We start from the raw sequence: 72,089 nt of genomic DNA, 5'->3' as shown, positions 1-72,089 counted from the left end.
GGCTCACGGGCCTAGTTGCTCCATGGCATGTGTGATCTTCCCAGACCAGGGCTCGAACCCGTGTCCCCTGCATTGGCAGGCAGATTCTCAACCACTGCGCCACCAGGGAAGCCCAGGAAAATGCTTTCTTTACCCAACTCTTTCCTTTGCACACAAGTTTCTACTTTTTTTCTTGAGACAGCAAAGACTGACACTGGCAGAAATTTCTCAAAGCATAAGTCAGGCAGATAAAGGGTTTTAATAAAGGCGGAGTTGACAGCTTTCCTTTAGGCAAAATGGAATGCCCCGTGGGGTACTGCACGTATTGGCCTTCTACTGGCTAGCAGGCCTACTCACAAGTGTATCTCACATTTAGTGCTCACAGCAGCCCTGTTGGGGCAGGTATCACAATTCTCATTATATAGATGGGAAAAATCGGAGAAGATGACTTGCTTAAGTTCCCAGAGCGGGCGGCAGACTCAGGATTTGAACCCAGATCTGTCTGAGCTAGGAAAGCATGGTGATTCTCTCACCCCCTTTGATAATTCCCCCTTTGAACAGCTTTGCCCTCCTCTACTTCCTCACCTGGGGCAGGGCGTTCACTGCCCATCAGGCACGATTATTTTGTGGGGCACAGCGAGCTGGACTTTCTGCCCTGGGACTCCGTCTCCGTCTCCAAATCTGAAACTCCAGGGGCGCAATTGTAAATGCAAATTCTACCTACCAAATCCTTTGGAAAGCAGTTCTCTCACCTAGCTCTGTCTCTCCCACAAATATAACTGAGTGCAATTATATTGGTCTTTCATAAACAATGAAGAACCGTTGAAGGAAGTTCTAAATTCAAGCAAGCTCTGCCAGGATTTCTCTGTAACTCAGTAAACACTGTTGAATATTAATAAACAAATAAACAAGAAAACTGATGTGTTCTGTGCTTCCTTAGACTGTGAACACACTCTCGGTGATGGGGGCCTAGGGAACGGCTGGGATAGGCCAACTGCAGTCACTGGCTCTTCTCGTCCCACCTGCTTTAAAGGGAAACCCTCCGGGAACAAAGAGGAAATTGCACCAAAAAACACAATATTACTTTAAATCCTTGATTTCCTGTATGACACAGCAAAGTATTTACTCTGATATCCACTCAAGTCATCATAAAATCCCATGCCCCAAGAGGAGAAGGGCTAGGGGGAGATAAAAAGAGGGCATTTATCACAACTGCAATTAGAATCAGTTTTTAAGATTTGTAAAGATACAATTAAAGAATTGTATCTTTAATCGTTTTAAAGATACAATGTGAATATTTTGCATACGATGTGCCTATGGGGTAGAGATTCTAGGAGTACCCAGCTGCTGCTTTCAAATTCGTAATTGCATTCTGGCTAAATTATACCATTAAATCATAAAATTATTAATATGCAGCCCACTTTTGGACATATATAACCAGTACCAAATTGTGTCTTTCTTAGAGGACAAATACCTGATGGTGAAAATATTTATTCAAATTACATTTAATTTGTTCTCTATCATCACAGAAGACTATAAAATCATTCTGTATTTCTCTCCATGTTTTAATGTTTGTAATCTACCAGGCCCTTAAGCATCGCCCAGATTTTCCTAAAATGTTACTGCAACGAACTTTCGGGGGTACTCCTCTGTGGGTCCATGCTGTTTCCAGGTTCCGTGGGTTCTGAGCTGCTGGGCTCAAAGGGGAAGAACCCCCTGCAGAACCCAGGAGACAGACCGGGCTGCGAGCCCTACAGCAGCTGCTGGGCGCCCCCTAGAGCTTCGGAAGGGGCAAGATGCCTTATTTCTATGTAAGTCTTAAACTCCTTCTATTCCTGAAGCCTTTTCAATTAGAAACACGTTTGCTGGGACGAAGTGAGAGCATGGCATGAACATATATACACTACCAAATGTAAAATAGATAGCTAGTGGGAAGGAGCTGCATAGCAGAGGGAGATCAGCTCAGTGCTTTGTGACCACCTAGAGGGGTGGGATAGGGAGGGTGGGAGGGAGATGCAAGAGGGAGGGGATATGGGGATATATGTATACATGTAGCTGATTCACTTTGTTATACAGCAGCAACTAACACACCATTGTAAAGCAATTATACTCCAATAAAGATGTTAAAAAAAAAAGAGAGAGAAAGAAAGAAACACGCTTGAATTGAGAGAAATGTTGGGGTAGATTTTTTTCCTAAGCTACTTTTCACGTAAATTAAAAATTGGGTTGCATTGGTAATCATTTTCTAGTGGTTTCAGGAATAGAATTATCAGCTCTTTAAATGCCTTGCAACAGCACAATATTACTTCTGTGGTCTTCCTTCCCAAAGTGCATAACCTCAATCTAATCATAAGGATAAAATAAGACAAACCCAAATTATGGGTCATTTTGCAAAAGAATTTGTCTGTGCTTTGAAAAATATTAGTGTCTGAGAGTGAAAAGCTGAGAATTGCTCCAGAGTGAGGGAGACTAAAGAGACATGAAAACTAAATGCAACATGTGATTCTGAACTGGATCGTTTTGCTCTCAAGGGCATCATTGGGACAAGCAGCCAATTTGAACATGCACTGTACATTAGATGATAGTATTGTATAAATGCTACTCTTCCTGAATTTAATAATTGCACTATTGTTATATAAGAGGTCCTTGACCTCTGAAACTCACTCTTAACTGAAAATTAAACTAAAAAAAATAATTGAATGTGAATGTGTACATTATATGCACTCTTGTATTAGTTTCCTCTTGTGGTTTTAACAGATTACCACAAACTCAGTGGCTTTAAGTAACACAAACTTCTTATCTTACAATTCTGGAAGTCAGAAGTCTGAAATGGGTCTTAGTGGGCTAAAATCAAAGTGTCTGCAGGACTGCATTCCTTTCTGCAGGATCTAGGGAAGAATGTTTTCTTGCCTTTTCCAGCTTCTAGAGGTTGCCCATATTCCTTGGTTCATGACACCCTTCCATCTTCAAAGCTCACTACGGCTGGTGGAGTCTTTGTCTCGATGCCATCTCTTTGGTTCTGACTCTTCTGCCTCCCTTGTCCCCATTTGGAAGGACTCTTTTGATTATACTGGACCCTCCTGGATAATCCAGGATAATCTCTTTATCTTAGTCAGCTGATTTGCAACCTTAATTTTGTCTGCATCCTTAATTCCTCCTTGCCATGCAGCATAATATATTCATAGGCTCCAAGGATTAGGATGTAGACATCTTTGGGGGCCATCATTCACACACACACACACACACACACACAATGAAATAAAGAGAGAGAGAGAGAAAGCAAATGTGTTAAGATGTTAACAAGTTAACCATAAATGAAGAGTATATGGAAGTTAACTGCAATATTTTTGCAACTTTTCGTGGGTTTAAAATTTTTTCCAAAGAAAAAATTCAGTTAAAAAAAAAACTCCTCACGATAACACTGAATATTTCAAACAACACAAATCCACAATCTCTTATCTGAAATTCAAAAACTCTAAAAACTAACCATTTTTCATAATTCCTTTGACTTCAAAGGCCCACCTGAACCATCACAGGCTTTCACAGCCTCTTCTTACCCCCTTGCTGTGACTGGACGTCCATCGGCGTCCCTTCACTCTCTCTGGGCTGTTTCACCTGGGGTGGCTCACGTGCCAGGCTCTGGGCTAGGTCCTGGGAGGCAACACAGGCAGGACTGCCCTGCCCTCTGAGAGCCCAGAGTCAAATGCAGCCAGTGCCAAAGCCACGGTGAGATCAGCAAAACCCAACCCGGGCCTGAGGGCAGGGAGATTCGGAATGGGAGCAGAGATGGCTTTGGGGAGAGGTGATGCACGTTAGTAAACAAGTGAAGAAGATCAATAAGGAGAAGACACCCTACGTGGGAGAACAGTGTGGGGAAATGCTTGGAGGCTTGACTGCGCATGCCCTGTTTGAGAAAGTCAAGTCAATTGGTCTGATGGGAGGACAATGGAGGCTGGAGGGCAGACAAGGGCAGGCCATGCAAGAGGGCTTCTTTGCATGGCATTCCCATGATGAGGAAACTGTTCTGATCCTGAAGTTCCTGGGGGGCCCACAACAGGGAAAATTTTTTTTTTTTTTTTTTTTTGGTTGCGTGGCGCAGCTTGCAGGATCTTAGTTCCCTGACCAGGGATTGAACCTGTGCCCTCGGCAGTGAAAGTACAGAGTCCTAACCACTGGACCACCAGGGAAATCGCCACAATAGGGATTTTTATTGTGGAATATTTACTGAGAGAAAACACACCCCCCCAGATGGGTGTGGTAGGTAGCTTTTAAAGTGGCTGTGTGGGTGATACCTGCCTCCTGATGTTCACCGCCTGGTGTAATACCCTCCCCTTGAGGGTGGGCTGGACCTGTGACTTGCTTCTACTTGAATAGAATAAAAATAGTGGGCGATCACTCCCGAGATTTGTTTATAAAGACTTTGGCTTCGGGCTTCCCTGGTGGCCCAGTGGTTGAGAATCTGCCTGCCAAAGCAGGGGGCACGGGTTCGAGCCCTGGTCTGGGAAGATCCCACATGCCGCGGAGCAACTGGGCCCGTGAGCCACAACTACTGAGCCTGCACGTCTGGAGCCTGTGCTCCACAACAAGAGAGGCCGCGATAGTGAGAGGCCCGCGCACCGTGATGAAGAGTGGCCCCCGCTTGGCGCAACTAGAGAAAGCCCTCACACAGAAACGAAGACCCAACACAGCCAAAATAAATAAATAAATAATAATTAAAGGTGCTAATAATTAAAAAAAAAAAAAAGACTTTGGCTTCCCTCTTGCTCACCTCTTTTGCTTCCACTCACTCACTCACTCTGATGAAACAAGCTGCCCTGTTGTGAACTGCACTATAGCAAGGAACTGAGAGTGGCTTTTGGCCAAGAGTTATCAAGCATCTGAGGCCCTCAGTGCAAGAACTAGTGAGGAACTGAATCCTGCGGATGATCACACGAGTGGGCTTGGAGGCAGATCCTTTCCCAGGCGAGCCTTGAGTTGACTGCAGCCTCAGCTGACACTGCAGCCCCCGAGAGTCCCTGGGATGAAGGACTCAGGCCCACAGAAACCGTGAGACAGTAGGTATTTGCTGCTTTAAGTTATTAAAGTTTAGGCGTAATTTGTTATGCAGTGATAGATAGGAAGGAAAAAATTTTAAATCATCAGACCGCAGTTTGAAGAAACAGAGCATCAGTTCCTTCAGTGTCTCCTCTGTGCCTATTCTCCATCCCACCCTCTTCCCCTTTCTCCTGCCAGAAGTAACCACCATCCAGAATTTGTGTTTATCATTCCCTTGCTTTTTAAAAAACACACATATATGTTTGCCTAAACACATTTTGTTGAGTTTTGAAGGTTTTTAAACTTTATCTTATATAAATCGAGTTACACGTATGCTTCTGTGATTTGCATTTCTTATTCAAAATTAAGCTCCTGAGACTGAACCATGCTGATCATGTGGTTCATTCATTTTCACTGATGTGAATTTCTCCACTCGTTTGTCCTTGGACACTTAGAATGTTTTCAGTGTTTTTCTATTGCCACCAGCCTGCTGTGAACATTCTTGGGCATGACTCCTGGAACATGTGAGCCAAGATTTCTCTGGTGTAGACACGTAGGAGTGAAAGGGCTGCTTATGTATAAGCATCTTCAACTTTATAATATAATGAAAATGTTTTCCAAAGGGATGATACCACTCTACACTCCCAACTGGTGTGCAGAAGAATTCCTCTGTTCTACATCCTTTTTGATCATTATAAAATGACTTCTCGTGATTTTAATTTGCAGTTCCCTAATTACTACTAAGATGAACATTTTTTCACATGCTTATTGCAGACCAGGTTTTATTCTCCTGCACAATGCTTACTTATGACTTTTGTCCAGGTTTTTATTGGGTTGTCTTTAACTGATTGATTCACAGGTGTTCTTTATACATTCTGATACTATACCTTGTCAATTACATGTGTTGCAAATATATTCATTCGGCATTATCTTTGCATTCTTTTTGAAGTATTTTGAGGAAAAGAAGTTATAAAGTTTAATGTAGTCCAATTTATCAGTCATTTCCTGTACGATGTACACTTTTTGTGTCTTGCTTAACTTTCTCTCCCACTAGTTTATAAAGATTTTCTCCTATATTTTCTTCTTAAAATTGTAAAATTTTGGCCTCTCACATTTACGTCTAATCCATTTGAAATGGATTCTTTTAGTATGGCATAAGGTGTCCACCAAGTGGATATGAATATCCAATTTTATAATTTTTCATATGGATAACCTTGAACCAGCACCATGTTGAATGGTCCATCCAGTTCTCAAGGATTTGTGATGCTATCTCAGATACAATCAAGTCTCTGTCTAGGTGTGTGTCTGTTTCTGGGCTCTGTCTTCTGCTCCGTTGTTTCAGTTGTATATCCTTGTGCCAATACCAGAAGTCCTAATTACTCTAACATTATAATAAAAATGTCACCTTATCTTATCCTTCTTTAGAAGCACCTAGGTTATTCTGGCCCTTTGTTTTACCATGTACATTTTATGATTACTTTAATTAAATTCTAAGAAAAATGCTGTTGATCTTAAATCATATAGAATCCATAGGTCTATTGGAGAGCATTGCTATTGCTCTAAGTTTCCCTACCCATAACATGTTGTATTTCTACAATTATTCGGGACTTCTTTAATAGTTTTCCAAAAGAGTGTATCATTTTGTATCATTTTCTCCATATTTTCTGAGCTTTAGGTCCAGCTATGTTATTTTTCACTGTTGCTATTGTAAATGGTATTATTTAAAGTTTGTAGTATTTTGTTGTTGCTTCAATAAAACACAATTATTTCTATATACCTAGCAACATTGTTAAACATATGTTAACTCTAATAATTAATCTATAGATTCTTTTGAGTTTTCCATGTGGATAATCATAATAATTTAGTCTCTTCCTCTCTAATTGTTTCTGGCTAGGATCTTAAGTACAATGTCAAAAAGTGGTAATGGCAGAATTCTTGACTTGTTCTTGATTTCAAAGGAACTATAGTAACATTTCACTTCTAAGTATGATGGCTACTATAGGTTTTTTGGAGATATTTCTTATCAGGTTAAAGAACTCAGCTTCTACTTCGTTTGTGAAGAGTGATATCATGACTGAATATCAAATTTCACTGGAGGCTTTTTCCATATCTGTGATGATCATATGGTGTTTCTTCACTAATCTGCTGATGTGATAAATTGCATTAATACATTATTTAATGTTAAACTAGCCTTGTGTTGTTGGGATTATCCCAATTTGGTCATAATCTACTATGGACAAAGAATGTTGCCTGCCATTTCAGTAAACAAAGGATGTTTTGGAGGTCTTAAAGCTATCAGCCACTACAGCCTCTGCCCCCTACTCCTTCCCTGGTGTACCCTGAAGGGCTTCAGGATGGAGAAAAACAGGATACTGGCCATGCATGTATAGTCAATTAATATTTAACAAGGGAGACAGGAACACTCAATATGGAAAAGATTGTATCTTCAATAAATTGTGGTGGGAAAACTGGATAGTCACATGCAAAAGAATGACAATGAACTCCGATCTTACACAAAAATTAAGTCAAAATGGATTAAAATTTAAGTCAAAATGGATTAAAGACTTAAATGTAAGACCTGAAAATGTAAAAGTTTTAGAAGGAAATAGGGGAAAATCTCCTTGACATTGGTCTTGGCAACAATTTTTTAGATATGACACCAACAGCAAAAATTAATAAGTGGGACTACATCATACTAAAACATCTTCTGAAGTAAGTTAGACAGAGAAAGGCAAATTCTGTATGATCTCATAGGAATCTAATAGAGCTGAACTCTATAGAAATAGAGAATAGAATGGTAGTTGCTAAGGGCTGGGATTGAGGGGATCTGGGGAGATCTTAGTCAAGGGGTACAAACTGCCAGTTATGAGTTCTGGGGATCTAAAGTACAGCATGGTGACAATATTTACAATACTGTATTATATACTTGTAAGTTGCTAAGAGTCCAATTTTAAATGTTTTACCACACACACACACACACACACACAAATGGTAATTATGAGAGGGGATGGAGGTGTTAACTAACCTTATTGTGGTAATCATTTTGAGAAAGGAAGGGACCAGGGCACAACCTTTAAAAGAATGACATAGCCCGAGGACATGACATAAACTGATTAGAACCAAATAGGTCCAAGATGGCAGATGACTAGACCTTGAGCCTCAGTATATGCTCATTGTAACACCTCAGCAAACTAAGTGATACATCCACAGGCGCCATGACAGTTTCAAGGCTGACCACAAAAGGTCAAAAAGTGGGCAGTGGCCCAATTCCTGGAAATCCCCACTCCTTCCCCCAAATAGCTGGAATACTCCTCTCACTCGTTAGCCTATGAAATTCTCCACCCCTATAAAAACTGACCACCCCATACCCCATACCCTGGGGCCTCTCTCACCTTCCCAGATGGCCCACATTTTGACATATGGAGTGTGTATCTCCCTGAATAAACCTTCTTTCACTACTGTGGCTCGCTCTTGAATTCTTTCCTGTGTGAAGCCAAGAACCCACACTTGGTGGCCGTCCCAGGGACTCAGACGTGACCTGGGATGTGACCATCCTCTCGTGCCCCATTCTCTTTCCTGCAACAATTTTGCACACAAAAGTGTACTTTCAAATCATCATATTGTACACCTTAAACATATACAATGTTATATGTCAACTATATCTCAATAAGGCTGGGGGGAAAATATTTTTGTAATAGTATGGGGCAAATACATCTAAAAGTTCTATTCTCTGAACTATTTCCCCAAATGATGGAATTTTGCCTACCTATTGATAGCTTCTCTGAGATAGGTAACATTTTGCACTTTAAAGAACAATGACAACACCAGAAAAACAAAACAAAACAAAGCTGTCTGCATGATTTGGATACATGCTGAAGTATGAGAACCACAGCCCCAGTGTACCCTTGGAAGGGGAGTTTTGAGAATCACAAAGCCTCAGTCAGCTGAGTCCCTAAAGGACTGTTAGAGCAGAACCAATCTGTTCTCAGCCCAAGATCCTTAAATGAGCAAGCAATAAATTCCTATTAGGTTGAGCCATTATGTATTTGAGTCTCTAAACTACTGTGCCCTAGCCTACCCTAACTAATATAAATGCTTACCTCATTAATTTTCAGCCTTTTTTCCTTTTATAATATATGGGCTTAAAAGGTAAAATTTTCTCTAAGGACTGCTTAAAAAGTTATCAGTTTTGACATTTAGACTTTTTATTATCATCCAGTTCAAAATATTTTGTCCATTTGATTGAGGGGACTTGTGGATTCTTTAGAAGCATGTGTCTCAATTTCCAAACTTACAAAGTTCTTCAGTTTTCTTGTTGATTTCCAGTTTAATTGCTTTGTGGTCCCAGAAACTCCTCTGTATGACTTTAATACTTTGAAGTTTGATGAGACTGCTTGGGTCCATTTTTATCAACATTCTGTGTATGCTTGAAAAAGCACGCATATTCTGCAGATGTTGAATGCAGTGTTCTATGTGTTTCCATTGGGTCAGAGTTGTTAATCATCTTGTTGAAATCTATATGCTTACTGTTTTTATTTGCTTGTTCTATCAATTTCTGAGTGAACTTCATCAAAAACTACCTCTATTGCTGTGGGTTTGTCTGTTTCTTCTTGTGGTTCTTTCCATTTTGGCTTTATACAATGAGGAAATGTCATTAGATGCATGAAAATTTTAAATCATTGAATCACTGTGTTTTGGTGAAACAAATCTTTTATTATTATGTGGTGACTAACCTTGAATTCTAGGAATGTTTTCTTGCCTGAAAGCCTTTTTTCTCTGGTAGCAATATAGTTACACTTATTTTCCTTTGGGTAGTATTTTTACACCTTATCCAATTCTTTTACTTTCAACCTTAGCATGTCCTTATGGTTTAGCCATGTCTTTCACAAAGTTGTTGTTCATTTTAAAATTCAGCCTGAAAATCTTTGAACTGGAACATTTGGTCCTTTTCCACTTAATGTAACTACTGATATATTTGGATTTAAAACTATATTATTTCATGCTTTTTGTCTCTCCTTTCTGGCCTTCTTTTTAACTGAATTTCATGTTTTCCCCTTCTACTAGTATGAGGAAGAGGCCTTTCATTGGTTATCCTATGTCTTACAATGTATATTTAAAATTTTAAATGAATCAAAATCTTTGTCTTCCTTCTGGTTAATACAAGGTTCATAGAATGTTCAAACTCCCACTTACCTCCTTCCTCACTTTCATAAAATTGTAATGTGCTCGGGGCTTTCCTGGTGGCTCAGTGGTTAAAAATCAGCCTGCCAGTGCAGGGGACACGGGTTCGAGCCCTGGTCCGGGAAGATCCCACATGCCGTGAAGCAACTAAGCCCGTGCGCCACAACTACTGAAGCACGCAGACCTAGAGCCTGTGCTCCGCAACAAGAGATGCCACCACAATGAGAAGCCCACGCACCGCAACGGAAGAGTAGCCCCCACTCGCCGCAACTAGAGAAAGCCTGAGCACAGCGATGAAGATCCAACGCAGCCAAAAATTAAAACATTAAAAAAAAATTGTAATGTGCTGTATTTTTCTGTTATTTAAAAAAATGCCACAATTATCTCTTTTATATGGTTAAACACCTTTTGCATTTGCCTGCCTAACTTACTGCTTTTTTGTTTACCATTTTATCTTGCATTTTAGGCCTTCCATTTGGTCTCAGATCCTTTCTGCCTAAATCTTTTAGGATTTCCTTTGGTGAGCTTCTGTTGATAGCAAACTCCCAGTTTTAATTTTTCTGAAATTTCTTTATTCTATCCTCATTTCTGAAAGATTTTTACTGGGTATAAAATCCTAGTTTGGCAGTACCCTGGAAGGAATTGTTCCATTGTCTTCTGTTATTAATGTGGAGTTAGTTGTCAGCCTAGCTGTCATTGCTTTGAAGGTTCTGTCAAAGGAAAAATTCTGGATGCTTTTGTCTCAAATTTTTCTCTTTGCCTTTGGTTATCTAATTTCACGACTTTGTGCCTAGATATGGGCCCATTTTTATCTATTCTCTTTGGGATTACCTGGGATTTTGAATCTGTGGAGTACTGTTCTTCATCAGTTTGAGAAAATTCTCAGCCTTTGTAGCTTCAGATGATCTCTATGATCCATTTTCTCTCTGCTTCTCTGGGACACCAATCAAACACCTATTGGACTTGGTGTGTATCCTGCCTGCATCTTACTCTCTCCTCTGTAATTTCTTCCTCTTTGCTGCATTCTGCATTTCTTCTGCTCCATCTTTCAGTTAAACAATTCTCCTTCAACGTTGTCCAACTGTGCTTTAAATTTTATTTTTCATTTCTAGAAGTTATATTTGGTTTTCAAATCTGTTCTACCATTTTTAAGTGGCCCATTCTGTTTTCAAGTAGGCCTTGTATTTTAAAAAATGTACTAATTTGCATTTTACAATCTTTATTTGATAACTCCAGAATCTGGGTTTTTTTTTTTTTTGGTGGGGGGAGGATAGTCTGGTTTTGCTTCTATTTTGAGGGTTCTCACCATGGGTGCGGTCTCCTTCCTTGCTTATTATTCACTGTGTGCGGCTCATAGTCCTTGGAAAACTATCGATGTGGTTTTACCACGACCTGGGATGAGGGATGAGGATTGCTTTTTCCAGAAATGAATGGGATTTGCTTCTATTGTGCACTTGAGATTTATATTTCTGGAACCACTTTAATTCAGGACCCGAGGGTCCCCCTCCCCACTCTAATAATGCAGATTTGGGCTTTAATTCTGCTCAAGGGTCAGTACTTGATCTACAGTCTCAGGGATAGGCTCTTTTCCTCTTTCAATTTTTCTTCTCAGTTCTGCTCAGCACCAAGGAAACTTTGTCTAGTCTCAAGGGGGCAGAAGAAAGAATCCAAATGTACTTCTGGGGTCCCAACTTAACGGGAAGGGTCTACTAGGCTCCCCAACTTAGGGGAGGCTTGCTTGGTCATCTGCTTCTGTCTCCCTTGTTCTGAAAGGCTATCAAGATTATAGTTAGATCAGCAAACACGTCTAAGTGCCTATTAACTCTATAGGTTCTTGCTGTATCTTGGATTTTGGCCTGCTTGTTCCTCATTATTATATTAACTCTAGGATGATAAGATTTTTGAAGTATTTTATCTAGTATTTTAATCTAGGTATTTAATCTAGTATAATAATCTACATTATGCAGGTAGCAGAAATCAAGATCTTCACCTTGCTTTGATGTTCTTCAGTTTCGCTATGTGTATAGGCATGATTTAATCCTACTTAGGATACAGTGTGATTCGTGGAGCTATGGATTCATGTTTATCAACTTTGGGAATTTTACCTTTTAAAATATTACCACTTCTCTATTCTCTTCATTACTTTAATATAATGTAGTATTAGACATTCTCATTCCATCCTCCATGTCTCCTAACTTCTCATTCATACAGCCCTTTTCTCTCTCTTTGCTGTCTTCTAGGTCAATTATTTAGATATATCTTACAGTTTAAATCACTTCACTTATGTCTAGTCCATTTTTGACTTATCTATTGAGTTGATGTCAGTTCCTATATTTTAACTTTTGGTCTGTTTATCCCTTATGTTTCTTATTGAATGCTCATCTTAGTAATTACAGCTACTCTGCATTTTCCCTCTTGACAGTTGGAACCTATTAAGTGTTTGATAGTGTTAAATGTGTTGTTTCCGTGTTTCTGTAACCACTCATAGAGGCTGGTCTTACGTGTTTGGTGATCATCAAGTAATGCTGTGAGAATTCTGTAGGCCTAACTTGGAAAGTTTTCCTGTAACAATTTGATTCTACTTCTACTGGTATCCCCATCCTGGAAGCACCTCAGCCCGCTCTGACTCCCCTACTCTTCAGCCCCAGACCCCAAATATTAACTAACTAACTGCTCCTGGTCATCTAAGTTGCAGCACCAGTCCCTACCCTGATTAATCCCGATTTACTCTAATTGTTTAGCTTTGGGCTTGGGGTAGAGGAGTAGAGAGGAAAAAGTCCTTGGGGAACCCTTCTGTATTTGTGCCAGCAATGCCTTAAGAAGCATGTTCTAAGATTAGCTGTCACGGAAGAGGTGAGCTGCTCAGAGGTCCGGCTTACTCATGATACCATAATCAGATATTCACCTGTAAAACCTCCATTTTATATATTTCCTGAAACATATTAAGCATGACTACTTTATGAACTGTACTTTGATACTTCCAGTATCTCAAGTCTTCATGGGTTTCATTCCGTAGCTTTCACTCAAAATTTACTCTTTTCCTTAAGTATCTTTATTTCACATTATTACTTTTAAAATACATAAAGTGAACAAATATTAAATGTACAGTTAATGATTTTCATATTGTGTACACACCTATTTAACCACTACCCAAATCAACATGTGAGAGATTGCCATTACTCCAGAGAGTTCCACTAGGCCCCCTTGTCAGCTCCTCCTCCACACCTTCCAGTAAACATTAACTTGGCTTCTATCATGTTGACTAGTTTTCCCTGTTCTTGACCCTCACATAAATGGAATAGAGCATATACTATTCTGTGCCAGGCTTCTTGCATCTAACATGTTTTTGATACTCATCCATGCTATGGCATGTATCAGTAATTCACATCTTGCTTTTTGTTTTGCTATGCAGTATTCCACTGTATGAACATAAAGTGACCTTCTCTTGATGACCACCTTTAGTAATAAAACTGCTATGAACATTTGAGGACAACTTTTCATTTCTCTTGGGAAACTTTTCCTCCCCACCTGGTAATAATTCTGGGTGATAGAGTGGATATAGTTTTAAAATTTCCTAGAAATGGCATCTTTCCAAAGTAGCTGTACCATTTTACACTCTAAACAACAATGTATGAGTCTCAGTTGTTTGAACATCCTAGGTATGATGCCTACTTGTCATTGTACAGGGTGCACTGTAGTGTTTCCTTGGTTCTAATTCATTAATCATGTTATCTTTTCATATGCCTACTTTTTTGTAAAGTGGCTGTTCAGGTCTTTACCTTAAAATTTTTTCCTTATTAAATGTCCTGTCAGATGTACTGTGAATATTTTGTCTGTGGCTGCATTTTTACTTTTAATGGTGTCTTTTTAATTTTGATGTTTCTTCTTTTTAATGGTTAGTGCCTTTTTTTGGTAAATTTCAATCCTTGCCTACTCTAAGGTTGCAAAGATATTTTCTTCTAGGTTTACAATTTTAATTTTTACCTTTAGACCTATCATCCATCTTTTGTGTATGGTGAAGTAATTGTTCATTTTTATTCATATTATTGTCTAGTTGCCCTAGCATACTTGTCAGGGGTGTGGAGACAAAAAGCAAAACAAAAAATCAGTATATAGTTTAGGAAGATATAGATCAAATAACCTGGGCCACTAAAACTCATAGTTCATACAATTTTCATCAATCTTATTGGATAATCTTGAAAGCTAAGGTTCAGAAGTAGCAGTTGAAAATGGGCTATTTGTTCTTGACCATGAGACTCAAGGAGGAATTATGAGGTGCTTTTAAGAGTAGGGAACTGGATAACAGAAAACGAGGGTCTAGCACTAAATTTTGTTGGGCTAGATGTAATGAGCTCCTTTGAATTTGACTAGGTTTAGAATCCTGGATCTACCACTAGTTTCAAAATGTCAAGACAGTTACTTTTGAATCAATTTCCAGGAAAGAATAAAAGAAAATGGGTTATTTTTCCTAATGGGCTATTAGAAAACTTTGATCTTTACTTCAAGGAACACCCCTCCCTGTATCAGCCCATATTTCCATCCCTGTTTCAAAGTCTGGGTAAAAATACTATGTTTTTCCAGGCAGCCTTTCCAGATTTTTCTAACAGAATTAATCACCATGACACTTCAGAGAAAATACGACATCCCTGAGGTTCACAGGTAGTATAACTGAGGGCTGCCCATCTAAGACAAACTGAACCTATTTGTTAAGTCTGATTTTCTATGATGCTTTGGGGAAAAAAAAAAATCCACTGCTGTTCCAGTAGCCTCAGGAGATAATCTAAGCTCTATATACATCAGTTTCAAAGACAGACAGGCCATGTTGTTCCAGTTTACTTACTGAGCTCCATTTCTCATCACTCCCCAATGTTTCATTCTAAGCCAATCCCCATCTATCTTTTAGCTTTTTTTTTTTAAATCATCTCAGTGTCATCTCAAGTGCTGATGAATAACCCTAGTGTAGTGAGTAAACATGAACACCCAAATTGAAAAAGACCAGCTGTAACTAACAACCCTTTAAATATCATGGGTCTATTCACCCAATATATAGGCTGTTGGGAAATCACATGAAATCACTGTATAAACATAGCACTCTACAAATTTACTGAGTTGCCTCCATATGTAAAGGTAGTCAGTCAGCTGGTCTGTGCAATGCAAAAAATTAACAAAGGAAATCATTTAACTACACTTTGCTTCCTTGCCTGAGTATCAGTTGTACAGATGTCACACTTGAACCTTAAGAAATCATTAACTCACAGATTCCTTCTTCTATCACAGCTCCCGATATTTGGTAATGAACACACATCCAAACAATTTAAACCTGGGACACTTGAGCTAAGTCATACCATTATTTTGCCAATATCTTCACTCTACCCACCATTTCAGTCTTCAGTGGAGAGAGTACTGTCAGGAGGCCAAACAATTTCAGCTTTACGTTGAGAAATGCAACATGACAAATTTGTCCTGGTTTCCTTACTAACAAAACTAGGTGATGTCTGACGGTTGCTACAATTTGGGAAAACCTAAAAAAACAAAACAGACAAAATATAAAGTGGGTAGGCACTACATAACACTTATATCTGTGTCACTTGTATTTCAATCTATCATATGTGGATTCATTTGGTTATTATAACAAGTTTCCAGCTCTTTACCTTTAATATTCTTAGCTTTCCCAAAGGCTGAAATTAAAACAAACAAAAGCTCCCACTGTTAAAAAAAAAAAAATTACAAGCTAGGGAGGAATCAATCAAATAACCTAATCAGGCTTCAATTTCTCAAATATTCTTTGCAAATTAGATATTTTGATACATGAAAAGTACTGGATTTACAGATCAACGAACCTGTGGAAAATATGCAAGAACAGAAATTTCTTCCTGAACTATGAGGGAGTGGGATTATTCGACCTTTCAATTCCTAGAGGCATCTATCACTAGGTCTAGCAGGTAGGACCCTAACACTTAACTTGAAAAAAATGGCTATGCACTTTTGTTCTACACATTAATCCTAAGAAAGTATGACTACATTCTCACCATACCAGAGTATTAGGACACATTATAGAAAAACTGAAAAACAAACATCAGATTTTCATACGCATATTTTAATTTTTGGAATTTTAACAATTCAAATAAAATTCAGCTAGTTAACATAAATACAGAGTAAATGCACATAATTTACAGCCACATACAGGAATTCAATAGCAAACCTCACATAAATGGTCAAAGGATATCAACTCTTTGATTATTTAGCTACGACTGACAGGTCATAATTTAATGGTTCACATATGCAGGGGTACACATTCAAAATGTTTATTAACACAAAAACTGAGGAAAACTAGAATCTTCAGTTTCTACAAGGAGTAGCATAAAAAGCAGGGTGTAGATGGAGAAATGTAAGGGCACAATGGAGATTTGTGTGGGCCGAAAGTTAGTACATTAAATACTTTCATATAGTTAAAATCCCCTTCCAATTTAAGTCATTTAGGAACACCTATATTCTTAGGAATGTTAAGTCATGATCAATACCAGGGGAGAAAAAGGCTGAAATATTATCTACCAGCCCCAGAGGGGCCCCTATAGCGCTATAACAGTCCAGGCAGAAGGGCATGTAAACAACCAAAGACAGCACGGACAACGCTGGAAGCGTAAAGGACAAATGGATTCCTAGCACTTCAGTCCTTCAAGATCAAATCAGTATTTTTAGTGATCGAAAACAAAATCTAAAAATGCTGACATATTTATACTCCAGTAAAAGGGTAAACACTCATTATTCTTAACAACCCAAACTCAGCTGGTCCTAACAGAATAATGCTATTCCACAATGGGCATTTGGTTTTAGGAGACAAAAGGCTGGATTAAATAATGTAATGATATTCTCTCTTGGTGTCAGAGTTAAAAAAATCAATTGCTTGCGGGTCCCATCTAGTAAGATTGGTTCCACGAAATTACATACATAAGGAAAACCAAGACAAAAGCTTTGGTGATACAGTTTTTTCCCTGGATTTAAAAGCACTGTGTGGTACCCCACAATCACAGGTTGGCCATTCTCAGATTTTTGACTTTGAAATCTAGTAAACTGTTTCTGTGAGCCGCAAGTACCAGAGTTCTGATCTGCTGCTCTACGAGTATGTTCTTTCAGTATGTACCGCTTTAACCTGAAAAGTTCAATTTTCTGAGACGATTCTCCAATAAAAGTACATACCAATTTGAAGAGTGCTGACTACCTCTACACTAGAAATAAAAAGCTATCTGAGAGAAAACGGATGAAAATAAAACACAGTTTAAAAAAAAAGTCCAATGCTTTTTAAGTTTTTTTTTTAAACGTTTGCATCAATTAAAAAAAAAAAATCTCCAAAGAAATGTTTCAAAGACAAACTTTATGTACAATTTTTATATAAAGTTTTCTTTTTAAATTATCTTTGTCATACATAAACTACGGCAGAGTGTACTTTGGGGGGAAGAAACAAAATAAACTTCATTGCTCCTTTCCAGCTGTCACACAAAGAAACAAAGTCTGAGACTCTAAGATCTTTTCCTTCCAGCACATAAATATACTCACTTTTAAAAGCTGAAAAAAATGCACTAAAGGGTCAATACAAATACAAACAGGAATAGAATACGAGTTCATCCTTGAAGGACACTTGTTATGAATTTGCTACAACTAAATAAGATGTTCCTTAGCTGCTGGTTTTTATATCATTCTTAATCATTTGTGGGGTATTCAGATCACTAAGATTAGAGAGTCTCTGTCTGACATTCAATACAACTAATGTTTACAGATCTTCACAAGGCAAATGGCACTGTATTAGGCAGTATAAGTGGCACATGAAAATGAACACACTATATATTGACACTTTTACAGATTTAAGTTCGAAACCCCATTACTATTTTTTTGGGGGGGGTGGGGGGCATGTTCCTCACAATAAATGTCAAAGCTGAAATTCACCATAAAAGGTAAGAATAATCCCAAAGGTAATGAAACTGAATTTGCCTTTGGTCTCCAAATAGATTGGAATACTTTAAATTCCAATCGAAGCACCTCAAAAACATCCAGTTACTGTTGATTACGAGGAAGTTAAGGTGTAGGGATTTAAGAGGGCACTGTGTCTCACTGGTGACAGTGGAGAAAGCTTGCAATGACATGCTATGATTTTTTATATGTTAGGGGCACTACAGTGTACATAAGAATACTTAAAACATACCTAAATCCCAGAAAAATGTTATGAACACTGTTTCTGCCTAATACATAACCAATACTTAAAAAAAGTAATCTTAACATGGGAATTCTCTCCTACTCTCACCCTCCCCCCGAGAAGGCCACAAAGTGCATTCACAAAAAGTCATTCTTAAGATAAAGCCATTGCACAAAATGTACAGTTCTGTATACTGAAATGACTACCACACTGGAGTTTAATTGTATAAATTTCATACACCAGTATAGCAACATCCATAAGCGAAAGTCTTTTAATAGAATTACAGCAAATATCTTCATAAGGGCCATACATATAATACATTTAAAGTATTAAAAGGTGCAGTTGAACTCAACAGCAAAATGTAAAAGCTATATCCTGTTAACACGCTTAATCTGAATTAACTTGAATCTTTCTATGATTTACCATTCAAGAAATTAGGATGGAATAAATTCCTTGTCCAAAGCAGTTTGTTCATTTATAAAACTGTAAGTTAATTAGGATAACTACCTGCCCAATCAGATTGCAGAGGGCCCTTCTTCTATAATGTTTATGCTGCCCCAGGTATTTATAACGTCACCTTAAAAAAAGAAAACACCTTGTAAGGGCAAAGCTGAAAATTACCATTTTCTCTACTAAATAAATGCAATGTATGCAGAGCTTCTGGAAATAATTCAAAGGTTCAAATTCTTAATGTGAAACCAAACTGAGAAAGATTCAGAAGCAGTAAATGTTTTCCACTTTAAGAAAATGATACCTAGGTATGACAGGGGATAATTCAAGTTCATAATTATTAAGTCACTGCAAAGACATTGCATTCATTCATGTATCATTAGGTTAGAAAAGATAAGAGGACATGCTCAAGTCACTGAAATGGCCAAGAATCAACATTTTACTGGTTTACTGTGTCCCAAACTATTACCATTTAAGTTGATACATTAACAATTTAAGTGTTCACATTATGCTAAACATAAAGCACCTGTGAGCAGTGGAAACCAAAACATTTTAAAGCTAAAAATAAACACATGTTTAGACACTACTTCATTTGTCATCAAAAACAGTGACTACTAATGCCAAATGGTTAACTTTAAAATATAGTGCCAGCTCCTCTCAAGGAAATGTGAAAATACTACTATCATTGTTATTTTTCAATTTTATAGGAATTATACAGAAGTTAGAAATTTATGACTGTCAATACTATCTTTGGATAGTTATACAGTTACAGATGGCTTTGTCTAGAAGACTGGAAAAGTGCTCATGGAATAAACAGTATACTCTGATTGCCATAAATCAACAAAATGCCAGCTGTGTCCTGTGGACATGGTAGAGAAAATGGCAATTTTGAAGAAGGAGCGCTTCTAAAGGCTTTTTCTTGGAGGCAGCCAAGGTTTTTTTTCACATTACTAAAAAGACTAAGTAATGTGGTTATGATTACTTTAATGCCTACAACCAAACTTCCACTTAGGTATAGTTCCATGTTCCCACACTATTTTCCTTCTGTCCACCAAGCTGGCTTCGGTACTCCATGGTCCACTGTATCTTTTGGTCTTCCCTCTTTATAGTACAGCAGCCTGGTGGTGCTATCCGTTGAGCAGGTAGACCACTAATTCATAGGTGGCCATCATAATGGCTGTGTTTGGAATCTGTCTCACCAGATGAGTTGTCAGACCACGGTAAAGAGACCCATAGCCTTCTTCTTGAACAAGCAAAGATAGTGTCTGAAAAAAGGATCTATATTTTGTTCCCTCCTCACGCAGTCTTGTTCTTACAACTTCTGTATGGGAAAAAAATAGTCATTTTATTTAAACACCAGTGTGATATCTTTATACCCTCCTAATACTGGACACATCCCATTTATCAGACTGTAAGTGTAAGTTCAGGATAAATGAGGAGTAATTTTTAATGTGCAACTTATTGAAACTAGTTACCATAGCCATGTCTTTCACCAAACTCCTAAGCTAGCTGGCTAAAATCACATAGACTAATTATAAAATTTCATAGGTTCCTGAATGGTAAAAGACAGAATAAACAGAAGTATCAGTTGTATACTGGATATAGATAAAAGGGAGAATAGATGTGATAAATAAAGGTAAAGCTGGAAAGAGAATAGAGATGGTATCAAAGATGAATACAGAAAGATACAGTGAGAAACAAACAGGGAAGATTTTTAAGAAGTGGACATAACAATGAAAAAATAGAATTATTAACTTATTCACAATGGTCCACATACACCAACATGAAATTTTATGTGGATAAGGCTGAAAATGTTTAAAATACTAGTGTCAGCTAAAAGGCTGCATCTGGGAAGCAACGAGGCAAAAATCATAAACCTTTAGATCTGAAAAGGATCTTAAAGGTTAGTCTAATTTTTCTTCATTTTAAAAGGTAAAGAAAGAAATGGGGACTACTAAGAAGTTTTAGTCAGCTGAAGGCAGAGGCTGGGACAAGAATTAAGAGTTTCAACTGAAGAATCTGTTCTTTCCACCCCATTATTTTTCAAACTTTTTCAACACAATGCTCCTGATGGGCCTGAGGGAAATGGCCGAAAGTAACTTTCACTGCAAATGTTAACATTTGAAATCTCCTATGTCCTGTCTTAAATACCCATGTCATTTATATATTTCAATCCAAAATACTGTTTATAAACTGTACCTCTTCTTATAATGACATCATCTCACTTGAAGAGACAGGGTGCTTGCAACTCCAAAACCCTCTCTCTCTCTCACCTGAGCAGGTCACCATCTTAGACCTCCCATAGAAGGCCAGAACCTACCCAATGCTGCTGGTACTGTCCTCTTTTGATTTCTCTTAAAGAAGTTAGGAATGGCCCTCAGGGAACTGGAGGTAAGCTGACAGTCCAATTTTGTTAAAGAGTTGGTTTTATTCATAAATTACGTTTTAGAGCAAATACTCATTTTCTAGCTGTATTTCATTTTTCCTGACAGAGCTTTAATCACATAGCCTTAGCTTTACAAAGGTGACTGTAAACATTAATCAGCATAACAAAAGTGAAGCACTTAGATGAAAAACCCTAACCAAACTAAACCTCAAACATACCAAAATCAAAGTTTACACTTTAACAAAACAACAAAAACGTTACAAAAAAACCCTCAGCGTGTTACAGAGAAATTCTTAAGTGGTTTTCTTAGTTACTAATGAAAAAGGCTAATATTTTAAAACTTAAAAAACAGAAGTTTTAAAAATCATTAATATATACTTATTTGCCAACATGAAACAATGTAAAATAACTTGGTCTTTGGGATTACAGACTTCAATTCAAATTTGAGCTCCACCACTGAGTAAGCTATGTGACCTTGAGCAAGTTACTTAATCTTAACATTTCTGGTTTCCCATCTGAAAATGAAGACAGTCCTGGTTATGTTCTGGTACACCTCTAGACTTAGAAGTACTCTGCACGATTTTTGTGCGGATTAGCAGTAATGTATACTGTGTATATGTGTGTAATGATAAAGTATCTAGTATGGCACCTACATCCATACTTTTTTAAAAAACAGAAACTTGCCCAAGTCACCTGGCTGGAATCTGACTCTGGGCTGAAATCTGACTGTCCAGAGCCCATGCTAAATCACCACCATGCTACTATAGCATACCTATACTGACCTATTAAAACAGCCTTATGTTACTCATACAGATTTAATCCCTTTACGATGAACTGTATTTAGTTATACTGTAATTCAGTAAAATTATAAATACTCTAATACGGTGGCCATTGGCTGGGGTGGGAAAATATTTCTGATTTAACAGAAGATTACTCACACACATTCAAGTCCTCTTACCATGTGGATATGCTATAGTTGTGGCACATGTTTTTGAGGTGGCAGCAGCTAGCATCATTCCCACAAAATCTGATGCTTCTTTTACAGACTCTTCTTCATTTTCCATCGTAGAAGCAATCTTATATTCCAGTAGTTTTTGCTTAATACTTTCATAAATAACAAAATGGATAACAGTCTCTGATATGCCAGCATATGAAGCAGACATGCCCCTATAAAATCCCCTAAGTCCATCTGTCTGATACACTTTACGGACACACTCAAAAGCACCCATTCGCTTTTCCCCACGGTTCCTGAAAAGCAAAAGGGAAAAACCTTATTAACAAAAATAAAGTAGTATAGGTTTTTAAATAAAGTAAATAAAATATATAGAAATATGCCACTCTACTAAAGAATAACCCTCTTTAATTCATGAGGAAGTAAAATCAGAATTTTAAAACATTCATTTTAGATTTCCTATTCTTCTGTCCCAAATTTGTCATATTAGATAGGTAACATATAAGTAGTTTTACTGAATGCAAAATAACTACTTTGAATCTTCAGTTTCATTGAAGTCTGACTGTATGAATAAGCAACAAAATCCACTGTGACTGTGTTCAAACACACTGTGACTGCAGCTCAAGATAAAAACAGAACAAAATAAACAAAAACCCCTCACATTATATTAAAAGTAATTCTAAGTAAGCTGAGTCTTTCGCATTTAATAATATATAAAAAGAATGACTGGGACTTCCCTGGTGGCACAGTGGTTAAGAATCTGCCTGCCAATGCAGGGGACACGGGTTTGATCCCTGGTCCGGGAAGATCCCACATGCCGAGGAGCAACTAAGCCCGTGCACCACAACTACTGAGCCTGTGCTCTAGAGCCCACGAGCCACAACTACTGAGCCCGTGTGCCGCAACCACTGAAGCCCTCGCGCCTAGAGCCCGTGCTCCACAACGAGAAGCCACCGCAATGAGAAGCCCGCATACCGCAACAAAGAGTAGCCCCTGCTCACCGCAACTAGAGAAAGCCCACACACTGCAACAAAGACCCAATACAGGCAAAAAAAAAAAAAAAAAATATATATATATATATATATATATATGACTGAAACACCAATGATAATAGAATATCACAAAGCAAGGAGTATAATTAAGCTAATTTCTGTGTACCTGGGGGTTCTTCCAAGCCCACCCAGTTCTTCCCCAAAAGTGACTGGGTGACTTTAAACCAAATTTCCTATGATCCTTTGAAGGTAATGGCCATATCTTTCACCTCAGTAAATAGTGAATGAGGACTTCTACAGTTATCAAGTATTTATGAAGCATTGTGCCCAAAAAAACTTTCTTAGTGCTACTTAAGGGTGCAGCATCTACTCTTTTACAAGTCTATAATTTTGAGTTTGTAAAAATATTTATTACCTTCATTATGATTCCCCCAATAGAACTTTATCTGTAAGAAATGGGTTTAAATGCCACCCACGGGAAAAGAAATAGAAAACTTAACTATTTATAAATTATATACAACTGGATAACATAACAAAATAAAACCACAACTAAGACACCTACCTGATAACCTATAGATTCTTCCATCTTATAAACTAATTGTCTTGAATCAATGACTATCCTCAACTAATGGTACTGAATAAATATTTCTTAGTTGAATGATCCATGCAACCAACTGTAATTAGTTTCTGCTATAAATCCTTTCTTACAAGGAAGTCAAGGGCTGTGAGTCCTCAAGGTCAATATGCAAACACATCAGCCCTGTTCTTGATCTGTGCTGTAAGGGAGCGTCCTCAAATCAACCTTTCACTACTACCCCAGCCCCATCCCATTTCCCCACCCCTAAGCCTAGGAAATTGTGCTGGCTTGATTATTACTTTTTTCACTTACAACATTAAAGAGGTTTTTTTTTTTAAAATTAATTAATTAATTAATTTATGGCTGTGTTGGGTCTTCGTTTCTGTGCGAGGGCTTTCTCCTAGTTGTGGCAAGCAGGGGCCACTCTCCATCGCGGTGCGCGGGCCTCTCACTATCGCGGCCTCTCTTGTTGCGGAGCACAGGCTCCAGACACGCAGGCTCAGTAATTGTGGCTCACGGGCCCAGTTGCTCCGCGGCATGTGGGATCTTCCCAGACCAGGGCTCGAACCCGTGTCCCCTGCATTGGCAGGCAGATTCTCAACCACTGCGCCACCAGGGAAGCCCCATTAAAGAGTTTTAATCCATGCTTTCCGGGATCCCCTACAATCCACCCTATAGCATACTGAAGCATGCCCCTGGTAGTTTATCACAGTACAGTAGGGACTGGCATCTCACACTTTTTAACCTCTGGGTTGGCTTACCTACCATTACCTTTCAGATCTCTGACTTTAGGAGATAAACTCTGAGTCTTGCTGCAACACTCAACTTAAGATTTCATTAAAAATTATTCTAGATGAAACAAGAATTAGACATTGCTTTTCAAGTCTCCAAATAGCATACAATTCTACATGACAGGACGTGGAAAACAGAGCTTTAAGCAGGCATAATTGTTAATGATTTCTTAGATCAGTTTTATTTATAATCTATGATATCTACACTAGACTTCCCAAACCCTAAAACATAAAAAACAGTGAAAATTGTTATACAGAGTCTATTCCAGACTGAAAGGCTAAACAGTTTCAAAACTATCAATGTGATTATTATTATTATAATACATCAGATAAGGTCATCTCTCTACTTAAAAGTGTTACTTTTTCCCTGTCCTCCATTCTGAAGGCCAACAGGAGTTGAGATGGCAGGACTCTAAGCCACACTGCTTCTAGCCTTCTCTCAGCTCCCAGAACACGTCAAAGGCCCTAAACTTAGGATATGTGAGATTTGCACTATTGCCTCTGGTTAAAAATGGACTCAAAAAACCATCCCTTGACTATTCCATTTAAAGTTGGTCCCAACTGTTTCCTGGGATATCTCTAGAACCTACCAGTACCTGCTCATTATAGATGTACTGAATGAATGATCTTGCTGCTATAAAGTGGCTGGCAGTAACAGATGAAGTCCATGAATACACGAGAGCTAAATTCCACGCCAGAACGCTCTGGGTACAAGGTTCATGAGTTTGAGCAATGATCCTTAAAGACTCAGTCTAGACTCATTGATCATGTTGTTTATTTAGGTGTTAGGAGGCCGATTATAATCACACATGGAGTGAATGAAAGTATCACAGCTCGGGCTAGATTAATATGTCCTTTTCCTTTCTTCTTCCTTTACTGAAAAACACAATGCATAGTATACTTTCTTTCCTAGAAACTGTCATACTGTCAACTATTACTGTCACTTTTGCCTCTGATGGTACATCCAAGTTTCAAAACCAAACAAAAATAACCAACCAAACAAACAAAATCAGCAGCAAATGAGGGGAAAAAATGTTCAGATACCTGGCACTGAGATCTCACTGATACAAATTTATAGAAGAAATTTAGTTGAAGCCAACTTTAACAAATTTTGTTTTAATGAATTAACATACCTTGCATCAAGCTGTAACCGAGTCTTTATAAGCCAAATGGGGTTGGTCGCTGTGATTGCGGTAAAACCTAAACAAACATGTTTAAAATGAACTCTGGTAAAAATGAAGAACATATTATTAACTTCAAGATTTTTAAAACTATATAAATCTATATTAAAGAAAATATATAAATATTTAAACTATCAACTGATGTATTTTACTTTACACTTTTATTTTACAAATCCATTCAACCATGAACATCTGTACTTTTTATTTCCAAATCAGTCTCAAATTCTGACCATAACTAAAAGATTCTTTTAAGAGCAAAATCTGATTATATATAAACTTCTCTTCCAACATATTCAGAATATGCTATGGGTGGCACTCTCTACTCTCTACGCTAAATTCAGAAACCCATTTCTACAAAGAAACATAGAAATTTTGTGTATTCTAGGGCTTTTTAGCATGCAAACTCTACAATAGCTACTTGGGGTCCAACTAAATCACAAATCACTATGTTCAAAATGGAGTCTACATAAACGTCAGCATTTACCAATATCTGATCTTAAGTTGATTGTACAACAGAAAGAATTGTTGTTTGGCCTTGTGAATACTTTTTATAAGCACACAATTACTAATACTGTTAAAATAATGGTATCACAGAGATAAGGTTTCTGTTAGGGTTAATAGGACAGATCTATCTTTCATCCACTTAAAAACATACAAAAACTTAAAAGTTCAAAAAGTTACAAATCAGAACTTCCCTCTTACTTTTATAGACACTGAAGAGAGAAACTTAAGGTAGAAGGTAGTTCTATTTTACTTTAAAACTAAAGTACTATGTATTAACTATCAATGCAGAAGGGTGGTCCCCTAAGATGGCTCATTCCAGGTAGTAAAGTAAGATCTCTGGAACAGTATGTTTCTAGGCTAGTGCATATCTTTTACTTGCTATCTTCCTAGTGTTAGGGGAAAATAGCAGCACATGAAATGCAATCTTGATGATGGAAATTTATGAAGATTGCTTCATCTATACAAAACAGGATTTTCATATAATACTTGTGAACACTTAAGATCACTACACAAACTTGATAGAACTTACATCAACCTACATTTATTCATTTGGCCTTTAAATTCAGTGAAAACTTACATGCAGAAATGTCTAAGGATCTTAATTTTTAATACTTGCTATCAAATACTAGCGGGTCAAGCACATTATTTTTAGAAAGATTTTGAAATATAACCAGCACATTTAATATTAGTAAAGTACTTTCAGGAACAAAAATGCTGTGGTACACTTAGGAGTAATTTGTCTTTTTAGTTAACATATAGTGGAGAACTAATCATAAACCTTTTTTCGCTTTCAGAGTTAGTATGGGTATATCTACAAAGGCAAAATAATTTTACTAAATTGTTTACAAAGTAGAATTTAGTCTCACAGGTTCTTTTCCCTTCTATAATGTCAGATAATTAGCTAACTCAAATTTTACTCCCTTAATCCACTATATTAATACTGCGGAAACAGCCAGATGTTTCACAAAGAGATGCTCAAACTGACTCTATTATCAAGCAAAATAACTGAAATAAGTTTGGTTTAATAACTCCTTCAATAATTTTGTAATGATTATATAGTCTCCATTTCTCAAGTGCTTTTAATACTACATACATACATAATATAAAACTAGAAAGGGACCGACAATTTTGTAAGCATCAGCCAGTACTAAAATAATAAAAACTTAATGTGTTGGACAGGGTGTCAGGAAGATGTTTCAAATAAAAAGTTCTTTTCATGCATATATTCTTGATAAAAGGAAAGAGAAGAAAAATATGAAACCAGATCAGTTTAAATATTTTGTTTGGAAAAGATTTTTCTTGCATGTTGGCTTAACTGAGAATAAAGTTATGGAGTTCAATTTTTTTTTCTCTTGAACCCCATTCTTCTCAGTGAAAATGTCAAACTAAAGATATTCAAATTATATTCTAAAGCAAATGTGCACCTGACATCAGAATTCTGGTCATAAGCCTAATTTGATGATTCTTTATTTTAAACTTAAATATGTGTATTAGCTAAATGTCTATACAGTAATATTAGGAGTTTATTAGTAAAAAGCTGCTTAGCAGCTCAAACCAACAAAACATTGCATTACTCACAATGGTTTTTATTAATTATTATGTGGAAATTTTAGGAAAAAAACATTTGCTTTTTATTAAATTTTAAAAGCATAAAACTGGGAATGCTCATATCCAACTTTAAAAAAAAGCAGTCTGTCTAGGTAAAAATCTCATTCAATTTATTATACTTTACTTGAAAAGAAGATGAGCATCAAAGCTTTTTTTTTAAAAAAAATAAAAGTTCTATGTCTAAAAATATAAGCTTAGGACCCAAGCTCATTAACACTCTTCCAAGTCTTAAATTCCTCAATTAGAGGCTGAAAAAAACCCCATATGTGTAAACTTTAAAATATTATAATACATATTTATAAATATTACTAGGAATAAAATTTTAAATACCCATAATGCTCTGTACATGTTAATAAACTAAACAGGAAGCAAACAACAGGTATTTCTCACTTAACTAAAATTCATTTCCAGACACAGATTGACCTACGGAACATGACACATTAAAATTTAGGTAAGTGAGAGAATGTCATCATCTTTTATCTATACAGCTTGTGCTTACTACAGTTGGGGCTCAACTCTTCCAGTAACAAGCTAGTTCTTAATAAAGACACTAGCCTAACTGCTAGCAAACCATTAAGTTAGACAAAAGAATCAAGGCATAATCCACAGGTTTTTAGCTATTGGTCCTTTACCAGTTCTGGTCCTTGGGTTTTATGCTATTACATCCTCCTAACCAAAGACACTCTAATTATAAACTTATGGAGACAGTATTAGGCTAATTAAATCTAGAAAAATATAACCTATTAATTCAAAACATGAAACAAGCAGGAAGAAATAAAAATTTATTACTAGCTTAGAATTATATATGGTAAGGCAGTTTGAAGTTGACAAACAGTCAAAGTTAAACATATCTTCCTACTCCTTTTAAGACAAAGATACTGGGGATGGTGCCCCTGAAATTTAGAAATTTCCTATTACTTTTTATTTTGACATTTAAATTTTGTGACATTTTGATAATATGCTATTTCATATTAATATTCTGAGCACCCCATTGAACATTAAAACTGATTTAGAAGTATATGAAGAATCTATTTGTAGGTTAAGAAGAATTAATGTTGCTGCTCCACAGTCAGTTAAAGCAAAATGGCAGTATACTGGCCATGCTATTAGTAGTATAGTTAATAGTTTATTAGAAAGTTTAAAAAAATCTTTTAAAAAGCAATTTTTAAAGTTTTGTTTCATCTAATACTCCATTTGATAATGTAAACCAATTAAAAACCAGATTAACAGAAATCCTGGTTATAGTAAACTTGCTGAAAATGTCTATTTCATTAAGTGAGTGATACCTGTAGTATTGCATTTTCAGTACTTTTTATTTCAATTAACTTCTGTAAGAACAAAGCTCACCTAACCTTCTAAGAAAAATATATTAAAACTACTAAAAAAACCCAAAAAAACCTAATTAAAACTAAAACAAACAAGATCCCATATATTCTTGTCCCATATTTGGAAAGTAATGGTAGGTATTAAGACCAATGTTTTTGCAAGAAGGTAGAAAGCCAAGTATCAACAGATAAGAGAATAGAAAGCACTGTATTAGACTTTTAAAATACGTTATGCTAAGCGAAGAGAACTACTGTTTTTTTCTAAAAGCTGTCGGACGGCATGATACCATTTATAGCTATGTAAATCTTAAATACTGTTAAGGAATTCTTTGGAGGTCAAGGCTACTATGGCCAAGCTTACGACCCCAAGCTTTTGTACACGATGACTGAAAAGTTACCCAATTCTTCCTTCTAGAAGGAATATTATAAAGGAATTAGAATTAAAGTTTTATAAAATACTCAGATAATGCACACACAAATTCAGGAAATAAAAATTCATTTCCCGCCTTCTATTAATTCCACAGCTATTATAAATTCCCAGGGTGTGTTTCTTATAACTAGAGGCTGCAAGAGATGCTCAGATCAGTACTCACGAGGTTTAAGTTAGTCCATATTTCTACAGGAAGTGACCTGCGGATGGGGAGCATGAGATGACACGATCTCACTCTTTTCTCGGGAGAAATGTACAGTAAATGCCTAAAATAGACACAGGCTTTTCTGTATCATAACAACAAGCAGTGACCTCATCAGAAACATGTGTACAAAATGAATCCCATTGGAAGGATTTGAGAAATATTTACTGTGAGATCTAACTTTTTGAAAATTTTAAGTTAAAAAAGAAAAAGAAAGGAATATAAGAATGGGCCATAATTTTTTTTAAAAAAGTACCGAGTACTGAAAATTCTGCCATCTGTAGCAGTTTCAGAGTCCAAATACTTACCTAAAAGAAGATCAATTTTGCCTTAAAGAAAAAATGCTAACCTTGTCAAAGGGGAATCTAAGAAAATATTTAGAGGGGATTATCATATCCCATTTTCCTACCATTATCTACCATGCTCAGAGCTGAAATCACAATTTTCTATTCCTTAACAATCAGCCTACTTAGTAAATCTAAAAAAACAAAAACAGGGGAGGTCCCTGGTGGTCCAGTGGTTAGGACTCGACATATTCACTGCTGTGGGCCCGGGTTAAATCCTTGGTGGGGGAACTTAGATCCTGCAAGCTGCGCAGCACGGCCAAAAGAATTAGAATTTAAATAAATAAATAAATAAATAAATAAAACAAAAATAGAAAATTCAAGTAACTTCATTTTGTAACTATAATTTTTTAAAAAAAATAAAGTATAGGTGGCTACAATAGTACCTTTCACCTTTTGCACTATGATCAGTAATATTGCACATCCATTTTTATGAAATATTTTGGATTATTTTGTATTCAGTTTCTTGTGCTCTACAAAATAAAAAACAGGAAGAATGTTTACATACAAACACACAAAACGTCTAGCCATCCATTTGGCTAAATAAACTGCCATGGACAAATTATTTAAAAGAATATTTTATAATGCAAGACAAAATTTCTACTTAATGAGTAAAAATTTAACCTTTAATAAGTCCAATAGAAAATGTATCCTGAAAAATAACAGTGAATGCTATAAGCAAATAAAACCCACTAGGTATGTAGTAAATGTTAAACAATTACATTGTTGGTATTGAAAAAATTAAGCAATCACTGTGTGAATATATAATCCAATAAAAATCAGAATTCATTTCTTTTAAATCTGTACTGTTGTATAGAAAAGTATATACAACCCAGATAAAAACTTTTGAAAATTGGGAGTTACTATAAAGAAGAAATGTAATACTATTTTTTTTTTTTGTATACACGCCTGTGTCCAGGTGTATACAGAGGGATATGCAAATTCATTTTAACAAAAACACACAGAAACTCTCAAGAAAATAAATACCCTCAATAGCTAAGATACATTTAGTCTGGCAAAGGTCATATGGGGAGGGGGTGGGGGGAAGGCAGGTAAAACAGAGTCACCATTACTTAATTTGATTAAATAGCCTCACAAATGGAAAAAAATTTTTCAATGTATGAAAATGCATAGCTCAAATTGAGAGGTTTACAAATTCTTATACTATTCCCTTGAAATACTAAAACAAAAGAAAATAAGATGGCCTTTAAACAAACTGTCCTTTTAATTAAAAAGGTTTAGTATCTAAAACACTCAAGTTCATATTAATAAAATACAAAATGCAACTGAATTGAGAGGTTACTTGGAATAAAAACTATATACAAGGTATGTTACTGAAGCTTAATGCATGTGCTATTTGATGTAGCAAAATCTTGCAGACACTATCATTAATGGTGTATTTTAGTGCATTTTTGATATTAAAGTGACAAGGTTAGCATTTTTTTTTGAATAGCCAGTTAAAAAACAAGTTTTCACATGACTGCCTCTAAGCACTTTGCACCCCCAATTCATATTTTGAAGACCTCTAAAAATTATCCTGAAGAAAAACCAATGCAGTCTGGTCTAGATTTTTACAAGAATGAAGGGAGCAAAAGGCTACCGTAACAAGTCTGCATGGGACCATTCAGTTCCACCAACCATGTAGCTATGTATAAAAACTGCAAAGCTAAATGTTATTGCTCATGAATAGTGCAAGGAAGCTCTGAAGGCATAGTTCTCAGAAAAATCTAACTGCAAACAAATGGAAGAAGTATTTTCAAATTACACAATAAGTGAATAGTGCAAGACTCTCTGAACAAGTATAAGACTATCAATTTACCAAAATTCAAGAAATTCAAGTTGGGAAATAGTATCAATGTATAAATAAAAACTGAAAACTATGAGTTAACATTTGTACACATTTGAGAAAAAAAGTACAAAATGACAATTCCACTGAAATTCTCTGCAATGTGATACAAATATAGTAATAAATTCTGATTAGATATTCCAATGAAAAAAGATGTTCCAGTGGGAATTAAGATATACTGAAACTCTAAATTTGTAATACTGAATATATATCTATCCTCAACTTAAAATAATTGCTTACCTACTTTCTTGGCATCAATTCTTTTAAAAAAGAAAGATTAACATTTCTTTACAATTTTCTGGGGTTAAGAAACAAAAACATGAACACTGGTAATCCAGAAATATATTCTTAAAAACCCTAATACAATGGTTATGTAGTTTGAAATTAGCCACTAACTTTACACTCAAATTTGTAAAAGGAAAAATCATATCTAGTTGTATTCAACATCTGTAAAAGTATATTAAAACAATTCTAGTTGTAACTAGATGATCTCTGTGGTATTAAAGAACTAATTCTCAAAACATAAACCTATGTAGAGCAACCCACTCATTACAAGAATAAGGTAATGGAGATTCACATAAATTACCTAACTTGCCCAAGATCTCTCTTCATTGGTAAAGAGTATTTCACCACCTTGATCTTTAAAGCTTTACCTTCCAGCTTTAAAACTTCAATGAGTCAGTCAACAATTACTAAATATAAAAAGCCATGAAAATAATTTCTAAGGTACATGCTAGATTTATTATATGGCTATTGACCTTTCAGAAATTAGTATTTCAAACTTACTCTTAGTTCATTAAATATGTGGTTGAAATTGATCCAATTTATTTCTAAACAGAAAATGGTTAACAGTTTAAGGCACTCATTATTAAGCATCTAATTGAAACTCAACATACTGATCAACAGTTGACAAAAGTAGTTATGATTTGCTTTATAAAGTCACAGCATATTTTGGAAATGTGAGACATGGTTAAATATACAACAAATCTCAGAAAACTATAGAGAATTTTTCTAATGAGAACCAAAGGTCATGGCTTTGTCTAACATGCAGGGCAGCAAATGATTCCAGAACCACACTAGTCAAACCAATCTCCCAGTTTATCTTTAAGGCAGTGCAGAGGCCCAGGACTAGTTGTTTTAATTCAGAATCATATAGTCTCATCAATGATGATAGAAGAGTTCCTGGAAACATTTCTAGAGCAAGCATGTACACATATCTGGTACCTACATTTTGAGTGTTATCTTAGTGCGATTTATGTGGAATGATAAACATATTTTTCAATACATACGTTACAAAAACTCTGAATTATCAATAGTATATCACTCACAAAAATTTCAGCATTTGAGCACAGGACAAAATGAATACTTTACCAAGAACTGCCGGCACATTTCAGACAGAAGCCAAAACATGCAGCAAAAAGGGAAAAGGCACTAACAGAAATTGAGGAGAAAAGAGTAAATTACAGCTCTGTAACTTGTAAGTGTAATTATGGTTGGATTGTTAAAACTGTTAAAAGTGATCACTAAGTATTCAGTGGACTACAAAAGACAATGTAAATATTATATTACCTGCATGCTATCACAAACTCCTAAATACAAAAATGCCAATTGACAACAGATTTTACATTTACCACCTAATCAAATTTATTGTATACTAATAAATGTAAAAATCATGTTTACAGATGCTAATCAATGAAAAGCACATTAACTGCCTTAACTTTACAAGGTTAAATTCATCAAAATTCAATATTAAGTCTCTAGGTGTCAGAAAATTTTTTGTTTTTTAATATCATATATTCATACCTGCCATTGCAGCTGAAATCATGTGTACCTGGGTAGAATCAGGATCAAATAAACCATTCAACTTTTCCTTGCAGTTTGAATAAGCAGCAAAGTATATTGCTCTAAAATAAAGATTTAAATTTTGTCAATAAGCATGTTGCTTAATTCATAAGATTTAAAAGACACATAAATTGATCTTTATTATTCCAGAGTCCAGAAATCTAAAAACATAATGTCTTAGTTTTTAGTTACATTCTCATGTAACATCACATACATTATCTTTTCATGAAGACCATGAAGTACTTTTTGTATCAACTCATTAAAGATAAAGTATCCTCAGATAGTCCTACCCCAATAATTTGACAGCAACTAACTGAAAAAGTGTAAGACTTTGGCAGGCCTATATAATGCTAATAAGGCTAAGTTAAATACACTTAAGTAAACGTGATATGAGTACTTTATGTTTTTTTGAAGAGAGGAAAGGTAGAACTGACTCAAGTGATCAAAGTATATGTTAAACAATTTTGAGATACTGTGCTATATACCAATCTGTACTACACAAAGAGTAGTTCACAGCACCCTTTAAAAGAACAATTGCAAAAGAAATCAGTCCCATCAGGTGAGATCTTGTTTTCTAACATTTGTAAACATTGCATTAAATTTGTAAATATTTTCCCTGTTAACTTATTGACTGTGACTTCATGCATCTCAACTACCTCCTCACTGTTTAGCTTTCCAGGCATTGAGTTACTTGCTTGCTGTATCAAATATCCTACTATTGCCCAACAATCCTGATTATCTGTCCAATAAGGGAAAGAGTAAACAAGTAAAAATGGGGAGAGTATCACTGCTGTGCTTTTTTAATGTGCTTAAGAAAAAAAGGAAGTTAATATGACTGAAAATGAAACATTCTACTTCATGAAAAAGAAAAAAAAAGGATACATTGAATGATACCAAATTAGCAAGGGGAATAAATAATGCATTACTAGAAATGAATAAGAAAAAAAAGTATCCTAATGAGAAAATGGGCAAGGAATATACATAGGTAATTCACAGAAGAGAGATACAAATGACAAATAATTACAAGAAGGAGGACACGAAAGCACCAAAATAAAACAAATGTATATTTAAAAGCAAAAAAACAGCGAAAAATCATGGTTAGTCTATTTGGCAAGTATTAAAAGACATGGATAGTAGCCAACATTGGTAATATGTGGATAAAGAGCAACTAATTCACTATCTGAGAATAAAAAGATGGCATGCCTTTTCAGAAGGCAATTGAGCAATGTTCACTAAGTTTAAATGTTCATACGTCCTTTTATCCAGAAATTCTACTTTTCGGTAACTATCCTAAAGAAAAATATTTGCTTAAATACTCAAGAATAAAGGTACAGCTATGTTCACAAAACCATTGTTTTTAACAGCAAAAATCTGGAAATAAATCTAAAGGTTTATCAATAAGGGATCAGTCATACTATACAATTTTTAAAAGCTTCACTTATTTTCATGGAAAAAGCTTCAAAACAAATTTGGTGAAATATTTTTAACATGATTCAATTTATGTAAATAATAATAAGTCTACATATTATGCTTTTTATGTACATAAGCCAGAAAAATTAATGGAAGACTATAAACCAACTGCTTATCAATGGTGGTTATGTATGGGGAGGGAAGAGGAGTAACTGTGTGGAAAGGTGCATACGGTGAGAGGTGATGGGTTTAAGGTAATATGTCAAGCTTTACACTACACTTTTTTTAGTCTTTACAATAAGAATGAAATTTTGGATCATTTTAAAAAAAGAAAGAGCCCATAAAAAGTTGAAACCCAATAAATAAGATATGGATCTACTACACTGTTTGAATACAGAGAGCTGGGTACACATTTTCACTCTGAATGTGAACTCTGCAGTGTTCTATCATGGAAGAAGTCAATCTAAGATAAAAAGAAATCATAAAAAAATGACAAAATTAATGTCTTAAGGCCTTCTTGGTTTCTTGAACTTGGTGCAAAAACTGCTTCACAATGATCTAAGAGGTCCTCTGCACCTGCACACGGTGAAATCTGCCTATCCTTTTAGATGGCTACTGATACCCATTTGTTACACCACAGTGCTTTATCTTGATTTCTCTTCAGCATCTCCCCTCATGAAGCTTGAAACAAGAAAGACTGCCACAATTTGATTAACTTAAATGTATTTTTTTTACCTGGAAGGGGCCACCCCCACTAAATTGGGGCCTAATCCTCTAAACAGGGAACGAGGCCCTTCTTTTTCCAAGATCACCCTGAAAGAGAAAAACATTATTTAGAAAGAAATGTCCTTCCAAGTGTGGTACTTTATACAGCAAATGTAGAGTCTAAATTCCCCATGTTTGCTCTATAATATGTTATAAATACTCTTTTGTCAGTGTTGCTCACTTATGAAAATCTGTTTTTCTTGACAAAGTATAAATTAATAAAGATTGATAACAGATTTAGCAGCAATAAAAAGCACTCCTTTCAGATTCTTTCCTGAAAGTTTTCAAGACATAATTATCAATATAGATTTCTACATTTACTTTCATATGATCATGCTACTCTTATCTTCAATCTCCTCTATTTTACTACCTTTACCAGCAAATTCAATTCCCAATTAGAAATGTAGTTCCCTCCTAGTATTTGAGGTCCCTTCCTTGATATTGGACAACTCCCTCATACTGCAGCATTATCTTATCCAACCATTCCAGGGAAATGCCATGACAAAATTTATCACCCTAACATCCTTTAGGGTACTAAAATGGTGAGTCTGCTATTTCTTCCTCTACTTAGTTAACATTTACTATATTGAATAGGTACTGCATAAAGACTAAGCAGAATAAGGAAACAGAAAAGAGGGTAAGGCCCCTGCCACTGAGAAGTTTGCTATCCAGTCGTGGAAAAAAGAATTATATTGAAATAAATAATTTAACAGACCATATCAATAAGCAAATACTATACAAGCTAGATATATATGCCCAGTAGGAAAAGGAACAGAGACATGTCCAAGTCATGGAAGGCTTTCTGAAGGTGAGTTATTAAATGAAGTTTTGGAGTAAGAAACAAAGATTGAGGAAGAGTAGGTATTTTAATTCAGACTTAACAGACTGGGCCAGTGGTTCTGAAGCACCTATATACTTAAGAATGATCTCTTGAAAGGCAGCTGAGCAGAATGGTTAATTAAGGGCCTGAACTGTGGGGCCTGACTTCCCAATATAAAAAGCTCAATTTTGGTAAGTAATGACTTTTCTCTTATTCTTATTTTCATCAGCAGTAAATAGAGAAAAACAGTACTTTTGGGGGAAGGGGGCAGGTAGGGTGGTGCTTACTATAAGGAATAAATAAGTTAATTTAAAAAAACAGCTTAAGACTTCCCTGGTGGCACAGTGGTTAAGACTCCGCCTGCCAATGCAGGCGACGTGGGTTTGAGCCCTGGTCTGGGAAGATCCCACATGCTGCGGAGCAACTAAGCCTGTGGGCCACAACTACTGAGCCTGCACTCTAGAGCCCACAAGCCACAACTACTGAGCCCAAGTGCTGCAACTACTGAAGCCCATGTGCCTAGAGCCCATGCTCCGCAACAAGCCATCGCAATGAGAAGCCTGCACACCGCAATGAAGAGTAGCCCCCGCTCGTCCCAACTAGAGAAAGCCCGCGCGCAGCAACGAAGACCCAACGCAGCCAAAAATAAATAAATTAAAAAAAAAAAAAGAGCTTAGAAGAGTACCTGGCTCACAGTAAGCACTTGGTAACTCTTATCATTATTACTGGAGCATTTGTTCAAAATGCAAATTTCTTAGATCCCACCCTCAAAGTATTCTTGATTCAATAGGTACAGGACAGTGCCCAGCAATCTACATTTTTACCACGCCACCAGATGACTGACACAGGTGATACAGAAGCACTTAAAAAAAAAAAGAAAGAAATTTTATTTATTTATTTGGCTGTGCCAGGTGTTAGTTGTGGCACACAGGATCTTCACTGTGGCATGCATGTGGGATCTAGTTCCCTGACCAGGGATTGAACCCAGGCCCCCTGCATTGGGAGCGCAGAGGACCACCAGGGAAGTCCCCAGAAGCACTTTTGATAAAACTAGATTAGACAGAAGCAGAATTAAGAATGACAAATTGCAGAGCACAGTTTGAAAATTTCCGTGTTTGCTAGCCCTTTCTGTGTTAATAATCCCTTTGAGAAGTAAAGGAAGGTAAGTGTCCTTTAAAAAAAACACACATTTGCAAACACTCACAATTTTGCATACAATTTCACCTAATTTACAGACCTCTTGAAGCTCATCCAAGAGCCCCTAAGAAATTGACAGAGCCTGGGGGGAATTCCCAAAGTTCCTGGTTAAGAAGCCATGAAACACTTCATAGCCACTAGGATGGCTATAATCAGAAAGAAAGATGGAGTAAAACAAAGGTTGGTGAGGAATTTTATTTTATACTTTATTTTTTGGCAAGGAACTGGAAATCTCATTCATTGGTGGTGGGAATGTAAAATGATGTATCCGCTTTGGAAAACAGTTTGGCAGTTCCCTAAGTGTTAAATATAAAGTTACCATACAACCCAGCAATTCCACTCCTAGTATATCCCCCAGAAAAATAAAACATGTGTTCCTATAACGGCATTACTCATAACACCCCAAAAGGGGAGACAATGCAAATGTTCATCAACCAATGGGTGGATAAATAAAATGTGGTATGCACCTATACAATGGAATATTTGGCAATAAACAGATATTTGTTACAACACAGATGAACCTTGAAAACATACTAAATTGAAAGAAACCAGTAAAAGACCACATACTATATAATTTCATTTATGTAAAATGTCCTGAATATGCAAATCTATAATGAAAGAAAATAGATTAGTAGTTGTTGCCTAGGGCTAGGGGGAGAGGAAGAGGAGAAAACAGGAGTGACTGCTAACAGGAAAGGGCTTCTTTTTGTGGTGGTGATGAATAGGTTCTAAATTTAAAGTGTGGCGATGGTTTGAACAACTCTGTGAATATACTAAAAACAACTGAATTGTACACTTTAAATGGGTGAATTTTATGGTATGTAAATTATCTCTCAATAGAGATGTTGGGAAATTAAAAACCAAAGGAAGAAACCATGAAACAGACTGATTAGGACAGAGTCCCCGAGTAGGGAAAAAATGGGAATAAGAGTCAAGAGACTTTAAGGCAAGAGAATGCGGAGTCGGAAGCCATCTGGATACCGATGACAGGTGAAACATTAAACTGACTCTTAAATGAGAAATCAAAACAGAGCCCAGAGGGATTTCTACAGTTCCTCTGAGGAAAGTCAGAGAAGGCAAAACCACTGAAAAATAGAATAAAAAAATATAGTATTGTCACAAAGGTCAAAGGAAGAATTTTAAGAAGAGGAGCGTTACATTCGGTAATAACTGTCAAAATCATGATATTAAAATACTCTATTATTAAGCAGATAGAAGTATATATCTACAACAATGGCATTTTAACCCCAAATTGTTAACAATTTTATTCTACCTACTCATGTACTTAAGTAAATTTGAAAAAAGAGTGATGAAATCTTTTGGTAGTGAAAAACACACAGTATGAGTTTACTTGCTACTACAAAATAAACACTGCTGAACTAAGCTCAAATAGATTATGTCCCAACTGAGCTGATAAGACAGACACACAAGGCATTCAGTTACATATCTAAGTTTAAACATATAAAACTCAATTTCAATAGTTTTGAAATTTCAAATCTAATTTGTAACATAATGAAGTATGGTAAAATGTAAAAACACATCTTTTTCAAACCATTAAGAAATGCCGAACACTGAAGTACATTTTAAAATCAGTAGAACTCTGCTTTAAATCTTAGTTATATTTAGGTTATATAAAAATCAGACTGACATTAAATGGATGTACTTACTTGTGTGAGCACTTGGAAAATTAAAAATACACATAAAGAGTTAGCATTTAACATGATCACATTTCAAAAATAAATGAATTTATTTAAACAAAACAAAATACCTATAATGTCTTGAGAAAATAAATCCACTGGATAAATGTAGAAAAATACTCCAAATACCCATGATTTGGAAATAATATTACATTTTATATTATCCAACTTACTGTTCCTCTCCATTAGGGATTATTGTTTCTACTGAATTTATGGGAGTAATTCTGTCATTAAGTTTGTAAAAAACCTTTTTAAATATGGCAGAATATAAATAAACAAACATGGGCATCATTAAGGTAAAGCCAACCAAAAAATTCATGAATACTGTGCTCTCACTTTAGACAATGGAGAGGTCCAGGAGACACTACTCGATTGACACTGGCTCCAGCCATGGTGTTCAGCTGAACTTCAGAGATATAAAGTGTCACAGAAGATGACTGCAGCCGTGTTTTTACAACTTCCAGTGGACATGTCAGAATAGCTCCCACCGTACCACCACATCTACAAAAAAATGCAAAGAACAAAACTTATCTACTTAATTCACAAATTAGTACACATGCGTAGAGCTGTGAAACAAATGAACAACTGGTGCTTTGTGAAGGTACTAAAATTTACGATTTTTGGTTTTAGAAGACTAAATAATTTTTTAAATGTTTCACTTATTTGACTGTATACAAACACCTTTAGTAGTTAAAAGTAACTGAGCTTAGGGCTTCCCTGGTGGCGCAGTGGTTGAGAGTCTGCCTGCTAATGCAGGGGACACGGGTTCGAGCCCTGGTCTGGGAAGATCCCACATGCTGCGGAGCAACTAGGCCCGTGAGCCACAACTACTGAGCCTGCGCGTCTGGAGCCTGTGCTCTGCAACAAAAGAGGCCACGATAGTGAGAGGCCCGCGCACCGCGATGAAGAGTGGCCCCCGCTTGCCGCAACTAGAGAAAGCCCTAGCACAGAAACAAAGACCCAACATAGCAATCAATCAATCAATAAATCTTTAAAAAAAAAAGTAACTGAGCTTAATATCTACCTAGCAAGAATAATTAGCTGAAGATTCCAAACAGTGGGTGTTACTACTGAAATTTACTGTTACGTCACATCATAGCTTTAAACACTGTTCTAGGGTTTTATTTGGTACTCCTTGCCCAGATATTACTTGTGTTGAAACCTAGACCATTATTTGAAGTATATCCTATTTCTCAAACTCCTATCTTATCTTTCAAAATTCAAGAAATGGTCTTGAGAGCAATATGAAATAAACCACTGATGGATAATCATACATGTCCCCTTATTTTAAATATCCAAATACTCAGAGACATTTCACCTACAAATAAATACGGAATTTGAATCTCAAAATCTGTATGTTAGGCCCACCATGTGGGAATCTGTGCAAAGTAGGTAGGCTTAGCTAGAAGAATCCAATTTAAATATAAGGACTGATCACCAAAACAACAACAAAATAAAAGCTCTTAAATGATATTATTTAAACTTTTTAAAGGTATATAAGAGACAGGCTGAGTAATTATTCTTTTTAAATGCAAGACTGGAAAATAATTTTCTCTTAAAGCATTAATAGCTACTCAATGGAGCTCTGAGAACTGTTTTCTAACCAGAGGAAAATCACTCAAGAGACCTCTTACTGCATTGAAAGAGAAAAGCAGACTGAGTCAGAAGTAACCTGGACCTCCAAAACAGGCATTAGAGCAAGAAGAAAAACAGCCCACCACAGAAAGATACTAAACAATTCTACGTCTAGAATTTTAAAAATGTGTATATACAAAAGATATAATAAAAGGAAAGCAGGCATGAAAACAGTACCATTCCAAAAAAAGTTAAGACAAGAAATCATTAACAAGAGTATTTCATATTAATTTAACAGTACATGCCATCAAGAAAATAAAATTGAAACAAAGTTTATGCAATAAAAGTGAAAAATTAACACAACAAATGAAAAACAGAGAACATCCACATGTAAAATAAAACTTGATTCTTACCTCATATCATATTTTAAAAAGTAACTCAAAATGGACTATACAAAACTTCTAGAAGGAAACATTTGGAGAAAAATCTTTTTGACTTTGGGTTAGGCACACATTTCTTAGATTGAACAACAAGAAGCAAACGCATGAATCATAAAAGAAAAAAACTGATAAACTGGACTTCACCAAAGTTTAAAAATTCCACACTCTGGAAGAAACTGTTAAGAAAATGAAAAAAACAAACCACAGTCTGAGAGAACTATTTGCAAAACACTTATCTTGTAAATGCTTATATTCAGAAACAAAACTCAAAAAGAACTAAAAAAAGATGAACAGATACTTCACCAAAGATATATGGATACAAATAAACACAGAAAGATTTTTCAAAATCATTTTTCATCAGGAAAATGCAAATTAAAACCTCAATGAGGTACACTGCACATCTACTAATGGATAAAATTAAAAAGATTGACAATAAGAAGTGTTGATACAGAGCAACTAGAAACCTCAAACACTGCTGGTGGGAATGCAAAATGGTAGATTTTTTTTTGGGGGGGGGGCCACACTGTGTGGCTTGCAGGATCTTAGTTCCCCAACCAGGGACTGAACCCCGGCCCAGCAGTGAAAGTGCAGAGTCCTAACCACTGGAACACCAGGGAATTCCCACAAAATGGTAGATTTTGGAAAAAAAAAAAAGGTACAGTTTGAAAAAAAGACTGGTGGTTTCTTACAAAGTTAAACATATTACTGCCGTACAACCCTGCAATCCCACTCCTAAGGTGTTGACCTGGGAAAAACCAACACATACAGGCATACTTTAGAGATATTGTAGATTCAGTTCCAGACCATCCCAATACAGTGACTACCACAATAAACTGAGTCACATGAATTTTTTGGTTTTTTAGTGCATATGGAAGTTATGTTTACACTATACTGTAGTATATTAAGTGTGCAATAATAGCATTATGTCTAAAAAAAGTACGTCTTAATTTTTTAAAATGCTGATCAAACTTATAAGTTTTTGCTTTGAAAAAGCAGGTGAGTTTCTTTTTTAAATTTTTATTGACATATAGTTGATTTACAATGTTAATTTTTACTGTACAGCAAAGTGATTCAGTCATACATATATATTTACATTCTTTTTCATATTCTTTTCCATTATGGTTTATCACAGGATATTGAATACAGTTCCCTGTACTGTAAGAGTAGGACCTGGTTGTTTATCCGTTCTATATATAATAGCAAATTTATAAGCTTTTGCACAGCGAAGGAAACCATAAACAAAACGAAAAGACAACCTACAGATGTGGGAGAAAATATTTGCACATGATGCAACTGACAAGGTATTAATATCCAAAATGTACAAATAGCTCATACAACTCAATATCAAAAAAAACAACCTAATCAAAAAATGGGCAGAAGACCTAAATAGACATTTCTCCAAAGAAGACATACAGAGGGCCAACAGGCACATGAAAAGAAGCTCAACATCACTACTTATTAGAGAAATGCAAATCAAAATTACCATGAGGTATCTATCACCTTACACCAGTCAGAATGTCTATCATCAAAAAGTCTACAAATAATACATGCTGAAGAGGATGTGGAGAAAAGGGAACCCTCCTACATCGTTGGTGGGAATGTAAATTGGTGCAGCCACTATGGAGAACAGTATGGAGATTCCTCAAAAAACTAAAAATAGAGCTACCATATGATCTAGCAATCTCACTCTTGGGCATGTATCTGGAGAAAACTCTAATTCAATAGGATACATGCACCCAATGTTCATAGCAGCACTATTTACAATAGCTAAGACATGGAAGCAACCTAAACGTCCATAAACAGATGAAAGGATAAAGAAGATGTAGTATTATATACACAATGGAATGTTACTCAGCCATGAAAAGAAATGAAATAATGCCATTTGCAGCAACACTGGATGGACCTAGAGATTATCACACTAAGTGAAGGAAGAGAGACAGAAAGACAAATATATGATATCACTTCTATGTGGAATCTAAAAAAAATGCTACAAACAAACTTATGGTTACCAAAGGGGAAAGGGAGAGTGAGGGATAAATTAGAGTTTGGGATTAGCAGATACAAACCAGTATATATAAAATAAACAACAAGGTCCTACTGTACAGCACAGGGAACTATATTCAATATCTTGTAATAAACTATAATGGGAAAGAATCTGAAAAGGATATATATAAAAATAACTGAATCACTTTGCCGAACACCAGAAACTAACACAACAATGTAAATCAACTATACTTCAATTTAAAAAACAAGAGAGAAAAGCATACAATTTATTTAATGTAAGTTTTAAGTGGAAAACTTTATAAGAAAACGAAGACTCTAAGAAGCGGCTAAAACTGAGCATTTTTATGCTAGGTTTGATGAAGAATGGAAAATCGTGGGAAAATGTGATAGGACAGAAAAAGGGTATGAGCAAAGAAATAAAAATGCTGTTGGGAAAATGGCTCTGATAGACTTGCTCAACACAGGGTTGCCACAAACCTTTAATTTGTTAAAAAAAAAAAAAAAAGGCATTATCTTCAAAATACAATAAAGCAAAGTGCAATAAAACGTGCTATACCTATATATGTCCACACAAAGACCTGTCCATGAACGTTTACAGCAGCTTTACTCCTAATAGCCAAAAACTGGAAACAACCAAAATGTCCATGAACTGATGAAGGATAAACAGACTGTGGTCTATTCATACAATGGACTACTGCTCTGTAATAAAAAAGCAGCAACCTGGATGAATCTCAAAAACATTATGCTAACTGAAAAAAAACGGCACAAAAGGCTTTCATTTTATAACATTTTCATTTTTATGACATTCTGTAAAAGGCAAAACTAGAACAGAAGTAAGATCAGTGGTCACCAAGAGGCAGCTGAGGTGGGAATAACTGACTGCAAAGGGCATGGAGGAATTCCTGGGATAACAGAAATGTCCTATGTTTTGATTATAGTATAGGCATACATCATTTTATCGTGCCTCAAAAGTAATGAGTTTTTTAATAAATTGAAGGTCTGTGGCAACGCTGTGTTGTTAGATGATGGTTAGCATTTTTTAGCAACCAAGTATCAATACATTTGGGTTTTTTTTGTTTTTTTTTATTGACAGCGCCTCGCGGCTTGCGGGATCTTAGTTCCCCAACCAGGGATCAAACCCATGCCCCCTGCAGTGGAAGCGCAGAGTTCTAACCACTGGACAGCCAGGGAATTCCCAGCAATCAAGTACATTTGATCCTTGAATAACTTGGGGGTTAGGGGTGCCAATCCTCTGCACAGTCAAAAATCCACGTATAACTATATAGTCAGCGCTCCTGTATCCGTGGTTCCACATTTGTGGATTCAACCAACCACGGGTTGTGTAGTCCTACAGTGTGCATTTACTGAAAAAAATCTGCCTATAAGTTAACCTGTGCAGTTCAAACCCGTGTCGTTCAAGGGTCATCTGTATTTTTATATAAATTTATTTATTTACTTATTTATTTTTGGCTGCATCGCATCTTTGTTGCTGCGTGCGGGCTTTCTCTAGTTGTGGCGAGCGGGGCTACTCTTCGTTGTGGTGTGTGGGCTTCTCATTGTGGTGGCTTCTCTTATTGCAGTGGCTTCTCTTATTGTGGAGCACGGGCTCTAGGCACGCGGGCTTCAGAAGTTGTGGTGCTCGGGCTCAGTAGTTGTGGCTCGTGGGCTCTAAAGCGCAGGCTCAGTACTTGTGGTGCATGGGCTTAGCTGCTTCGCGGCACATGGGATCTTCCCGGACCAGGGATCGAAACTGTCTCCCCTGCATTGGCAGGCGGATTCTTAACCACTGCGCCACCAGGGAAGTCCCCGGGTCTTCTGTATTTTTAAATTAAGGTATATACGTTTTTTTTTAGACATAATGCTATTGAACACTTAATAGACTACAGTATAGTATAAGCAAATCTTTATATGTACTGGGAAACCAAAAAATTAGTATTTCTCAAAAATTCCACTTATGACTTTAAATAGGAAATTAAAAAATTTAATCCCCCAAAAGAAAAGATCAAAACCATGATTATATTTTCAGAAATCAAGCATCAATTAGACAAACACTAGGGCCATAAAAGATTTGAAACAAAATTAAGTAAGCCAAGGGAGACTTCTACACTCAATGAATAAGAAACTGATATTTTTAAACAGCTATGAAATAGGCTTAAAAACCTAATTATATATAAGGCCCAAGGAGAATCTTAAAAACAGAAGCCATAGTTTATTCATGTTAATTGTTCAGGCTAAGTAGTAAGAGATATGAATCATCACAGTATACATTGTAGTATATACTGCAGAACTCAAGAGAGCCTACATGGTAGACCACACTGTATTCACACTATACTAGTGATTTATTTATAGTAACTCATATTTGTTTTTATTTATTTTTATTTTTATTTTTTTTATTGATTAATTGATTGATTGATTGATTGCTATGTTGGGTCTTCGTTTCTGTGCTAGGGCTCTCCCCAGCCGTGGCAAGTGGGGGCCACTCCTCATCACGGTGTGCGGGCCCCTCACCATCGCGGCCCCTCTTGTTGCGGAGCGCAGGCTCCAGACACGCAGGCTCAGTAATTGCGGCCCACGGGCCCAGCCGCTCCGCGGCATGTGGGATCCTCCCAGGCCAGGGCCCGAACCCGTGTCCCCCGCATTAGCAGGCAGACTCTCAACCACTGCGCCACCAGGGAAGCCCTCATATTTGTTTTTAATTCAAATTTGCCTAGCTTTTTGAAAGCTGTTTAATATATTTACTTTGTAAGCTTATTGAACATAAAACCCAATAAGACCCCAAATTTGTAATAAACATGCAAAATTTATATTCTGTAAAACCTAAAGAATATGTCCTTGGTTTTCACAATGAACCTGAATTACTTCCATAATTAAAATAAATAAAAACAAGCAAAAAGCAAAGTTAGCACATTCACAGGAATGACTACCTATATCATACTCAGTCATTCCTGGTTCCGAGAGAATAAACACATTACACAAAGAAAACAACCAACCAACCTACCAGGGAAGAACAGTATCTATGCCTCACAGGCTTGTTGTAAGGATAATATACGATACATGATATAACCCATGACGTGACACATAGAAAGTACTCAATAAGCATTAGCTACTGAAGTTGTCAGCATCTATTACTGATTATAGCAACTAAATTTTTTAACAGAACTATTACAAATACTTTATGGCAGACCACAGACATATATACTATGATTCCTAAAAAAACCACTTCAATAAATAAAATACATGATGATCTAAACTGTACAGAGCTGCGGGGGGAGGGCGGTGTAAATGGGTGTACACACAAGCACTTACACTGTCCTGAAGCAGTTTTACATTATAAAATGCAATAGGTATGTAGTACAGGAGTGACACTCCAGTGTTTCTCATGCTGCTTTTATCTTAGTCATTTTAAAGTAATTATTTTGTACACTGAAATCATCATAATTGATGTAGAGAACAAAACTACTGCTGCCAATAAACATTTAAAAATCTCTATGTATGAAAGCAGGATTAACTACATTAGATTTATCTCTTCACCATGTCAAAAATCTCACTGTCTAAAGGAAAATGCCACAAGGACAAAGAGAGGAGAAATTAACACGATTTCAAGCAATGAAGCAAATGGGAAGGATTAACTGCCTTGGCAAAGAGGAAGAAAGGCTTGAAGAAGGAAACACCAAAGAGAAGCAAACAGTTTTGCCCTGCTGAACCCCTTACAACAGGCCTAATGACTAAGGGCACCAAGTACTCAAGATGGAGGTAAGGCTAAGAATTTAAAACAGAAGGACTGGCTGACAGGTAATGTAGCAAAGCTAGGATACCCAGGTGGTATTCTCTTCCTCCCCGCCATGGGTAAAACTGTATTCCAAGGCAGAAGCCTAATTTTCTGAAGAACATGAACTCAAACTGTGAGGTCAGGTTTAACGGGTACAATGGATGCAAAAAACCCACATCAAGTTACAACACTGCAATCTTTCATAATACTGGAGACAAAGATCTCGTGAATTTCTAGAAAGAACAAAAGGTCGCATACACAGGAAAAGTCATAATAGCATCACATTACTCAACAACTGCAGAAGATTACTTATTCTAGAATTCTATGCCAAACCTAACTATTAAGCAGATAAAATAAGAAGTTCCCGCTGGTAAGGAGACATGGGGGAAGGGAGCAGGGAAACGTTGGTTTTTATTGTCTTTCAGCAGCTTTTTTAAAAACTATACGTATACATTTATTTTTTTTTTTTTCCACTGTAACAGCTCCTTTACTTTGCAGTGAAAATTGATTTGTATATTCTTTTCCTCTGAGTCCTTGTGGGATTTTTTTTTTTTTTTTTTAATTCAGACAGAAAGTCACAAAAATTATACTCATCCTCATCAGTTCACTCAGTCCCATGTAATTAATTTCTTTTTTTTCATCTTGATCTTTTGTTAGCACTTTTATGAGTTCATCAGTTTTTCATTAGAGTTCTGAAAATGCTTATTCATTCAGTTCAGCAGTACAGTCAGTTACCAGAAACCTGTACTTGTCAGAGTCTTTTCCATGAATTTCTTGAAGATGAAACTCTTTTATAGGAATATATTTGCAAAATCATCAGAGTACACCCAGAACTGTCTGTAAATGACAAAAGACTTAAAAATGACCATGGTTAAAGATTTGATGAAAGTTCATAATAATGCAGTTGACAAGAAAATTAGTTATTTCTGAGATATACATTTTAAAGTAATAACTAGGATTATTACTTATAACATTATACCAGAACATATAAGATTTTTAGACGTTTCCTGTAATGTCTGAAACATTTATATTAACATATTTCCATACATATTTCCATACAAATACAAATATAAGATTTTTAGAAATTTCATGTAATGTCTGAAACATTTATATTAACATATTTCCATACATATTTCCATACAAATACAAATATAAGATTTTTAGAAATTTCATGTAATGTCTGAAACATTTATATTAACATATTTCCATACATATTTCCATACAAATACAAATATAAGATTTTTAGAAATTTCATGTAATGTCTGAAACATTTATATTAACATATTTCCATACATATTTCCATACAAATACAAATATAAGATTTTTAGAAATTTCATGTACTGTCTGAAACATTTATATTAACATATTTCCATACATATTTCCATACAAATACAAATATAAGATTTTTAGAAATTTCATGTAATGTCTGAAACATTTATATTAACATATTTCCATACAAATAACCCAATGAAAGTTTAGTATTAGTTGTTTTGTTTGTTTTTTTATACTGCAGGTTCTTATTAGGCATCAGTTTTATACACATCCGTGTATACATGTCAATCCCAATCGCCCAATTCAGCACATCACCATCCCCACCTCATCGCAGTTTTCCCCCCTTGGTGTCCATATGTCCATTCTCTACATCTGTGTCTCAACTTCTGCCCTGCAAACTGGCTCATCTGTACCATTTTTCTACGTTCCACATACATGCATTAACATACGATATTTGTTTTTCTCTTTCTGACTTACTTCACTCTGTATGACAGTCTCTAGATCCATCCACTTCTCAACAAATGACTCAATTTCGTTCCTTTTTATGGCTGAATAATATTCCATCGTATATATGTACCACAACTTCTTTATCCATTCGTCTGTTGATGGGCATTTAGGTTGCTTCCATGACCTGGCTATTGTAAATAGTGCTGCAATGAACATTCGGGTGCACGTGTCTTTTTGAATTACGGTTTTCTCTGGGTATATGCCCAGTAGTGGGATTGCTGGGTCATATGGTAATTCTATTTTTAGTTTTTTAAGGAACCTCCATATTGTTCTCCATAGTGGCTGTATCAATTTACATTCCCACCAACAGTGCAAGAGGGTTCCCTTTTCTCCACACCCTCTCCAGCATTTGTTGTTTGTAGATTTTCTGATGATGCCCATTCTAACAGGAGTGAGGTGATACCTCATTGTAGTTTTGATTTGCATTTCTCTAATAATTAGTGATGTTGAGCATCTTTTCATGTGCTTCGTGGCCGTCTGTATGTCTTCTTTGGAGAAATGTCTATTTAGGTCTTCTGCCCATTTTTGGATTGGGGTGTTTGTTTCTTTGATATTGAGCTGAATGAGCTGTTTATATATTTTGGAGATTAATCCTTTGTCCGTTGATTCATTTGCAAATATTTTCTCCCATTCTGAGGGTTGTCTTTTCGTCTTGTTTATGGTTTCCTTTGCTGTGCAAAAGCTTTGAAGTTTCATTAGGTCCCACTTGTTTATTTTTGTTTTTATTTCCATTACTCTAGGAGGTGGATCGAAAAAGATCTTGCTGTGATTTATGTCAAAGAGTGTTCTTCCTATGTTTTCCTCTAAGAGTTTTATAGTGTCCAGTCTTATATTTAGGTCTCTAATCCATTTTGAGTTTATTTTTGTGTATGGTGTTAGGGAGTATTCTAATTTCATTCTTTTACATGTGGCTGTCCAGTTTTCCCAGCACCACTTATTGAAGAGACTGTCTTTTCTCCATTGTATATCCTTGCCTCCTTTGTCATAGATTAGTTGACCATAGGTGCGTGGGTTAATCTCTGGGCTTTCTATCTTGTTCCATTGATCTATGTTTCTGTTTTTGTGCCAGTACCATATTGTCTTGATTACTGTAGCTTTGTAGTATAGTCTGAAGTCAGGGAGTCTGATTCCTCCAGCTCCATTGTTTTGCCTCAAGACTGCTTTGGCTATTCGGGGTCTTTTGTGTCTCCATACAAATTTTAAGATGATTTGTTCTAGCTCCGTAAAAAATGCCCTTGGTAATTTGATAGGGATTGCATTGAATCTGTAGATTGCTTTGGGTAGTATACTCATTTTCACAATGTTGATTCTTCCAATCCAAGAACATGGTATATCTCTCCATCTGTTGGTATCATCTTTAATTTCTTTCATCAGTGTCTTATAGTTTTCTGCATACAGGTCTTTTGTCTCCCTAGGTAGGTTTATTCCTAGGTATTTTATTCTTTTTGTTGCAATGGTAAATGGGAGTGTTTCCATAATTTCTCTTTCAGATTTTTCATCATTAGTGTATAGGAATGCAAGAGATTTCTGTGCATTAATTTTGTAACCTGCAACTTTACCATATTCATTAATTAGCTCTAGCAGTTTTCTGGTGGCAGTTTTAGGATTCTCTATGTATAGTATCATGTCATCCGCAAACAGTGACAGTTTTACTTCTTCTTTTCCAATTTGTATTCCTTTTATTTCTTTTTCTTCTCTGATTGCCGTGGCTAGGACTTCCAGAACTATGTTGAATAATAGTGGTGAGAGTGGACATCCTTGTCTCGTTCCTGATCTTAGAGGAAATGCTTTCAGTTTTTCACCATTGAGAATGATGTTTGCTGTGGGTTTGTCATATATGGCCTTTATTATGTTGAGGTAGGTTCCCTCTATGCCCACTTTCTGGAGAGTTTTTATCATAAATGGGTGTTGAATTTTGTCAAAAGCTTTTTCTGCATCTATTGAGATGATCATATGGTTTTTATTCTTCAATTTGTTAATATGGTGTATCACATTGATTGATTTGCGTATATTGAAGAATCCTTGCATCCCTGGGATAAATCCCACTTGATCGTGGTGTATGATCCTTTTAATGTGTTGTTGGATTCTGTTTGCTAGTATTTTGTTGAGGATTTTTGCATCTATATTCATCAGTGATATTGGTCTGTAATTTTCTTTTTTTGTAGTGTCTTTGTCTGGTTTTGGTATCAGGGTGATGGTGGCCTCATAGAATGAGTTTGGGAGAGTTCCTTCCTCTGCAATTTTTTGGAAGAGTTTGAGAAGGATGGGTGTTAGCTCTTCTCTAAATGTTTGATAGAATTCACCTGTGAAGCCATCTGGTCCTGGACTTTTGTTTGTTGGAAGATTTTTAATCACAGTTTCAATTTCATTACTTGTGATTGGTCTGTTCATATTTTCTGTTTCTTCCTGATTCAGTCTTGGAAGGTTATACCTTTCTAAGAATTTGTCCATTTCTTCTAGGTTGTCCATTTTATTGGCATAAAGTTGCTTGTAGTAGTCTCTTAGGATGTTTTGTATTTCTGCGGTGTCTCTTGTAACTTCTCCTTTTTCATTTCTGATTTTATTGATTTGAGTCCTCTCCCTCTTTTTCTTGATGAGTCTGGCTAATGGCTTATCAATTTTGTTTATCTTCTCAAAGAACCAACTTTTAGTTTTATTGATCTTTGCTATTGTTTTCTTTGTTTCTATTTCATTTATTTCTGCTCTGATCTTTATGATTTCTTTCCTTCTGCTAACTTTGGGTTTTGTTTGTTCTTCTTTCTCTAGTTTCTTTAGGTGTAAAGTTAGATTGTTTACTTGAGATTTTTCTTGTTTCTTTAGGTAGGCTTGTATAGCTATAAACTTCCCTCTTAGAACCGCTTTTGCTGCATCCCATAGGTTTTGGGTCGTCGTGTTTTCATTGTCATTTGTCTCTAGGTATTTTTTTATTTCCTGTTTGATTTCTTCAGTGATCTCTTGGTTATTTAGTAACGTATTGTTTAGCCTCCATGTGTTTGTCTTTTTTACGTTTTTTTCCCTGTAATTCATTTCTAATCTCATAGCGTTGTGGTCAGAAAAGATGCTTGATATGATTTCAATTTTCTTAAATTTACTGAGGCTTGATTTGTGACCCAAGATGTGATCTATCCTGGAGAATGTTCCGTGTGCACTTGAGAAGAACGTGTAATCTGCCGTTTTTGGATGGAATGTCCTATATATATCAATTAAATCTATCTGGTCTATGGTGTCATTTAAAGCTTCTGTTTCCTTATTTATTTTCATTTTGGATGATCTGTCCATTGGTGTAAGTGAGGTGTTAAAGTCCCCCACTATTATTGTGTTACTGTCGATTTCCTCTTTTATAGCTGTTAGCAGTTGCCTTATGTATTGAGGTGCTCCTATGTTGGGTGCATATATATTTATAATTGTTATATCTTCTTCTTGGATTGATCCCTGGATCATTATGTAGTGTCCTTCCTTGTCTCTTGTAACATTCTTTATTTTAAAGTCTATTTTATCTGATATGAGTATAGCTACTCCAGCTTTCTTTTGATTTCCATTTGCATGGAATATCTTTTTCCATCCCCTCACTTTCAGTCTGTATGTGTCCCTAGGTCTGAAGTGGGTCTCTTGTAGACAGCATATATATGGGTCTTGTTTTTGTATCCATTCAGCCAGTCTATGTCTTTTGGCTGGGGCATTTAATCCATTCACGTTTAAGGTAATTATCGATATGTATGTTCCTATGACCATTTTCTTAATTGTTTTGGGTTTGTTTTTGTAGGTCCTTTTCTTCTCTTGTGTTTCCCACTTAGAGAAGTTCCTTTAGCATTTGTTGTAGAGCTGGTTTGGTGGTGCTGAATTCTCTTAGCTTTTGCTTGTCTGTAAAGCTTTTGATTTCTCCATCAAATCTAAATGAGATCCTTGCTGGGTAGAGTAATCTTGGTTGTAGGTTCTTCCCTTTCATCACTTTAAGTATTTCATGCCACTCCCTTCTGGCTTGCAGAGTTTCTGCTGAGAAATCAGCTGTTAACCTTATGGGGGTTCCCTTGTATGTTATTTGTCGTTTTTCCCTTGCTGCTTTCAATAATTTTTCTTTGTCTTTAATTTTTGCCACTTTGATTACTATGTGTCTCGGCGTGTTTCTCCTTGGGTTTATTCTGTATGGGACTCTCTGCGCTTCCTGGACTTGGGTGGCTATTTCCTTTCCCATGTTAGGGAAGTTTTCGATTATAATCTCTTCAAATATTTTCTCTGGTCCTTTCTCTCTCTCTTCTCCTTCTGGGACCCCTATAATGCGAATGTTGTTGCGTTTAATGTTGTCCCAGAGGTCTCTTAGGCTGTCTTCATTTCTTTTTATTCTTTTTTCTTTAGTCTGTTCCGCAGCAGTGAATTCCACCATTCTGTCTTCCAGGTCACTTATCCGTTCTTCTGCCTCAGTTATTCTGCTATTGATTCCTTCTAGTGTAGTTTTCATTTCAGTTATTGTATTGGTCATCTCTGTTTGTTTGTTCTTTAATTCTTCTAGGTCTTTGTTAATCATTTCTTGCATCTTCTCAATCTTTGCCTCCATTCTTATTCCGAGGTCCTGGATCATCTTCACTATCATTATTCTGAATTCTTTTTCTGGAAGGTTGCCTATCTCCACTTCATTTAGTTGTTTTTCTGGGGTTTTTTCTTGTTCCTTCATCTGGTACATAGCCCTCTGCCTTTTCATCTTCTCTGTCTTTCTGTAACTGTGGTTTTTGGTCCACAGGCTGCAGGATTGTAGTTTTTCTTGCTTCTGTTGTCTGCCCTCTGGTGGTTGAGGCTATCTAAGAGGCTTGATGGGAGGCTCTGGTGGTGGGTAGAGCTGACTGTTGCTGTGGCGGTCAGAGCTCAGTAAAACCTTAATCCACTTGACTGTTGATGGGTGGGGCTGGGTTCCCTCCCTGTTGCTGTGGTGATCAGAGCCCAGTAAAACCTTAATCCACTTGACTGTTGATGGGTGGGGCTGGGTTCCCTCCCTGTTGGTTGTTTTGCCTGAGGCAACCCAACACTGGAGCCTACCCGTGCTCTTTGGTGGGGTTAATGGCAGACTCTGGGAGGGCTCACGCCAAGGAGAACTTCCCAGGACCTCTGCTGCCAGTGTCCTTATCCCCACGGTGAAACAGAGCCACCACTCGCCTCTGCAGGAGACCCCCCAACACCAGCAGGTACGTCTGGTTCAGTCTCCCCCAGGGTCACTGCTCCTTCCCCTGGGTCCCGATGCACACATTACTTTGTGTGTGCCCTCCAAGAGTGGGGTCTCTGTTTCCCCCAGTCCTGTCACAGTCCTGCAATCAATTCCCACTAGACTTCAAAGTCTGATTCTCTAGGAATTCCTCCTCCCTTTGCCGGACCCCCAGGTTGGGAAGCCTGAGGTGGGGCTCAGAACCTTCACTCCAGTGGGTGGACTTCTGTGGTATAAGTGTTCGCCAGTCTGTGAGTCACCCACCCAGCAGTTATGGGATTTGATTTTACTCTGATTGCGCCCCTCCTACCGTCTCACTGTGGCTTCTCCTCTGTCCTTGGACGTGGGGTGTCCTCCTTGGTGAAGTCCAGGGTCTTCCTGTCAATGATTGTCCAGCAGCCAGTTGTGATTCTGGTGCTCTCGCAAGAGGGAGTGAGAGCACGTCCTTCTACTCCGCCATCTTGGTTAATCTCCACATTTATTTTTAAATATATGTTTAATCATAATTTTAGCAGTAAGTATCCTTTAAAAACAGCATGGGTTTTTAACTGGAGAATGTGGTTGATGTTTCTGGGACCCAATGGACTCCCTGAAAAAATGATGTATTTGTGCCAGTGTCTTTGACTCAGAACTCCAAAATAAATCCAGAATCTTGACCACCTCTCACCATTTCCACCCTGGTCTAAGCCACGATATTTTGTCAAGGTTACTGGAGTAACCTCCTAATTAGTGTCTCTCTTTTTCTACCCTTAACCCACTCCCTCTGATGTATCTTCAACACATAAGAGTGACTGCACTAAAATCTTGTCAGATCAAGTCACTCCTCTGCTCAAAACTTTCCAAAGACTTCCTATGTCATTCAGAATAAAAGCCAAAGTCCTCACAATGGCCTACAAGATCTAACACAGTCTGATCTTCCCTGATTCCTCCTGATCTCATCTACTATCCACCTTCTCACTCACTCTGTTCCAACCATACTGGCCTCTGCTCTAATTCTAATTATTAGAGTTTAACACACCAAGCATGCTCCTGTGGTATTGGAGGCTAACAATCATCAGTTCGAAGGGAGATCAAAGGATAAAGAGGCTTTCTGATATCCGACAATCCTCAAGTCTCACTGGTTCTACATTCTAAACTTCTTCTTTTATTTCCCTTCACCATCCTCACTGCAAGTGCCTTAAAGCAGGGCTTCATTTTATTTCTAGCCTTCTAGCTGGTCCTGAGTCCCTTCTGATCCAGTGATGTGGCCAATGTGTCAAGATCAATTGCAAGGTGTCACCAATGTAATTTGCTACTAACGAAAGTACTACGCTGGATGCTTTACTGTTAAAAGAAAAAGTTACAACTCAAAGTCTCTCACTCATTTGCTTTAAATGCTTTGATTAGCAAAGAATTCCAAGGAGAGAACAGCCAAGTTTGATAGCAGAAGAGCATATAAATGTGTTATTCTGTAACATCAAAAATCTAGAAAGGGAACTTCTCTGGTGGCGCAGTGGTTAAGAATCCGCCTGCCAATGCAGGGGACATGGGTTCAAGCCCTGGTCCCGGAAGATCCCACATGCTGCGGAGCAACTAAGCCGTGCGCCACAACTACTGAGCCCGTGCTCTAGAGCCCGGGAGCCACAACTACTGAACCCACGTGCCACAACTACTGAAGCCCATGCGCCTAGAGCCCGTGCTCCACAACAAGAGAAGCCACCGCAATGAGAAGCCCGTGCACTGCAACTAAGAGTAGCCCCCGCTCGCCACAACTAGAGAAAGCCCGCGCGCAGCAATGAAGACCCAGTGCAGCCAAAAATAAATAAATAAATAATTAAAAAAAAAATCTAGAAAGGGGGTTTCTAAGGTTATGAATCAAATAAAACTGTTAAATGCCCCTATACCCTTGGTATATTCACGTTAGAAAACCTCAACTATGTATTCTTCGTAAAACTATTTGGATCAATGCTAATTTTAAAGTTTCAAAGGCAAATGTCATACCTTTTAAAGAGGCCAAGGTTGCTTGGTAAGAGGTTATCATATAACTATGCATTGATTTTACAGAATATTTAAGAATTGTTTAACATGGTTATCATGAAACACCTTTACAAGACATTTAAAACTATTCTATTTTCATGATGTTTGAGAAATTATACAATAAGTAAATCAAGTCACCCCAGGAATTTACTGGAATGTAGACACATTTTTAGCCTATGGTAATTTGGGAGTGTAAATGTCTCAGAACTTTCAAGTGTTGCTTCTACTTGTTTACTGTATATAATGAAGATAAAATTTTTTGACATGCCAGGGGTTCTAACTACTCAAGGGCTATGGATTCCTTGAGTAAAGCAACGGCTAAAAGCTGCTTAGAATGGAAATTTTTTTTTTTTTTTTGAAGCTAGGCACAATGTAACCAAGAAACTGGTTAAAAAAACAAAACAAAAAAATCTGGGAAAATAGATCTTTAAGAAAGAGAAAGGACTCTGAGGGCACTAAAATACTCTCCCTCACCCAAGTTACAGCAACACAAAAATCAGAAATGTGGGAGGTTGGGGGAAGATAGGGAAGGGGAAAAAGAAATTGTTCACTAAGTAAATATGAGTAACAAGCAGATCAGTTCAGCCATGATGCCAAGAGTCATAAATCCCTAGGTCAGTGCAGATGCAAAACCTGATCAGCAGGATAGCCCCAAGGGCCTGAACCACTAGATTCAGTTCCCCTGGCTTTAGAGAACTTTACTAGCCACACCTATGGAGGAATTTAAGGTGCCCCAGGTTTCTGCTAAGGAAAGGACGGGTCAAGGAAAAGAAACGGGATTCCAAGACTGTGGCTGTTACACATTATCTTTGATTCTGACCTTTTGAGCATGTATGGATCAGGACACTTGTTTTGAATAGGCAAGATTAATTTATAAATGGACAAATCTATTCTGATTGGGTCCACAATATTTGTGTGTATGTGTGTGTACGTATATACACACATGTATATGTATATGTAGGTACTTTAGAAATATATTTCTGTTAACATTAAACAAAACTATTTTGTCAGGCAACCGCAGTGTCTAGCTTTGTAAAGCAAAGTGAATAGGTTAAAATATTTTGTCATTTTTCTGCTGCAGATAACACTCCCCTGTAATTTCCTAATTAGGGCATTAGTCAAATTAAGAAATACCATTAAGAAAGAGATTCATTAAAATGTTAGCTATAGGGACTTCCCTGGTGGTCCAGTGGTTAAGAATCCGCCTTCCAATGCAGGGGACAAGGGTTCAATCCCTGGTCAGGGAACTAAGATCCCACATGCCACGGGGCAACCAAGCCGCGTGCTGCAACTACTGAGCCCACATGCTCTGGAGACAGGGTGCCACAATTAGAGAGAAGCCCGTGTGCAGCAACGAAGAGCCCTCCTGCTGCAACTAAGACCTGACACAGCCAAAATTAGATAAATAAATATTTTAAAAAATTAAAAAAAAAAAAAAGAAATGTTAGCTATAGAGTTTTGCAATCTCAAAACATGTAGCCTGTCTCTGAAATTCCATAAAAATCATTTAGGAAGTCTTACTAAAGATTGTTTCTCTGATAGTATATTTGTAGAGGTTATTTCTTCTGAAGCTTTAATGTTCGGGCAAGAAACAAGTTCTTGAAGAATGAAGGACATAGTCTACATACTCGACAGACTAACTTACGAAAAGTCGGATATAAGAGTGGTTGAAAATAATGGTATTTGGCTGGGGTACATGTAGTGTTTCTCATGCAGGAAAAAAATTAACAAGCTAGGCCTATTCGAAATGCTAAAGCAAAATCAAAACACTGATAAACTGAAAAAAAAGAAAATGTTAACCAACAACTTTCATAAACATGGAAACACAGAGGAAAGCCATTATCATACAGCGCAAGATGTAGATGTATAGTCTTTAATGTAAGGAAAAACAATGATATCAGGACTAAAATTCACTATAGAAGCGAAATATGCTGAGGGTATGTGGTAGTTTTAGTGCAAGTAACCCCCCCCCGACCCAAATTACTGCGTTGTTTCTTTGATCCCCCTTTGCAACAAATCTCAAAATCCTATTTACTGTCTCTAATTTCTCTCCCACTCCCATCAGATTTCCCTCCCCCTGCTCTGCCTTGGAAACTGCTGATCAAGGTAACCAAAGGTCTCCACAATTGTTAAATTCAATAATTAATAGCTCTCAGACCTCATCTTAATGGACAATAACATATGTCCTTCCTAAATACTGTATATTTGTTTCTTCATTTGACTTTCAGAACACATTTTCTTGGTCACTTTTTAAGTCTACTTTGCTGGTTCCTGCTCTTCTTCTGATCTCTTTTGCTGAAATTTCCTCTCTTCTGCTCTATATTCACTCCCTTAGTGACCTCGTCTAGGCTCATGTCATCATCTATGTTCCACTAACTATTAAATGTGTTCTCTCTAGTCCAGAGCTCCTTCCTGGAGTTACCTAATATATCCATCCACCTAAACAACTGGCTTTTTTTTTTTTTTTTTAAATTACACATTTTTTCTTGTGATAACAACTTTTTTAATTAATTAATTTATTTATGGCTCTGTTGGGTCTTGGTTTCTGTGTGAGGGCTTTCTCTAGTTGCGGCAAGTGGGGGCCACTCTTCATCGCGGTGCGCGGGCCTCTCATTATCGCGGCCTCTCATTGTGGAGCACAGGCTCCACAAGCGCAGGCTCAGTAATTGTGGCTCACTGGCCTAGTTGCTCCGCGGCATGTGGGATCTTCCCAGACCAGGGCTCGAACCCGTGTCCCCTGCATTGGCAGGCAGATTCTCAACCACTGCGCCGCCAGGGAAGCCCACAACTGGCTTTTTGACTTCTCTACTTCTCAAATTTTCGTCTTAAATGGAACTACATACTGATCTTCCCCCAACCCAACCTTATTCCATCCACAACCTTCCCATCTCAGTTAACAGCAATTCCCTCCCTCTAGGTGCCTAAAGTAAAAACCATGGAGTTATTCTTGACTTTTCTTCACACACCACATATAGTACATTACAGCCTTCTCTGAAGAACCATTACCTCTCATTTTGATTACTCCAGTAGCCAAATCATTTCCCTACTTCTGGCCCTGCCCTACGTACAGTCTATTCTAAGCATGGTGCGACCAGAATTTGGCTTTAAAACTCCTGCAATGACTCTTCCCATTTCAGAAAAAAAGCCAAAGATCTTCAATGGCCTAACAATGGCCTACTACTCTGGCTATACTTGCCTCATTTCAGTGCTCCTACCCTACTCAGGGTCTTTTCACTGCCTGTTCCCTCTGAATAGTTAACTCTCTCCACTCCAGGTCTTTGTTCAAAAGTCACCTTCTCAAAAAGACTCCACTATCCTCCTACTTGAAACTACAGTGCACCCCCATTATTCCCCTTTATCCTACTCCACCTTTTCCCCAACCATGGCACTGAAACCTTTTAATTAATGATATAATTTACTTAGTGTTAACAATTCAACACCTCCTTTCAGATAACTGTGGATATTTTTCAATATTACATTAAAACTGGGCATGTGGTAGGCTCTTGAAATTAGCTGCAATATGGAATCTGAACTATACCAATAAACTTTTCATATTGTTACATTAAAATCCATTGCTTTATTTTACATTCTGAATCTTTATCTATGCACTACTCTATAACATCATGCATTGGTTATTTGAAAAATATTGGTTCACTGGATTATACAGGTCTTCCAAGTGTAGATACGTTTTGTGATACAATATTTTAAAAATTACATTTTCTATCTATTCAAGATTTCAAGGGACTTCCCTGGTGGCGCAGTGGTTAAGAATCCGCCTGCCAATGCAGGGGACATGGGTTCGAGCCCTGGTCCTGAAAGATCCCACATGCTGCGGAGCAACTAAGCCGTGCGCCACAACTACTGAGCCTGCGCTCTAGAGCCCGCGAGCCACAACTACTGAGCCCGTGAGCCACAACTACTGAAACCCATGTGCCTAGAGCCCACGCTCAGCAACGGGAGAAGCCACAGCAATGAGGAGCCCGCGCACCACAACGAAGAGTAGCCCTCGCTCACTGAAACTAGAGAAAGCCCGTGCCCAGCAACGAAGACCCAACGCAGCCATAAATAAATAAATGATTAAAAAAAAAAAAAAGATTTCAAAAATTCTAATTTTTGCTTGAAAACTCAAATTTTATCATATGGCAACAAATGTTATCATTTGTTGTGGTTTTCCTTGAACCAACAGGCCCACTTCCTTCATTTTTTGAGAAAATGTCTGCCAAATATTCAAGCCTGAATTGTCATCGTCTATCAATTGTTCTTTCAAGAGTGGTTCTCATGAAAAAAGACGCTAGTTCAGCTTGAGGCAGAAACAGTTGTAGAAATGCTTTACTCATGTTTCCCATTTTCCAAACAGAATATGAAATGAAGATGTATACTCAAGAGTCAAGATTTTTTTTTTTTTTGGGCCGTGCCACGTGGCATGTGGGATCTTAGTTCCTTGACCAGGGATTGAACCCACTGTCCCTGCAGTGGAAGCGTGGAGTCTTAACCACGGGACCACCAGGGAAATCCCAAGAGTCAAGATTTAATTTTTTTTTTTAAAGTGCTTCTATAGCACCTTGTATTTTTTTTTTAATTTAATTTAATTAATTAATTTATTTAATTTATTTATGGCTGTGTTGGGTCTTCGTTTCTGTGCGAGGGTTTTCTCTAGTTGCGGCAAGTGGGGGCCACTCTTCATCGCGGTGCGCGGGCCTCTCACTATCGCGGCCTCTCTTGTTGTGGAGCACAGGCTCCAGACGCGCAGGCTCAGCAATTGTGGCTCACGGGCCTAGTTGCTCCGCGGCACGTGGGATCCTCCCAGACCAGGGCTCGAACCCGTGTCCTCTGCATTGGCAGGCAGATTCTCAACCACTGCGCCACCAGGGAAGCCCCCAAGAGTCAAGATTTAAAACATTAATTTTTACTGCTTCAAGAACATTCTTAAGAGACCCTGTGTTTTTAAATTGCAAGTGCTAGTGACTACTAGCACAGTCTGGTGATGCTGCCTTGACGTATGCTAAGGTAACAGCGCTTCACCAGTCATCGCTTTGGCACCATCAGTCCAAATGTCAACAAAGTGAAAAGGCAAATAATGTGTTAGTATTTTTATGAGAAGAGCTTTAACGTCTCAGACCACCAAAAAGGTCTTGGAAACTCCCAGGGGTCCCTGACCCACAATGCTATATACTACACTAATCCCCTTACAGGAAAATAAGTTTGAGAATACATCAGGATAAGCAAATTACCTTAGTCTTGCAATCTATTAGTAAGAATTAAAATGTATTTTTAAAAAGAAAAAAAAGAAGAAAAAGGTTATAAAAATTATGGAAATAAGGCTAATAAAAAAATGTAGACAAAGTATAAATAAACCACATTACACTTTTAAGTAGTCTACTTCTGCACTGATTTTACAAGGAAACAGGTGAAGTAATTTAACAAATATTATGACAAAATTTCTACAGAATCGACGTTATCTGACACCCAAATGGAGTTTCTTACTGAATAAATGAAAAATAAATGGTTTGGTAAATAGATTGATTAATTCCAGAATATAAAAATAAACCATTTCTTAGATAATCTGAAATTACTAACTATATGTATTAAGCTCTCACTGTCACAGGAGCTATAAAGGAAGGAAATTCATCCACTTAAATGTTGAAGGTTTATTCCTCCCATTTGAGGCAATCTCTCTCTCAAATGGAAAAAAACCCAAACTGCCTCTTGGTGGACATATGCAGCTGACACACAACTAAACAATGTAGATCTATCAAAGAATTTAAAAACACACTGCTTATGTCTTCATACACAAACATATAGTGTTATTAAAAGCATAGCTAAAATTAAATCATATTTACACCCTTTTTGGGCAGTTGTGAGTAGCCTCCGTAACTCAATCAACCTAACCGATGACCTTACAAACTCTGAATATTAACCCTGACAAAAACATAATGGGACCAAAGGGTGTGTTAAAGAAAGCACGAGTTATGCATGTGAGTCGGTCACCCAGACCCAAGGTCCAGTGCTAGTCTGTTTCAAGTTTTCCTGATTTAATAATACATCTATAAGGCTACTAGAAATCTGAGATCCTGATAAACACATATTTGAATAAATACAATTATAACCATCAGGAAAACAATCCAAAGGCTCCATCTTAAGACAATTTTTGTCTAAAGATTAAATGCCACTGTGAAAGGTTACTGGTTCTTGCACAACGGCTAATACAAAGATCTCTCTCCTTTTCTCTATCTTGTTATTATTAAAGTAAAAAATAAGTTTCCTAACTCCTAATTTACATAATTCTATCATGATAAAAAAATGAAATCTAGTTTTCTAAGAACATCCAAAAATTAATTGCCTAAATATGCAACTTTGAGATATACTAGACATCTTCAATTAACAACGTTACCCACAACTCAGTTTGCATTTCCATAATGCTTAGCATACAGACTTCCAGAATATTCTATAGAAATTTCACACAGAAATAGAAATTTCATACAGAAATCTATTCTAAATGATTTTATTTAATATAGAGCTGGGAGGTTCTTCAGAGATTATTTTAACTCTCATTTTACATGTATGAAAAGCTGTTTAATGTTGGGTAAGTAAATTTTTTATACCTTGGTATTTTCCCATATTTTGTTTTTAATTATTTATTTATTTATTTTTGGCTGTGTTGGGTCTTCGTTTCTGTGTGAGGGCTTTCTCTAGTTGCGGTGAGCGGGGGCCACTCTTCATCGCGGCGCGCGGGCCTCTCACTCTCGCGGCCTCTCTTGTTGCGGAGAACAAGCTCCAGACGCGCAGGCTCAGTAATTGTGGTGCACGGGCCTAGTTGCTCCGCGGCACGTGGGATCTTCCCGGACCAGGGCTCAAACCCGTGTCCCCTGCATTGGCAGGCAGACTCTCAACCACTGCGCCACCACGGAAGCCCAGTATTTTCCCATATTTTGAAGGGGCTAAACCAGATGATCTTTACCATCCTTCCTAGTTCTACTGTTTCTCTAAAAAAGGTAAGCCAAGTTTTACTGAAATGACTTATGAGACCACATATAAACATAAAATCGAGATGGGATGCAAAAGAAGAAAATTTATAAGGCTGAGTACCTATCTTGTGTCAGGCCCTATAAACAAGTACTTCATTTAATACTCTAAAAAACCTGCATATGCTAGGTTCTTTTTTGGGGGGTAGAGGGGCTCCTAAATCTATTTGGGTTTAGATGCTGCAAAAATGCCCCATTTCTGTTTTTAAAGAAAACGCTAACCATAAGGGCCTTTACATGCATTAATAACAACAACGTGGCTGATGATCTTAATCCAAACTGAGAAGTTAGTGCAATCAAGCTAACATTTCAAATAAATGTGCCCTATTTTTAACAAAACTTGACACCTGAATCTTGAATGCAGAGCAGTAAAAATGTTAGGACCTAGAATAGGGCCTTAGAAATCATTTAGTACAACGTCCTCATTTTACAGATGAAGATGAATTAAAATCAAAGAGCGTGTCCACTTTTCACTCAAAATAGTGGCCAAAAGTAGATGTGTGGTCTCCTAACATTCAAAAATTACCTTATGATCTAGTTACAGGAGGGAACCCAATTATTTGCACAAGACATCTTTACAAGAACATCTACGTGGCTAATGGTTTTTAAAAAATGATTTAATTTGCCAAGATTATTCTTACGTATCAGAAATATAGAAAGCAAACCCTGCCTAAACCCTGTCTCATGAATTAAATGAACAGTATTAAATGAAAAGTATTTTAATGCCAGAACAGTGCCTGGCCCATAATCGGTGTACAATAAATGTTTCTTCAATGAACGTGCCAACTCAAGGAAAGTACTGTCATCACCGGCAATAGAGTCCATACGTTTAACTCCAATCAAGCCACTGTGAATAGAACCGCCGTGTATTACTTTAATATTCTTAAAGTAGTCGATTTAAAAAAAAACTGTATGCTTTAAAGGGATGCGACTTTATATGGTCATAATGGCAGAGAAGAGCCTCAGCATAATTCACCGTAGCCATTTTTGATAAGACTATGATCCTACAGATAAGAAGTAACTCCTAAATTTAAAATTGCTACGACTCTCCAAATAATTTGGAAAGAACAACCTAAAAAGGAGACTAAACTGGCTGAACAAAAGATCTGTAGCACTCAAGCTGGCAATCAGGGAACTGAGACTTTAAGTTTAGTCTTAATGTTGTACACATAGTAACTACTGCCAAAGCTTCTGACCTCTCCCCTACCCCTCACTTTCTCCTTTTAAGCAGACGAAAAGCAGCGGGTGTGCAAGACGCCTGGTTTTCAGGAATAGAATCCGACCCCAGAAGCACTGCCGCTTTGTAGCGCATCTCGCAACCTGGAGAAAGGAAATTTTCCAAGATCTAGAAACCTACAGTTATTACGGGCGACAGAACCCCAAAGCCTTCCCGTTGGCGCCGGAAGCCCCCAGACGACCCACCGGGGCCAAGGAGGGCCCGGAAATCAGCTGCCGGAGATCCGAGGCGGGGCGTGAGCGACGTGAGGCAGCCCCGCAGCCCGCGCGCCAGGGACGGAAGGAGGAGGAGGCCCGGCGCCCATTTTGTCCTCGGCCTCCGCACTTCCCGCTCCACCCCCCCACGCCGCCCCGGCCGAGCAACCTACGTGAGGCCTGCAGTTACTGGCCTTCCGCGGCCCCGCATCCCCGACGTCCGCTAGGCCGCGGCGCGTGGACTGGGCCTGCGTGGACGCCAGCCCCGCCGGCCACTCCCTAGGCCTCGCTCCGGTTCCGCGGGCCCAAAGCCTGACATCCTGCCGACTTCGCCCTCCCACCCCTCCCCGCCTCAGCCTCAGTCCCGTGGGCTCCCTCAGCTCCCCCGGCTCCAGTCCCCTCACCCCTCCCCGCCCGGGCCTCACTCTCTCGGTCCCCGGCGCTGAAGCCCCTTCTCCCTTCTCTCCCGCGTCTCAGGCCACGGCCCTCGGCCTCAGCCCAGCGCCCTCAGCCCCAGTCTGCAAGCCCCTCCTGGGACGTACCCTCCGGCAAACAGATGCACCAGCGTGTCCCTCTGGCTCATTCTCTCTCCCGCATGTCCTCCGGGCGTTGAGGCGGGACGCGGATCCGGCCGCCGCGACGGCCGCAGCTTCCGCCCCGGACTGGAGCCGCACGGCGCCCCAGTGACGGCGACGGGAACTGACGGAGACGCGGCTGCAGAAGGCGACCGGCGGGGCCCTCCCCGCCGCGCTGCAGCCACGCCGCCTCCCACCCTGGCTAGGTTTTCACCACCCGCGCAGGAGGGCGACGCGGCGGCAGCGGGGCGTGAATATTCTGACCCTCCCCCCACCCGCGATATAAACAGAAGCTACCATTGGTCCGCACTGCGTGACGTCAAGCAGCCGGCATGCCTCTTTCACGTGATCGCTAAGGGGTTTCTCAATGGAAGGGGCCGGGAGGCGGGGCTAGAGAGCGTGCCCGGAGGGTAGTGGGTCACCAGGTCCTCGCACCTAGTTCGCCCGCCCGGAGGGCTGCGCCGGGTGCCGCCTGGACCCGCGCAGACAAGCGGATTCGAACTTCACGCTCCCGGCCCCGACCACGTGAGAAACGACCTGGATGCCCGGTACGCAAGCGGAGTTGGGACGCGAGCCTGCCCAGTCTCTGATTTACTTTTTTAGACTTTTTTTTTAGAGCTGTTTGACGTTCACAACAAAATTGAAAGGGAGGTACAGAAATTTCCCATTGGCCCCTGCTTGATTCATGTTTTAATAATTGGATCTATAACCCAACATTTATGCTTCCTGGTGTCTACCTCAGAGTAGCACTCAGTGCATGGAAAGGCTTGTACAGACACTCGTACAGGATCACAAACGGTGTTTACAGACAATGCTTAGTGTAGTATTCTATTAGTGTAGAATAAATATTCTTCATTTTAGAAAGAATAAAGAAAACTGGCATTTACTCATTTTTCTAACCAGCTAGTTTTTTCTTGTATGTATATACAAGAAGGTCAAAGACTGAGGGAAAGAAAATGTTTTATCCCTCTACAACATGATTAAATATTTAAAATTTTTGTTAATTAGTAATTATTTCTAAGGTGCAGAAGTGCAGGAAATAATATAACACATAATCTGTATTCATCACCCACAATGAACAAGTGTTGATATTTCCTGCCTCTTTGTTTGGTAACTTCCATTTCACCTGCAAGGTCCTCACCACACTTTCCCACCCATGTGGGATTATCCAGGGCTCACCTTCCTTTCCTTCCAGGGCCATTTCCTTCACGAAGTCCTCCCTGATTGCCTTAGCTCTCTATGCTCATTACCTGCTCCTAAATTCCCACAGAATGTACAGACTGCATGTCACTGGCAAGTGTGCATCTACTCCACAGTAAATGCTCATCTGTAAAATGGGCATAAGAATACCTACCTCACAAGGCAGTTGTGGGGACTAAACACCTTAAAATTATGTAAAGCACCACAGCAGTGCTATGTAAGTGCTACCTATGATAATTAGTAATATTATTTTACTGCATTGTATTCTTAATAGCAAAACTGGCAGCAGCTAATATTGCTTGAGCACTTACTAATATGCCAGGCTCTGATCTACAGCATTCTCTTATTAAACTCTCACAACTGCCCTATGAGGCCATTGATATTATTCCCCCAATTTTTCATGAGGAGACTGAGATTTAGAATAATTGACTTGCCCAAGATTATCCAGTTCATCCAGAAAGAGATTGGATTTGAATCCAGCAGAATCTCTCTGATCCCAGAGCTTCAGTTAGTGAAGTAATAGCTGCACATTAGAGAGGGAAATTTTGAAAAAAACAAACAAATGAAACTCCAAAAAGTAGAAATAAAAATTCACACCCTGGCCATACTTCCCCCAAACCCTTGTATTAACTTTTGGTGGGGGGGTTAGTTCTATCTTTCTTTACCGCAGTTTTATTGAGGGATCTTTCACATGCCATAAAATTCACCTATGTATAGTGTACAGTTTAGTGGTTTTTAGTATATTCTGATGGTCGTAGAGCCATCACCACTACCTAATTCCAGAACACTTTCCTCACCCAAAAAGAAAGCCCACACTTGTTATCAGTCATTCCCATTCTCCTCTCTCCCTATCCTCTGCCAACCACTAATCTACTTTCTATGGATTTGCCTAATCTGGACTTTTCATATAAATAGAATTATATAATATGTGGTCTTTTGTGTCTGGTTTCTTTCACTAAGCATAATGTTTTCAAGGTTCATTCATGTTGCAGCACACATCAGTACTTCATTCCCTTTTATGACTGAATAATAGTCCGTCATATGACTATATCACATTTTGTTTATCCATTCTCAATTGATGGCCATTTGGATTGTTTCCACTTTTTGGCTGTCATAGATAATCCTGCCATGAATATTTGTGTGCAAGTTTTAGCATGCAGGTATGTTTTCACTTCTCTTGGGAATATACTTGGGAGTGTCATTGCTGGGTCATATGATAATTCAATGTTTAACCTTTGGAGTAACTGCTAGACTGTTTTCCAAAGTGCCTGCACCATTTTAGATGTATTTCTTTTAAGACAATGGCTGTAGCTCCATGTTTTTGGCATAGTGAATGCTGCGGTAATTACATTCAATGAAGCTTCTGAAACTGCTAAGGAGGGAGCCCAAGTTCTTATGTGGAGTAAATTATTCCTGTAAGAGCAATAGCAATTCGTAATGTGACCGTTTACTTTGGAACCTCATTCAGATGGCATCGTGGAAGGAGACTCTGCCCCCTGCACATCCCGTCTGGTAGCCCCTGGGGCCGCCCACTGGGGTGTGGTTGCTGAGGCCTTCATTCTTGTGTGGATTCCAGGGTTAGCTGGCTGTCATGTTTGTTGAGGTTCCACTGTACTGTGTCATCTGCCAGCTTTTTTATAATTTTCCTTCCTCATTCCTGTTGGCTAATGTCTTTAAGTGATTCCTTCAAGACCAGCACAAAGACGAGGTTTCTTGAGCCCTTGCCCCTTAAACAAGCAAGCTTCTAGCTGCTTTTCCAGAATGATATTAAGGCAGGGTGGGTGGGGCTAACTGACCTTGCTTTAGTGTCAGGCACACCTGTACCTCTTCCAGACCCCCATTCCTACCGAGGGGTCTTCTGGGAGCTGTAGTTTTTAACTGAAAATAGAAAGAGAAACTGATGGGGAAACTGTGGGTGGCCACAACTGGTTGCTTGGCTCAAAACAAACAAATAAGCTCATTGTGAAGTAGAGGGGACTGCTACTCTATTTCCTGATTGGTACTAACCTCAAATTTTAATTGCTGCTGAACTGCAGGAGACAATCGTTCTAGACATGGCAGTTGAGGAGGAGGGAGCGATTGGAGGGGGGGTTGGTTTGGCATGCACTCCACACCTCAGGAACGTTATTGCATGTGGATTGGCTGCTTTTGGAAGACTATTGCCCAGAAGAAGTGTTTGGTTTTCACAAGCCAAAGATATACCAAAATATAGAGGGCTACTGTATTTGCAGAGCTAAATCCTCCAGTTCCCGATTCACTGACAGTAAACTCTATGAAAAGGACTTCCAGAGCTGCTTTCGGTTACACGAGACTTGATCAGGAGACATCTGTAATGCCTGTGTCCTGCTGTGAAAAGATGGAAGAAATTACCAGCAGAATCAAAAAAAAACAAAAAAAAACAAAACCGGAATCACGTGGTAGATGCAAGGGCAGGACCCAGTCTAAAGACTACACTGAAACCGAAGAAAGTGAAAACCCTATCTGGAAACAGGATAAAAAGCAACCAGATCAGTAAACTGCCGAAGGAATTTAAACGTCGTAATGCTGATGCTCACAGTACCACCTCAAGTGCCTTTTCAGCTCAATCTCCTCGTTATAGTAACAGTCAGATGATGGCTCAGATACAGAGATGGCTTCTGGCTCTAACAGAATGCCAGTGTTTTCCATTTTGGATCTCACATACTGGATAAGACAGAAAATATGCTGTGGCATTATCTATAAAGGCTGTCTTGGGGAAGTCCTTATCTGACACACATCTATTCAAGTCTTGCTGCAGCAATAAGAAAGCAGCTGCTGAGAAGCTGGAGGAGCAGGAGCTAGAGCCTCTGCCCATCTCCACTCAGGAGTGGTGACTGAGGTTTATGTAGAAAGGAAACAAAAAACAATTTAAATTTTGGAAAACAAAGCAACAAAATGACCCTCCTATTTTTAACTGGATACCTGCTGTTCTGCCAAAAGACGATTTCTAGAATAGTTGTGGTTTTTTTAATAGAGTTTTTATTTATTTATTTATTTTACTTATCTATTTTTGGCTGCATTGGGTCTTCGTTGCTGTGCGTGGGCTTTCTCTAGTTGTGGCGAGTGGGGTCTACTCTTCATTGCGGTGTGCAGGCTTCTCATTGCAGTGGCTTCTCTTCTTGCGGAGCACAGGCTCGCACGGACTTAGTTGCTCCAGGGCATGGGGAATCTTCCTGGACCAGGGCTCGAACCTGTGTCCCCTGCATTGGCAGGTGGATTCTTATTAACCACTGCGCCACCAGGGCAGCCCTTAGGATAGTTTTGAGTAGGTTATTTTTCCTTCAGTTCTACAAACTCTGAAGCCAGTGTCTAGCTTACTAAAAGGAAAAAAAAAAAGAAGTCTACGTAATATCAGGTTGGCCAAAACGTTCGTTCGGGTTTTTTCTGTACGATGTCATGGAAAAACCCAAACGAACCTTTTGGCCAACCCAATATTTGAGATGCTGAGTATTTCATAGGAAAGCTGAATGTGACTGTAAAGTGCTTTTAAGTCTTGTTAAAAAATCCCCTTGGGCTTTCCTAGTATCCATTTATTAAAAAAAAAAATCCCCTTCTAATGAATTAAATTAGGGGAATTTCAGGTGACAGAGATGGGATTTGTTGTATGATAAATGTATGTAGTTTTAGTCTTTCTATATTCAGAAGCAGTGGTTAGAGCATTTTTTTAAGCTGGCTGGCTATACTTGTTTTCCTTCGTTATAATAAATTTGTCATAACTCAGTAAACATGGACTTGCCCCTAGAGGTAGTTGTTAATAACTTTGAAATATTAAGGTCTTGCCAAGGTTCTGATGATTCAAACCTGTACTACCGAATATTAAGCAGGACAGACTAAGCTCTCTGGTGCGAATATCTCGAAAGAGTAATTTCTAAATATACAGAGGTAACTTGACTGTATATGTTGCATCCTGTGTCAACTCCCTCCATATTGATGTTTGATAAAGATTTTAATTTATATGAAACTTCTTTTTTTGTTTTTAAAGATTTATTTATTGATTGATTGATTGTTATGTTGGGTCTCCATTTCTGTGCTAGGGGTTTCTCTGGTTGCGGCAAGGGGGGGCCATTCTTCATCGCGGTGCGCGGGCCTCTCACTATCGCGGCCTCTCTTGTTGCGGAGCACAGGCTCCAGACGTGCAGGCTCAGTAGTTGTGGCTCACGGGCCTAGTTGCTCCGTGGCATGTGGGATCTTCCCAGACCAGGGCTCGAACCCGTGTCCCCTGCATTAGCAGGCAGATTCGCAACCACTGCGCCACCAGGGAAGCCCGGTATGAAACTTCTAAAGCAGAAGCTCCTCTTGGGGAAATGTCAAGTCTTTAGGATAAGCAGTCCTATACGAATAGTACCAAAGCATTACCACTTGGTAGACAACACACTCTATTAAAAATGTTAAATTATCTGAAAAATAAAATGTGCAAGTCTTCAGGATGGCACATGAAAAAACAAAGTTAATGCTTCTTGGGGCACATTTCTTAGAGGGCTTGCAAGTGTGTAAATAATTTGTTTGTGTTACATGACTGGTGACTTCCTTGAAAATATGCACAATTCACTTTTAGCTCTGGATTACTTCAGCTGACTTTTGTGAAGGTTTTATCTGTGTGGAATGGTTGTTTGACTTGTTTTAACCTATTAGGGCTTTGGGTTTTTGTGGATTTTTTTCATTTTATATTAAAGTAAAATTCTACTAAAAAAAATTTTTTTTTAATTGCTATGGGCTGAAGAAAAGTTCTTAATAGCTACTCGTTGGGAAGTGGAGCACAGATGGACCACCGATGCCATTTTTCCCCCACTCAGCCTTTGTTGGTCTTGTAGGTACAGAAAATTCATATGGGTTCTAGATTGGCAACATTAGTTTTAAATATCTGGGTAGGATTTAAAAAAAAAATCTTTGTGTCTTTTTAGCTTTTAGTGGGAGGTTTGGAGAGATTGTTTTATATTCTCAGCCAGATTGCCATTAAATTTTTTCCCTTATTTTGCTTTTAATAAAAAGTGATAAATTCAAACAATACAGAAGTGCATGAGTTAGAAATTAACATCCTCACTTCAACCTCCCTTCCTAAATCCTACTCCTCAGAGGACATCATTGGTAAGAGTTGGGTAAGTGTCCTCCTGGGTACTTGATGCCTTGATGGTAATCATCTCAAAGAGCTTCAGACATGTACAGTACTCACCATGTGCCAGGCCTTGTTGGAAGCACTTTTCATGTATTTTAACTGTAGAATCCAATGAAGGACACTTTATAGACGAGGAGACTGAGATACAGAGGGGTTAGAGGATTTGTCAAGGTGACTCAACTAGCACGTAACTGAGTTGGGATGGAAACCTAGGGAGTCAGGCTCCAGAATCTGTACTCTCATCCTCTGTTCTAC

At 37.8% G+C, this 72,089-nt stretch overlaps 1 protein-coding gene and 1 pseudogene across 1 annotated transcript; one reads left to right on the top strand and one right to left on the bottom strand.

Moving 5' to 3' along the window:
• Positions 1 to 16,270: 16,270 nt before the first annotated feature.
• SLC25A36 (solute carrier family 25 member 36) lies at positions 16,271 to 65,767 on the bottom strand. The gene is made up of 7 exons (XM_057545083.1): positions 65,471 to 65,767; positions 40,038 to 40,202; positions 35,958 to 36,035; positions 33,774 to 33,874; positions 25,664 to 25,730; positions 22,177 to 22,466; positions 16,271 to 20,153 (listed from the first exon to the last, which is right to left on the bottom strand). Exons 1-7 carry the CDS (start codon positions 65,509 to 65,511, stop codon positions 19,960 to 19,962), a joined length of 936 nt encoding a protein of 311 aa, XP_057401066.1. The 5' UTR covers positions 65,512 to 65,767; the 3' UTR covers positions 16,271 to 19,959.
• A 277-nt stretch (positions 65,768 to 66,044) lies between these two features.
• Positions 66,045 to 69,555, top strand: LOC103019335 (SIN3-HDAC complex-associated factor-like; annotated as a pseudogene).
• Positions 69,556 to 72,089: the final 2,534 nt, after the last annotated feature.

Source organism: Balaenoptera acutorostrata, chromosome 4 (assembly GCF_949987535.1).
Source record: "Balaenoptera acutorostrata chromosome 4, mBalAcu1.1, whole genome shotgun sequence".
NCBI classification, from domain to species: domain Eukaryota; kingdom Metazoa; phylum Chordata; class Mammalia; order Artiodactyla; family Balaenopteridae; genus Balaenoptera; species Balaenoptera acutorostrata.
This window is presented reverse-complemented; position numbering and strand designations above follow the sequence as displayed.

What these genes read in the sequence shown, in the direction of transcription:
- SLC25A36 (XM_057545083.1), bottom strand. Translation starts at nt 65,511, where the DNA reads ATGAGCCAGAGGGACACGCTGGTGCATCTGTTTGCCGGAGG. An exon ending in GTGCATCTGTTTGCCGGAGG is followed by an intron (nt 40,203 to 65,470) that starts GTACGTCCCAGG and finishes ATTTTTTTGTAG; the next exon opens with ATGTGGTGGTACGGTGGGAG. An exon ending in AACTATAGCATATCCACATG is followed by an intron (nt 20,154 to 22,176) that starts GTAAGAGGACTT and finishes TTTCCCATACAG; the next exon opens with AAGTTGTAAGAACAAGACTG.